Genomic DNA, 72,089 nt, shown 5'->3' with positions numbered 1-72,089 from the left:
GAAAACGCACAGTCTTAAGTCTTGGGTGAGAGCGTGGGTAGGAGAGCCCGACGTTCGAATGAAGGAGCGTGGGTGAAGGCGCCGGGCGCTGGTTGACACGAGTTCTTGGGTGGCTCGGGTGAGCGCCTGCCCGTCGTGCAAAACATAACACGGTGGAGTTTGGTGAGACCGCCATGCGTAGGAGACAAGGATGTCTTGTTGACTTGGTGGAGTCGCCCGCCCGTCGGCACAAAGTTCTATTGTGAAGTTTGGTTGGTAGATCATGTGAGGGCGCGCCTTCCCGAATTGGGCAAAGAATCTTGGTTATCACACGGAGGTGTGACAAGTTGTAGTTTCGGCTAAGTATGAAACTTGGTGTTTCCCAAGTATACTTGTAAGCTTTGTAACATTGAAAGATTGTATAATATATTATTCGGGCAGACTCATTGTTCAGGGAGTTGCCCCTCCCTTTATACTATGCAATTGTGTTTTCTTGTATAATTGTTGATGATAATGAATGTGTATGGGTGTTCATTGGTTTAAAAGAAACATAATAATTACTTGGTTGAGAAACACAAACTAAGTAGGACATATGGTTAGCCGTAGTCCATGAACATAAGTATTGGTGAAAAGAAAGTGTTCAGTAGTGCCACACCTCGCCAAGAGCGGTTGGAAGACTACCGCCGGCCCGACGCCATGACACAATTGGTTGTGCAAAACAAGTTTCTTGGAATCGACATTTAATTGAGTTGAAACTAAGTGTCTCTATACTAATTTGAACCAAACATTGCCAAAAAACTAAGTTATAAAGCATCATTACAACCAAAGTTGAAACTAAATGTCTCTCTATCAATTTGAACCAAAAGTTACCAAAAAAACTAAAGTTATAAAACTTCATTACAACCAATAAGATATAGCATTTACCAAAAAAAAACATGGCAACATTTTCACTTTCATTTCTATTTTTTTTAATGAAAATTTTAATTAGAATTATTCATACTTCAATTAGCTATATTTAAAATAAAATATTTTATTTATATTCTTTATGAAATGCTTTTCTATATTAGTACTAGTTTGGGATTTGTTAGTGCAAATAATTCTAAAGAGAAAAGTTTTATATTCATTCTAGGCAGTTTTTCTATATTAGTATTTTCTTTTTCGGTCACAATGAGATTCTTTTCTATTTTTAGACTTTGCTTTAACGTCTAGGGCATTCTAAGTGCTATCTATATGTCTCACTCACCGAACAAGGATTCGTCTTACCCACCCAAGGATTCGATGTGCGGTCTGAGATGGGGATTCAAAGTGCGATTTCCTCATCAAATGTTTTATATTTGTCATGTCGTCTGTGCCAACCAGGAGTTTCCAAGTGTGGTCTCACTCACGGATCCAGATCGCAATGGATTGGAATCGAGTTTGGATTTCTAAGTGTGTGTGAAATAAATCAAATGTTTTATATTTGTTCACGCTACATTCATATTTCCAAACCCTGTACAATAACGTGATTGATACCGATAACAGCTAACATGTAACTGCTTGTCAGCCCTACTCGTTGACCTATTCACTCAAACAAACTCAATTAAATGGTCACGCAGTCCAACATCTAGCAGATGCACCTAATCAGATGAGGTATAACCAGTGCATGGTCCGGCTATAGCTGAATTATGGTGCAGGTGTTGATAGTAAGTTGCTTTCAGTGTGATTTTTTGGAAGTTTTTTAAGTGGATTTTTTGGGTTTGAGAATTGCAGGTGTTGATAGTAAGTTGCTTTCAGTGTGATTTTTTGGAAGTTTTTTAAGTGGATTTTTTGGGTTTAATTTCTCAAAATTCAGGTGGAATTTTATTGAAATCACAAGTTTTATGGGTAACCCCTGCACAATAAAAGTGTTCTAGGTTTTTCAGCGTGCTGAATTATATATACAGTGAAAAAACTAGTTTAAATAACACGAATCAAAATTTCACCTCAAATTATTCCAGAAACTTTAAAAAACTCACACTAAAAACAACTCTTTTCTTTAATTGTGTAGCGTAAAAAATGGGTTAGGTGTTATTAATATAACGATGAAACCAAAGGAAGGTATAATGCATGTTGTGTGTCCCATCTACAGGGAGGTTGTTTTGCCACCCACAAATCGCAGTGAGTGAATACTGATGTTGCTGAACAAAGTGAAGGCATCTATTCGACCTTTATAAAAAAGAAAAGGCTCACCAAATATAGGTCTTTGAACCTGTATGCAAATATCAGATACTCAGTACACCCTCTTGGGTTTATTATGATGGTGAGAACTCTAATTAAAAGTGCAAATGAGACTACTGTGTAGTCCAATATCCCCATCCAACAATTGATTCAATCCCCTGAATTATAGGAGGTCTTTTGGAAGCCTACTCACCTTAAATTTGTCGTGTTTTTCTTTGTATCCTCGAAGGGATGGGTGTCATGAAAGGAAATGAGTCCAACCCCATTTGTAAGGTCCTTGGATATGGGTGCGTTCGGGCGTCGGGCGAAGTCACCCTGCACGGGCGCATGGGCAGGCGCGGGCGCACAGGCGGGCGCGGGCGCACAGGCGGGCGCGGGTTGCACGACAGGCGGGCGGGTCTGCATGACATGCGGGCGGGTCTGCACGACCGGCGGGTGAGCGCACACGGAGATGCGACGAAACCGTGCACGACAATGCGACGTTAACAGCAAAACTTATGAATGCGACTAAGTGTTGAGGGGATTTATATGCGACTTGGAAGGAGGCTGCGTGAGGACAAGGCCGACATAGAAGGAGCATGTTATGAGTGGTTTTGGGGGTCGGCCATGGGGTTGCACACCCCATGTAAACCCACATGTGAAAACTAGTTAAGATGCATATATATAAGAAAGCGTAAGAGCTCATTTATCACACATTCACTCCTCACATCTTCGTGGAGTTCAAAGAAGTGCGCAGAAATAGAAGAGAGATGCGCATATCTCATGCGCTCATCTCTTAAGGCGTTGCACACTTGGAAGGTGAACAGGTCGAAGGTTGGCAAGCATGTCTGGGGTGAATTCTAAGGTGCAGTTTTGTGTAGGACTTGGCTAAGGGATCTTGGGTGGCTCGGGTGAGCACCTCCCTTCGTGCAAGGGTGCACAAGATGTTGTAAAAAGGCAGGTGGCCTGTCTATTGTAAAATTTGGTTAAGTGTGAGACTTGGTTCGGCCAAGACACACTGTTGTATTGTACGCTGATATTCTTAATAAAATTGTCAGGCAGACTCACATTATCCTTTATACTTGTTGCAATTGTTGTTGTTCTTGGTATAATTGCATGATGATAATGAATGAGTATGGGCTTCATTAAGTATAAAGGATAATTGCTTTTACTTAGTTGCGAAACACAAGCTAAGTATGTTAATGTGAAAGTAGGCATAGTCCACGAATGTTAGTATTGGTGAAAAGAAAGCGTTCGGTGGTGCCGCACCTTGCTACAAGCGGTTGGAAGACGACCGCAGGTGTAGGGGCGTGACAGGTGGTATCAGAGCTCGGTTGGAGCTGGTGTTAGAGTAGGGTTGCTCGTGATGAAGTGCAAGTGTGGGTACACTTGGAAACTTGACAGTTGATGACAGTGGAAGCAGGTTTAGGTGAGGTGAAGCTTAGTGCTTGGACCAAGCTGAACGATAAGGCATGGCAAGTTTGGGAGAAGGTGGAAGGAAGCTCTTGCTTACCTTGGACAGGTTGAAAAGGTTGAAGGAAGAGAGGCCCCGAATCCAGAAGGAACTTGAAGTCTTGGAAAAGAATGTTGAAGACGAGCTTCTTCAACTTGGTTGGACAATGGAGCAAGGTGAAGTTGCGGATTGTGCTATCAAGGAAGAGGAAGTGATGATGATTGAAGATGTTGCAGACATGACCATGATGGAGGATGAACTTGAGGATGATCAAGTTGGACCAGGATCGTGCGGTTTGCAGACATGGGTGAATGAGGAAGAGCCTCATGATGATGAAGTAAGTGTTGATACTTGTGTTTCATTTGGGCATTTGGTAGGTGGACCATATGCAGTGGAAGACAAAGCCAGTTTGACGATGCTATGGAGGATCTTACCATGGATGACTATGATGGAACTTTGTATGGAGGAACAAAGATTGTCGATTGTTGCAGGACTTGTTGGGGTTGTTTGTGACCTTATGATAGAAGGTGCAAAGGCCCTTGACAAGGGTGGGACTTGATGATCATTGTGGATGATTGGGTCATGCTTTAGCCACATGGCTAAGTGACCGGCATGACTCATGGACAGATTTAAGGGCACACTCTTGGGTGGACTTCTCATGGCCGAGACCAAGAGATAGTCTTGGTGGACACTTTGGTGGAGGAGCTATGATGGAAGGGACTCGTGATGATGATATGGTTGGGTGACCGAGTTCACTAGACCGAAGATTGAAGACTTGGATGAGGATGACCGATTGTTGTGATGGGTCTACATGGTTGGACTACATGGGCAACTTAGTCATGGACATCAGATTGGAGACATGGAGCATGGCAACTCTATGCAGGGACATTGTGTGAGAGCACTTGTAGAGGTGTCATGGACATCTAATGAGGAGTGCCAAGGCAAGGATGTTGTGCAGATGGATTTGCTGATGTGACATGGAGACTTACAACTTATAAGCCTATGGAGAGGTTGTGCACTCTTGTACAACAAGACCATGGACTTGGATGGATTTGTGAGCAGATTATGGGACATTCCTACTACATGGAGATGTTGGTTGGAGATGACTTAAGGAGCTCATGATGACATGAGATTGTTGTGACTTTTAGGGACTTCATACATGGTAGACTTAGAGGATTTGATTCATTGAGGAGCTGAGGTCAGTAGACTTTGATGCAGTATGGGATGCATACTTTCAAAGTATATGTATGGGCATGGCTTGGAAGAGTGACTTGATGTAGAGGATTGATATGAGACACTTTGGAGTGATGGAGTTACAACGATGATGATGATGCTCTGACTTGGGCATTGGTTGAGCCGAGACTCAACTACTTTGACACATGGATAGATGAGACAAGTGCATACTTGTTTCTATGGATGACTTGAGGGATGGCACATTGTAGATATGATGGAGGTTGCTTCATGGACCTGGATGTGGCACATCAAGAGTCGGGTTTGAGGAGATGATCTCTTCATATGGAGGAGACACACACACACACATGATGATGTTGGGATAGATTTGGCTGAGTTCATGTAGCACATTGACACCAAACATCTTGGACAACATGTTGCAGATGAGGTGGATGGAGTTCCATGGACCTGAGCATGGATTATGGAGATGGATTCTTGATGAGTCAAGGATGTGACAGGATGTTTTGAGAAACAACTGATGGTGGCATGAGGATGTTCACTCTCATGGATTGAGCGTGGCAGTTGGACTGGCCATCCGACTAGTTCAGGCATGAGGGCTAGCAGTGGGCAGAGATGTGTTGGCATTATGTTGGAGTATCATGGCAACAGTTCACATGGGGACACATGATGAAGACAGGAGGTCAGTATTCATGGATCGAGATGACATCTGATGGAGAGCATACCTTAGTATGGTGAGCTTGGTGGCAGTTGGTCACTAAGCTGAAGCATGATGGAGATGAGTCTCTACATATGTTGCAAGGATGTTTGCGTTGCGAAGAGGAGTTCACATCACGGATGAGTGATGATCTTGGTGGATGGCTACCAGGATGGTACGTTGTCGAGGACGACAACGATTTCAGGTGGAGGAGGATGTAAGGTCCTTGGATATGGGCGCGTTCGGGCACCGAGCGAAGTCACCGTGCACGGGCGCACGAGCGAGCGCGGGCGCACGGGTGGGCGCGGGCGCACAAGCGGGCGCAGGTTGCACGACCGGCGGGTGGGTCTGCACGACAAGCGGGCGGGTCTGCACAACAGGCGGGCGGGTCTGCACAACGGGCGGGTCTGCACGACGGGCGGGTGAGCGCACACGGAGATGCGATGAAACCGTGCACGACAATGCAATGTTAACAACAAAACTTATGAATGCGACTAAGTGTTGAGGGGATTTATATGCGACTTGGAAGGAGGCTGCGTGAGGACAAGGCCGATGTACAAGGAGCATGTTATGAGTGGTTTTGGGGGTCGGCCATGCGGCTGCACACCCCATGTAAACCCACATGTGAAAGCTAGTTAAGATGCATATATATAAGAAAGCGTAAGAGCTCATTTATCACACATTCACTCCTCACATCTTCGTGGAGTTCAAAGAAGTGCACAGAAATAGAAGAGAGATGCGCATATCTCATGTGCTCATCTCTTAAGGCGTTGCACACTTGGAAGGTGAACAGGTCGAAGGTTGGCAAGCATGTCCAGGGTGAATTCTAAGGTGCAGTTTTGTGTAGGACTTGGCTAAGGGATCTTGGGTGGCTCGGGTGAGCACCTCCCTTCGTGCAAGGGTGCACAAGATGTTGTAAAAAGGCAGGTGGCATGTCTATTGTAAAATTTGGTTAAGTGTGAGACTTGGTTCGGCCAAGACACACTGTTGTATTGTAAGCTGATATTCTTAATAAAATTGTCGGGCAGACTCACATTACGGGGAGTTTCCCCTCCCCTTTATACTTGTTGCAATTGTTGTTGTTCTTGGTATAATTGCATGATGATAATGAATGAGTATGGGCTTCATTAAGTATAAAGGATAATTGCTTTTACTTAGTTGCGAAACACAAGCTAAGTATGTTAATGTGAAAGTAGGCGTAGTCCACGAATGTTAGTATTGGTGAAAAGAAAGCGTTCGGTGGTGCCGCACCTTGCTACAAGTGGTTGGAAGACTACCGCAGGTGTAGGGGCATGACACCATTGATCTCTGACTCGATATCACAAGCCTTGACAACCTCGACTTCTGCATGGTCATGTGAATATCGAACCAGTGACTGCTGTTTACACACCCACGCTGCTAAGCTGGTTGTAAATGTCCCTCATATAACGAATTTCACGACTGAGCACTATTGAAAGTATAGCCAGGAAATGAGAGGGAAGAGAAGGAATCAACCACGCTCAGTTAGCACCCGCTTCATCATGGAAAACCGATAACTGCAACTTTGCTTGAGGTTTCCATGATGAAATTGCAGATCGAGCGTGCCAGTTGCTTGTTGAGATTGTAGCACCCGACAATGTCCTAGTCTCCGGACTCCGTCGCCCGAACTTGTGCGGAGGATTTAGCGGATAGTTGTGTGGAAATTGGTTGAATTGTTCTTATTGTATATACTCGCTAACCGTCATGAGGCAATACAACATCCCATACAAACTGTTGGGAATTTTCTGGTAAATTCCAAAACAAAATCATTGAACAGATTTTTGCCACAGGATCTTTAACACATGGAAGCTTAAAAATTGTTTGTTGAGCAGACAGAGTTTCTCACACACATAAAAACTTTATATTCATTAATAAACTGCCTGATACAAACTTCATCCTCTTAACAGAGGGATTCACCAAGAACTTAAAAAAATTACTCTGTCTTTTTTAGAAATTTTACACTACGTGTGTAAAAATTTCTTTTACATTTACTGCTGTAAATAAAAAAAAATACATGGATTTACTGCTGTAAAAGAAATCTCTTACATATGCTCTACTCTGAGTTTCATTTCATATGCCCAACAACAAAAATTACAATTCATTGTTGTGCGTTACACTTCGTTTTTCAACGAACACCCAAACAAGCTTCACGCTGTTGCATATTACATTAAGAAACAATCTTCCTCAGCATACAAAATGTTAGTTTTTACTCACACGCTGTCGTGTGGTTCACTCTCATTTTTTTCGACAAAAAACAACAAACATTACATATGCACAAAAGCAAAAAAACATAACAAAATACGTGACCTATGCCCATACTTCCGTATCAATAAAAAAACATTAAAATTAAATGGTTTTTACCAATGTTTACTTGTGACCATACCTTTCTTTTAATCGTGCCATACGTACAAAATGAACTAAAAACTTTTACTTATATTTACGAACCTCAATTAATTTTACTTATTGTTTTACTGGCGGTCAACCAAAAACTTCACGCAATGTGTTTGCTACAGGCCTGTACGCAGCTTTGGATGCAATCAACGGTGGACAACTTTCCTTTCGATCAAACGACTATCGCTTGCCCAATCCAAATGAACATTACGTTCCGATAAAAAGTGGTTTGGAAAAAGTACCGTGGACACGCGTCGAAAGGTGTACAATATCGGGGGCGTTTGAGAGAATACCACTTGCTCATGAAAAGAGGTGCGATAAGCCTGGCGGTTTTCCTGAAATGGTTTTACGGTCGCCGTTTAATGGAGCTGCAGTTGAAATTATATTTCAACACTCCCCTTTAATTTCAACTGCTGGGTTATCAGCCATACCCAAACATTTCCTCAAAAACTCAAAACTTTCCTGGTCCAATGGCTTGGTCAGAATGTCTGCAACCTCCTCTTAAGTCCTGCAATGTTTTAAAACAATTTCTCCATTGCTTATCAATTCCCTGATGTAATGAAACCTTGTGTTAATGTGTTTCGTTCTCTTATGAAACACTGAATTCTTGGATAATGCAATAGCTGAGCTATTGTCACAAAAAATCATAGTGCCTTTTGTTTGCTCTTGGCATAAGCTCCTTAACATTCTTCTCATCCAAACTGCTTGACATGCTGCTGCTATAGCTGCCACATATTCTGCTTCTGCTGTAGATAATGCTACAATAGGCTGCTTTTTAGAAGCCCATGAAATGGCTCCTGAACCCATGTGAAAAACATAACCGGATGTGCTTTTCCGATCATCTACACTTCCAGCCCAATCGCTATCAGTGTATTCAATTAAATCTGAACATTCTGAGACAGTATATAAAATGCCAAACCTTTTAGTACGTTTAACATACCTCAAAATTATTTTTGCTGCCTGCCAATGTGCTTCTTTTGGCCTCTCCATGAATCTGGAAATTAAACTAACAACAAACATTATATTTGGCCTAGTTGCAGTTAAATACATGAGGCTACCAACTATGCTCCTGTACAAACTAGGATCAAAATCCTTGTTGCTGTCCTCCTTGCTGAGTTTTAATCCCATCACTGTGGGAGTGATCGCTGCCTTGCTGTCCTGCATGTTAAATCTTTCCAACACTTCATTAACATATTTCTCTTCTGAGATAAAAATTCCATTTTCATTTTGATCTACTTCTATTCCTAAGAAGTATCTCAGCAAACCCATGACAGTCACTTCAAATTCCTCTTTCATGTCTGTTTTGAAATTTTCAATGAGATGATCATCATTACCTGTGAAAATAACATCATCAACATATAACACAAAAATTAGCATTTTACTATCATTTTCTTTGATGTAGAGAGTGGGTTCTCCCTCACACTTCTCAAATCCTTTTTCTAGTAGATAGGAATCTATCCTACTGTACCATGCTCTTGGTGCTTGCTTCAGCCCATAAAGAGTTTTTTTCAATCTGCATACTTTGTGCTCTTGGCCTTTCTTTTCATAGCCTAGAGGTTGTTCAATGTAAACCTCTTCCATTAACACTCCATTTAGGAATGCTGACTTCATGTCCATTTGGTAAACTTTCCACTTGTTTTGAGCTACTATGGATAGCACTGCTCTCATAGTTTCCATTCTAGCAACCGGTGCAAAAGTTTCCTCATAGTCTCCCCCATACTGCTGCTTGTATCCTTTGACAACTAGCCTTGCTTTGTGTCTTTCTATTTTTCCTTTAGCATTACTCTTGGTCTTGTAGACCCATTTAACTCCAATGACTTCCTTTCCTTTTGGTAGTTCAACCAAATCCCATGTTTTGTTTCTTTTTATGGCATTGATCTCCTCATCCATAGTTTCTATCCATTTTTTATCCTTAATTGCCTCTTAGAAATGAATAGGGTCGTCAACATGACAATATAAAGCAAACAAAGAATTCATACCTTCATCATAAATGTCATTTAAATTTCTGAATTTCTTATCTCTTTCATTTGGTGTACAAGTGCTTGAAGATGCACTTGAATTTCCTCATTCTGGTGTGCTTGGAGAAGCACTTTCATCTCTCCTCGAGGGTGTCCCTTGCTGCCCTTGTGTTGGCGCTGTTGTTTGGGGATGTATTTCAGCCATCTCTTCATCATCTTCATCATGAGACAAACGGTTTTTAACATTCACTGTTTTCTCTATGCTTCCATCCCAAGCTTCCTCCTCAATGAATTGAACATCTCTGCTCACAAAAAACTTCTTGGTAGATGGGATATACAACCTGTAAGCTTTGGATTCCTCACTGTAACCAATGAAAATACATTTTTCCCCTTTGCTGTCCAACTTCCTCCTTAACTGATCTGGAATGTGTGCATAAGCCACACATCCAAAAACTTTCATGTGGGTGACTCCTTGCTTTCTTCCACTCCATGCTTCTTCCTGCACTCCGTTCATGACTGCTTTTGTTGGGCATCTATTTAAAATATATACTTCATAGTGTACAGCTTCAGCCCAATAATCATTTGGCAAATGCTTTGCCTTTAACATACTCCTCGCCATATCCATGATTGTCCTATTCTTTCTTTTGGCAACACCATTTTGCTGCGGAGTGTACCTAGTGGTAAACTATTTGTGAATTCCATTTTCTCTACAAAAACGTAGAAATTCCTTGGAGATATACTCACCTCCTCTATAAGTTCTTTAAACTTTGATATGCAGCCCGCTTTGGTTTTCTACAAGTGCTTTGAAATTTCGAAATTTTTCAAACACTTCACTTTTGTTCTTCAGGAAATAAACCCAAGTCTTTCTGGTGAAATCATCAATGAATGTTAGAAAATATTGGCTACCTGCTAGTGGTGGAGTTTGCATCAGTCCACATAAGTCTGAGTGGACAATCTCTAAGGGTGCTTTTGCCCTTATGCTTTTCCTTGATGGAAAACTTTCTCTGTTTTGTTTCCCCAAGATGCAACCTTCACAAAGGCTGTCTAGTTTCTCTATCAATGGAAATCCTCTTACCATTCCTTTTCTACTCAACAAGTTAAGACCTCCAAAGTTGAGATGCCCAAATCTCAAATGCCACAACCAATTTTCATCTTTTGGTACGCTTTGGAAAGCCTCTTGGGTAACTGCTGCAATTACTTCTTTGTTTTTCAAATCTGCCTTTATTCTGAGAGGGAACATCTGGTTCCTCGTCATCTTCACTTCAGCAATACATCTTTTTCTCGGTGCTCTATCCATGATGGTGCATACATCATTCTCAAAGAAAACATTGTACCCCTTTTGAACAAGTTGTCCAATACTTAAGAGGTTACACTTCATTCCAAAAACATAATAGACATCTGCTATGGTTTTCTTTTCACCTTTCTTTGTAAATATTTTTACTTCTCCTTTTCCCATAACATAAATTTTACTATCAGTCCCAAGTGTGACTTGTGACTTCACACTCTGATCTAGAGCAGAAAACAGGGCAATGTTTCCTATCATATGGTTTTTGCAACCGGAGTCTAGAAACCATATATCATCACTGTTTGTTTCAGCCATATTACAAGCTAAAAGCACATTATCTTGGCTGATATTTTCTCTAGTGATATTTGCACTTGATCTATTAGTCATATCATGCTGCTTCTTCCTACATTCATTTGCATAATGCCAATATTTTTTACAATAATAACATTAGACATTGGATTTTTCATACCTTTGTCCTTGAGCATGATGTTGTCCACTTTGTTGTTTGCTGCCTTGGCATTGGTTCTGATTTGGATTGCTACCTCTTCCTTGAGCATTTGCTGGATAGTTCCTTCCACCTCTATTTTGGCTTCTGCTTCTTCCTCTCTTGTTTCCTCTGGCTTGACCTCTTCCTCTTCCAAAGGACATCTGGGCCTTGAAGGCTTTCTCTAGAGATGAGTTTTCATTTCTACTCAACCTTTGCTCATGTGTTATCTGTGATGCATGAAGTTCATCAACTGAAAAGTTTGTGAGATCCTTTGTCTCTTCTATGGTGGTGACAATCACATCGAACTTTGAGGGTAGGACCCTCAATAGTTTCTCCACAATCCTCCTTTCTTCAAGAATTTCTCTATGAGATCTTATTTGTGTGACTAGACCAATCACATGTGTGAAGAATGAGTCAATATTGTCTGACTCCTTTATGCACAGATTCTCAAAATCTCTCCTCGACAACTGTAGTTTTGCTGTCTTCACTTTCTCCATGCCTTGATAGGCTGTCTTGAGAGTTTTCCATACTTTTTTGGATGTCTTGGTTGCTGCTATCCTTGGAAACACACTCTCATGCATTGCTTGATATAAAAATATGAGGGCTTTTGAATCCTTCTTCTTATTGCTCTTCAACAGATCTTTCTCTGCCTGAGTTAATCTATTAAACTCATCTTCATCTCCTGGTTCTTCAAACCCATATTCAACAAGTTCCCATAAATCTTGTGAGGCAAACAGGGCTCTCATGGTTATTGCCCAATAGTCATAGTTTTTCCCATTAAACTGTGGGAGCTAAGTATTAAAAATACCCATGCTAGTGCTGGTGCTGGAGCCAGCCATTTCTTGGACTCTCAGCTATGCTTCAAATATTTGACTGTGTATTAAAAAAAAACACTGACTGTCTTCAAAAGCTACACAAAAAACTTTGAGAATTACCTGGATCTTTCCTTGACTGAGTCTTCACTCTACTGGAGAAGCTGCTACAGCAAAAGAACCTTCCTTCAGCTTCTTTGACACCTTCAAAGAGCCTGGACAATCTCTGATACCACTGTTGGGAATTTTCTAGTAAATTCCAAAACAAAATCACTGAACAGAGAGTAATACTCTGTTTTTTGCCACAGGATCTTTAACACAGGGAAGCTTAAAAATTGTTTGCTGAGCAGACAGAGTTTCTCACACACATAAAAACTTTATATTCATTAATAAATTACCTGATACAAACTTCATCCTCTTAACAGAGGGATTCACCAAGAACTTAAAAAAATTACTCTATCTCTTTTAGAAATTTTACACTACTGTGTGTAAAAATTTCTTTTACATTTACTGTTGTAAATAAAAAAAAAAATTACATGGATTTACTGCTGTAAAAGAAATCCCTTACATATGCTCTGCTGCGAGTTTCATTTCATATGCCCAACAACAAAAATTACAATTCATTCGCACTGCTGTGCGTTACACTTCGTTTTTCAACGAACACCCAAACAAGCTTCACGCTGCTGCATATTACATTAAGAAACAATCTGCCTCTGCATACAAAATGTTACACTGTTGTGTAATGGTTTTTACTCACACGCTGCTGTGTGGTTCACTCTCATTTTTTTCAACAAAAAACAACAAACATTACATATGCACAAAACCAAAAAAAACATAACAAAATACGTTGACCTATGCCCATACTTCCATAACAATTAAAAAACATTAAAATTAAATGGTTTTTACCAACGTTTACTTGTGCCCATACCTTTCTTTTAATCGTGCCATACTCACGTACAAAATGAACTAAAAACTTTTACCTATATTTACGAACCTCAATTAATTTTACTTATTGTTTTACTGACGGTCAACCAAAAACTTCACACAATGTGTTTGCTGCAGGCATGTACGTAGCTTTGGATGCAATCAACGGTGGACAGCCTTCCTTTCGATCAAACGGCTATCACTTGCCCAATCCAAACGAACATTACGTCCCAATAAAAAGTGGTTTTGGAAAAAGTATTGTGGACACGTGTCGAAAGGTGTATAGTATCGGGGGCGTTTGAGAGAATACCACTTGCTCATGAAAAGCAGTGCGATAAGCCTGGCAGTTTACCTGAAATGGTTTTACGGTCTCCATTTAATGGAGCTGTAATTGAAATTATATTTCAACCAAAACACCTCCTCCACACAAATAACTCTTTGCATAAAACATCCCATATAAACAACCCGTTCACACAAATAACTCTCTGCACATGGGAATAGCTGCAATGCAAAATTAAGTAGCATGAACACGTTAAAACTCCACAATTTCTTTTTGATTTACTACATTATCTTGATTTATAGCGAACATTTTCGGATTAAAAAGAATTCCCCACTTACTCGCCCACATAACAACATAACAAACCTATACCTATAACACTAAGCAAAGCAGTAGTAGTGTCAAGCAGTGTTAGAGCAGTGACCTCTAACAATTTTCTTTTTTTGAATGAATTGTATTTACAAATACTAAAAATAAAATGCAGGCTACCAAGAGAATTATTTCCCTTCAGAGCTCTCTAAGTCAATCTAAAATTAGAAATAAGATTTTCAAGAAATTAGAAGATTAATTTGAAGAAATATGCACCATTTTCACGAAATTTTGGTTAAAATTACAAAAAAATAGTGAAATAATGCAGAGTCAACACATTTTGACTGGGAGGTGAATGTTATAGTCCCTAATGAGGTGGTGACAAATAATGGCTTGTAAATATATAAATTTATACGTAATTTAAATATGTATAGTATAAATAAAAAATTAGCACACACATAATAAAATTTAAAGATTAAAATATTTTCTTAATACACATATTCTTATATGTATTTAATTTTATATTTCATTGAAAAATTAAGCTTCTACTATTATTGAAGGTCACACTCTACTTGGGTCAAGGGTTTCTAGGGTTTTACAGACTTAGCAGAACGACGAAAACAGGAGGTGGATCCAGACATAGAGAAGACAAGGGAGGTGGATTCAGGCACAGATTTGGCTGAGGCTGAGGTGTTAGGGGTCATGGGGCCAGTCATGGTGACCAAATCATGGAGGATATGAAGCTTCTTCTTGCATAGAAGTAGACAAGGGTCAGGTAGAGGAATTGATCCAAATCATGCATTGTTGTGGTGGATGGAAATGACTACATAGGGCTTGGGGTCAAGAGCAACTATGAGGTGGCCACAACCATCCTATCCATCCTCGAGGAAATGCAGGTGGATGGTTGCATGCTCTGTAAATGGAGAAGAGGAGTATCCAAAATTGAAGCCCTAGTCGATTTTGGAGATGGTGAAAAATTATTTAATGTAAATGTCAAGGATTTATCCCCTGAGATATCCCAACATGAAATTGTAGCTTTAGATCTCTTGCACTTTCTACATGTTAATATTTGGTGAAATGCTTTGCGTTGACATGAAAGTAGCAAATCTAGTATTCACGTTTGCTTCCTAAATCCAAGAATGGACAAGAATCCTTGTCAAATTTATGTGGCTACTCCACGATAGATGAAAACTTTAGGAGGGACATTTACTTAGGGGTTATGGTGGTACTAAGGATGCTCCAATCTCTCTTATGGCTAGCTTAAATGGTGGCTCCATAAGTTGGGGAGGGGCAGAATTTTCTTCTAAGCCCATGTCCTTTAAGGATGCCCTCAAGCTAGGGTCTAGTCCTCTAACACTTAAAGAAATCTTAGGACATGCATTCATTGTGGATCAGACAAAACATATCCTAACTAATAAAATAGATCACCTTATCTCCTATTAATCTAGCATGGATTTTGGGTTGCATGTTGTTGTTTTTTGATTCAATGTGTTTTGGCCATCGACAACTGCGCTTTGGAATTGGGTACATCAGACTTGGACACCGAATGTAGATATGTTCTTTTGCTCAAAAGTTTTCTGTATGGTGAAATTTAAGAATTTATATTATCATGATATGGTTTTTAATGAAAGACTTAGTTTTTGGGTTGAGATGGGCTTTGCATGAAACCATATTTAACTATTTTTACCCTCTTTATATGACATCTTTGCCCATGCTCATTTGGGTTAGGATCCGAGATATGCCCATTGATTTACTTCGTTTATATATTTTAGCCAATGTGGGTAACTCAATGGACCACTTCATTAAGGAAAACACAAACAGGTTAGAGAAGGGCATTGTTACATTCGCTCATGTATGTGTTAAAGTAAATCTCACTAATTGGTAGATAAAATCCTTCTTCAGTGGAAGGACCTGACTTTTATGCGACCATTGGATTATGAAAATATGACTTTCCATTGTAGATTGTGTGAATAACTAGGTTATCTGTAGAATGTCTTCCCCATTTCTGAAGAGCACTACCATCCTTTGGATTATAAGAATAAACCTCGAGGATGAAATGACCCAAAATATTTGTAGGATTCTAAGAAATCTTTAGCGAACCGGTCATATAACCCTCACCACCAAAAACCTCTCTAGATAAATTGAGTCCTTTAATGTCATCTTAGCCACATACAACACCATCACATCCTTTAAAAAAAGCTAGAAGAGACATAACTATGGGTTTAGCCTCGTTAATGAGAACACACAAACGCGTCCATTAATCAAATCACTTAGATAGTGATAAGGAAGTAGCTACAAATGTCGACCCCCTAGAATTGGATTTGACTAAAGAGAACACAATTACTGTACCATATTCATTTGTTCTTGAAAACTCCTTAGGGTGGATAGATGTCCACATGAAAAGAGGAAAAAATGATCCTTGGAGAGATCCGTGATCATGAATTCAACATTTATTAGACGTTGATTCTTTTTTGAAATGTTTGGTAAGTATTATTGCAGGTGACCACATAGAAGAGAGAGTGGAAAAATAGAGAAGTATTCGACGCGTAGTAGTGAAGAATGGCATAAAAGAGAGAGGCACAGTCTAGGGAGGTACGATGTGTAGGAGGTAATAACAACTAGTAGGCAAGAAACATGCAAATAAATAAGGTAGTTATGATTTTGTAGATGACGGTGAAGGAGAGGAAGGATGTCATGGTAGGAGAATTTAGAGATATTTCCAGAAGGGAGGAAGTTGGCAGAGTGGTGACATGTTGGTGGTAGACATTTTCAACAGGTCTAACCAAAACGATTAAGTGGTGTGAGATAGCTAGAGAGAAGGTTTTAGAAAATATCCCAGACAATTAGCTAGCATGGAGGATAAATCGACGAATGGGAGCTAGCCAAAGAAGATCGAGAATATATGAGGAATTAGAGGGAGGATTCATTTGAGATGGTTCGAGGAATTTTGGTTAGGATAAGGAGGAAGAGTGACTGAGTCTGTGTTCTTTTTTGTCTACAGTAATTCTAGAAGTTATTTGTATGTGTTTGTAGTTATTGTGCAACATAGGTGACAAGGAAACAATCTATAGTGGAGTTTATTACGTCTCTATGTTGTAATGGTTAAAGTTGTGTTCCCTAAACAAATACTAAAGGTTGGTAAGCCAAGTTCTAAATGACCTCTACTATAGCGCATTGTACATTTTTGTTTTACTATGGATTAATGAAAGGAGCTATGCCTTTTCCCCTCTATATTGGTTCATAAATGTTCTATTTAGTTTCTATTATTTTCTATTCACTTATTGTATGTGTAGTGATATCATATAGAATGGAATGTCTTTTAATGTCTCAAATGGCTAATAAGATTGATAGTTATGTGTGATGAGCCTCATCATTGGGTAACTATATGCACCTTAATACACCTCCTAGCTTATTCAAATCAACTCTTCTTATAATTTCTTACATATTTTGATTATATTTTTCTTAATGAGATGAGTCAAAGTGAGATATTATGCCTAGTGGACTAATGTGCATTGATTGTAGGTTTTTGAGAGAAAATCATGGAAATTTTGGCTAATTAAGGGTTGAAACTCGAATGAGACAAGGAGGAGAGATTGTAGGAGATAGATCCTCCTCATTTACTCCTCACTCATTTGAATATTCCTCCATCAAATCACACTAGCTCGGAGTTACAAGTAGCCAAGTCATGAAGATCAAAAGGTAGTCGAGCCAGTGATAGTTAAAGAGCTAGTTCATCTTGAGTTTGGGAGCCGAGCCTCCCTAGATTTAAGGAAGTCATTCGAGACTTCAGTTGTATAAATAAGGAGGCCTAGAGCCTCATTAGGATTCAAATTTTCGATGTAAAAACACTAGGCATTTTCGAGTTCAAGACTTGTGTAAGACATTGTTGTGTAATTTTTTGATTTGATAATGAGAATAAGCATTTCCTTGGTCCAACAATGAGTTGACTCAGAGGGCTAAAGCTCTTGGGTTGGGGTCCAAACTTAGCAACAAAGGCTCCTCTTCTTGTATTTGTATGTTTATTTCATAGGTTAATGATTGAATTGTCTTTAGCATTATTTCATTGCAAGTAGTTGTGGATTTGATAAGTTTAATTCCATTTGTGCATTACTTCAGTAGTAACTTACGAAGATAAAGGAATATCAAACAATTTCCAGTAGGTGGATTTGGCCTCACTCCTCCCTTCAGGGATCATGGTTGGAGGAAAGAACTCATATGTAGCCATAAAAAGATAGAACTATGATTTCTCATGGAATTTAGGGTTTTTAGTTACATAGGTCAACATTTTACTAGTTTTCAAGAATAGAATTTAATTGTCATTTATGCTATCTTCAGTCTTACATAAGATCTCATCAAGGTTTCATATTATTCTGCAATTTTTCCCATGCATGAAGGCAGCTAGCTCATGAAATTTTGTTTTCCTTAGATAATTGAAATCCTTCTTGTTTACATGATTTATGGACAAATATCAATGATTGATGCAGTGCAGGAGTTTTAGTAGTACAGAGAAGTTTCATGATCAACAATCCCATCCTAACCTCATCCATCCATGGTTATCACTTTCTTTCACTAAATCCCTCACTAAATTCATCATTCCACAAGAGTACTTCTCCAAGCTTGTTGAGCAAATCCATCCATCTCACAACTCTGTTTTTGAGCTCTGAAGTAGTCCTAGGCACTCCCTTGCCTCATTTCATCCACCATCCACCTTCCCTAAGCCTTACATAACCTCCCAAATCCCTCCTCTTTCTCTCGATTGTATCCTATAGGAATACAATGGATCTTGTAGGAGCATTACAACATCCCGTAGGATGCATTAGCACATCTTGTAGGTTGACTTGTAGTGGCCCGTTTTGAGGCTGAATTGTGGAAAAAGCCCCTAAGAAGCTATAAAAGAACCCCTACTTTCCTCCCAAGCCATATGACCATCCACCATCATCCCTAATCCACCTGCCACATCACCAAAAGAAGTTAGCATTCACACTTTCACACAAAAAAGACAAAAAAGAAAAAAGAGTTATTTTTTTGATTTACATGCACAATAGTAGAATGTTCGATGTTTCAAATTGCATGCGTAGGATGGTAGGATTGCACATATGATAAGTTAGCAGTCTCTTGAAGCAAAGCCTCTCAACAATTATATTAGATGAATGGTGTGTTTAAGCATTTGATTTTCAGTCTTTTCCTTACTGCAGTTGACAAGATTTCTTTTAGTGTAGATTTGTCTTTTCCTCATTGGTAATCAAGCTTCTTCTAAATAAATAGAAGTCTAGTTTGAAAAACCTTAGTGGTATATTGCCAAATTAGCAGTGACAAAGAGCAGACCCATCACATTTACTTGTGTATACAACACTATCACCTCCAAGTTTGTACGAACCCCAGGTTGATAAAATAAAGTTGGTAGCTCCAGGAGTTGTAGCATTCTTGTTGCAATACTGGTGCTCATCACTTTTTGGTGCTGTTTCCGTTGGAGGTGTTTGAGTAATATGTGATTTCTACTTTCTTTCTTCCATTTCTTATCTCTGACATTCTGTTATTAGCTTCATTTCTGCAAAAGTAATTTAGTTTGCTTTCTTTTCCATTCTACATTCTTTGCTTTCTTTTCCATTCTGCAAGTGAGATTTAATTCAAGCAGTTAGTTTTCATTTAGTCAGTTAGTTTCCATTGAGTTTGTGATTTCAGTTCTGCAATTATTTTCAAAGCTTGAAAAAACAAAACAAAACAAAATCACTTCTTTCATGCCTCATAGGAATAGGGATAATTTAGGAAAATTTATACCAAATACCCCCACCGCTTCAAACAGCCAACCTTCCCTCTTCTTCGGTGACTATGAATTGGAGGACCCCTTGGGTGAAAAACTAGAGATATTTGAATAGCCTATAGGGGGAGAAGAAGAAGGAGAACCCATTCCAACTGACCTAATTGCTGAAAATAGAAATTATAGAGGAGATAGAGAAATAAATGACGGTGCCTTTCCCATAAGAGAAACTAATGGGGATACCAAGGTGAAAAACATAAGCCCCTCTGCACTTCCTCATTTCCATGGCCTGACCTCAAAAGATCTAGAAACTTTCTTTTTTGAGTTTGTTGTCATATGTAGAACTTATGATTACACCAATGATGAGCAAAAGATGAAACTATTCCCATCCACTCTTGAGGATGCAACTTTGCATTGGCTCATGGGTTTACTTGGGGTTAGCATCACAACCTGGGCTCAGATGCAGCAAGCCTTCAACAACAAGTATCGAGACTACAGTAGGTCCAAAGACACTAAAGAAGAAATTTTTAGGATGACCTTAGGGCATGATGAATCCCTAGAGGATTATGAAGAAATATTCTAGCTTAGCTACAAAAGGGCCAGGTGCACACTTGATCCTGAGTCACTAAAGCTAGTCCTGATCAAAGGGGTATGGGAAGATATTCTGGATACCCTAAACCTGCTAGCAAGAGGGGACATCTACTAGCTACCCTATGAAGTTATCAAGGCTGTATTTAGGAACCGTTCTAGTGTAGCTAGGAAAAAGGGTAGGGGTAATCAACCAATAGCCAATCCATCCTCTTCTAATACGTCCATCAAAGGTGAAATTGGAAATATGTTGGAATATTTCAAGAGTGAAATGCTACAAACCCTTGCCCTACAGAAGGACACTATACACATCAAGAGAAAGTAGGAGGAAGCAGAGAGATCCTTAGCCATTTTCTGCCCTAGATGCACAGGCAAGCACCCTAGGAATGAATGTCCATTAAATCTAATTGAAGTCTGCTTGGTTTGTGAAGAAAACCACTCCACAAACAAGTGCCCTTCTCTACCCAGACTAAAAGTTGTGTATCAGGGAACTGAAGAGGTGTCTAAACAACTCTACTACATAAATCAAAGGAGACCTCATGGGCCTCGGCCATACCAGCAGGGCATGCAAGGGTCATCCCATGCATATTACAACCTAACCAGACCACATGCATTCCCTCTTGGGGCCCCCCTACTCATACCTCCTGGTATACACCTCCTCCTTGGTATTTTTCACCTCAGCACCATTCCCAGTCGACCAACCAGTCATTTCAGCCATATGCTCTGTCACAACCTCAGTGGAATGCACCGCCATAGGGGTGGAGGCCCCCATACAACAATGATCCAACTTTATTGCCTTCATCACCTACTCAACCAAAGATTTTACACCCAGATCCACCTAAACAGCCTCACATGCTTGCCTAGCCAAATCCAAACCTGAACAACAGACAGACATAACAAGTGTATAGTGGAGAGACATCCTATCCTACTTATGTTGTGTAGATTCAGGAAATCAACTCGAGATCTTGGAGTGTACTCTTGGACAACCAACCTCCACCTCCACCTAGGGAGAGTGAGTAAGAAAGAGAGGAAAGCATGCCCAAAATAAATCCACCACCCTTTCCTAAGAGATTAACTCAACCAGTCAAGCCTACCTCGAAAGAGAATGAACTTCTAGGTGAACTAAAAAATATGTGTCAAAATTCCACTTCTCGAAGCCATAAAGGATGCACCTATTTACAACAATTTGATTAAGGAGAAGTGCTTCAAACATCCAGGGAGGAGAAAGAGAGACACCCCCACCATTAATGCCATTGGACAACTGTCCGACTTAATGATGGGCCAAGTAATTTGCCCAAAGTATTTGGACCCTGGAAGCCCTGTAGTAGATGTGCACATCAATGACACCATTGTCCCACACACTTTGATTGACCTAGGGGCTGCCATTAATGTAATGACTAAGCACACCATGCTTAAGCTCAATCTCCAGGGTTCATTGAGAAAGGCCACAACAATCTTGCTATTGGGAATAATACTGAGAGGGGGGGTGAATCAGTATTATCAAGTCACTTATTTTCTTTTTCAAACCCAGATCATATACGCTACTTTAGTTAGATAAAACCGCATATATACACAACTACAGAGAAGGAAACCTGCGTATGCAATGCAAACTTATAATTTAATTTATCTTACTGATGTTGATCATTAATATGTGTATTAGGATCAAATAAACAGTAACTAGAAACAATAAAATAGATCTGAAGACAATCACACACACAAGAACACAAGATATAAGGTGGAAACCCAATGTGGGTGAAAACCACCTGCTGCAATTCATCTCTATCTTCTTTTAATTAGAAACTTCTTTTTACAATGTATTGGTGTAGTCCTTTAGCAGTACGTAGGCTGTAACCTGCAGAGAGCTACAACCCTCTCTCATTCTCCAACTTCTCCTGGAAAGGAGCTACAACCCCCTTTGCTCTTGCACTAGCCAAGATACTAGTACATAGGTGCTGGACTACAGAAGGCTACAACCTTCTCTTTCTTCCAGGGACCACATTTCATAAATTTTCAGACTGGATCCATGAACATCAATCAATCATCAAGAATTTATGCATCAAACAATCTCCTTTTCACCAATTAGAACTGAATCAAGTAGATACTTCTCTGACAGCTGAACCTAAAACACAGTAACAGTAACCACACACCAAATTCTGAACCCAGAACACTATAGCAATAAACAGAAGCAACTAGATCACAACTCAAAAGATATACGCTACTTCAATAACCTGAAACCTGCGTGCATACGCTTCTATGTTTGGACCAACCTGCGTATACACTGTTTGTATTCACTGAGTTAGCATGTATACGCGCCTTCACTTCTCTGAACCTTCGTATAGATCTATAAAGGATAATTCACTCTTTCAAATATTTAGACAGTAATTAACCCAGATTATCAGATTTATAGATCAAGCCTACGCCACATATAACAGATCAAAATCATACAAAGATACTATCATTCAAGCCTTAAGATTATGACCCATCGATAGAACTTATCCTTCTCTTTGCGTTAAGGTTCCTCCTTCATTCAGATCTAGATCTGCGCCATAACCCCAATCACCAATATTTCAGATCTAGTACTTATTAGATATTCAATTAATTCAGATGATCCTTTGCCAAATGATCTCCTCCCTCTTTTATAGTCTTAGGCCTTTCACAATACCATGGTCCAAAACCATAATAAAACAATATCATGGACCCAATACTTGGGATCAACACTTCTGATGAGATACCATGGTCCAAAACCATAGGTTCAAATACCAAGGACTAACTACCACGGACCAAAAGTAAGTTCTCCAATATATACGCGCTTTTCCTTGCGTGAAATTGCATGTATACGCATACGCGCCTTTGTAACGTCTAACCCGCGTGTATACGCGCCTTCGTCTAGGTGAACCTACGTATATATATTTTTCGTTTATTCTAAGAGCTTGTACTGAGATCTGTCACCAAAGTGAGTTTCCATCAAGGACAACACCTGTGCCATAGCTCTAAATCAGTGCCACAATGCCAACAATCTCCCCTTTTGGACTTGATGGCAACCCCAAGATCCTCAAAGTCATTCTCCCCCTTTGTCATCAAGGGCAAAGGGTTGTGCTCCCCCTCAGTACATGCTGAAATCTTTGCCTTGTTGTGCTGACCATGCTTCCCCTGATTGTAGGCAAGATCTGAAAAAAGATGTTCTTCAAGAAGAACCATGACTTATGTATCATAAAAGACCTTCCTATCACAAAAATACTCAATACATACATCCATTACCCAACCAAGTGGGGATCATCCACCCAACCAAGTGGAGATACATCAGAAATTTACATATGACAACCAAGTACATTACATCTTCATCCCAGGCATAGTGGGGAAACCAAAATAGGCCGTTACATGACCTTAACACCATAAAAGAGATACATGACATAGAGACGAAATATCTAGAGCAAGACTTATGAAAGTCGCAAAAAACTGATATCAGTAGCATCTGTCAATCACCATTCAGATCAGTAACTAAGATTTCCTTCTGTTCTCCCTCTGCCTTTGTTCCACCTGAAACCAACAACAACAATGAACTAGAACCAAAAGCTTCTAAGATAATGCCAACAATGCATCATTAGAAGTTTATCCACTCCCCCTGAACCTATGCCAGATGGTCTCTGTCAGTCCCATATCAGACTATCTTCAACCAGAGCCTGTCCCTACTGATATCCATCAAGCCTCCATATACGCGACTGTATCTGTATAAAACAATGTATGTACGCGGATCCTCTTCAGCCAACTCGCGTACACCCATTTTTCTTTGAAATAGACAAGTTTCAACAGCAAGATGATGCATCAACTACTCCCAGCTTCTGTCTGAGGTATTCAAAAGTTTCCCTGGGCAGTGGTTTGGTGAGACTATCAGCAACTTGTTCCTTAGAGGGAACATATTCCAATTTGACCTTGTGTTCCAACACTTGTTTCGGGAGAAAATGATACTTGATCAGTATGTGCTTAGTCTTTGAATGCATAATAGGATTCTTTGAAATTCTGATTGCACTTGTATTATCACATAAGATGGAGATAGGTGGTGTACAAGTTATTTGAAAATCTTGCAAAGTCTACATCATCCAAAGGAGTTGAGTGCAACAAGATGCAACAACCACATATTCTGCTTCAGATGTAGATAAGGCAATCGAACTCTGTTTCTTGTTGAACTAGGATACTAATCTGGAACCCATAAAGAATGCACTACCACTAGTGCTTTTCCTTTCATCCACGCTTCCAGCCCAATCTGCATCTGTGTAAGCATGGAGCGTGAGATCTGTATCTCTAGGATACCATAAGCCATAGTTTTGAGTTCCTTGAAGATACTTGAAAATTCTCTTCACTGCCTGAAGATGAGTTTCCTTTGGATTTGCCTGAAATCTTCCAACTATTCCCACTGCATGCATGATGTCTGGTCGGGCACCTGTCAAATAATGTAGACTTCCAATCATGGATCTATAGGTTGGTTGATACATTGCTGCTGATTCATCATTTGCACTGAGGCTGCATCCTGTAACCATAGGGGTACATACTGGTTTTGAATCTTCCATGCCATACTTCTTCAAAATCTGCTTGAGGTACTTGGTTTAAGATAAAATTATACCGCCTTCATTTTGTTGGATTTGTAGACCAAGAAAATATGTCAGCTCTCCAAGTAATGACATTTCGAATTCTTTATGCATCACCAAGGCAAAGCTTTGACTCATATCTTCTTCATTGCTGCCAAAGATAATATCATCTACATACACAACAAGTATTAGCAATTTGTCATTTTCAATTTTTATATAAAGATTGCTATTTGCTGATCCTTTTGAGAAACCTTGTTGATGAAGATATTTGTCCAAACGGTAGTACCAGGCCCTTGGAGCCTGTTTAAGACCATAAAGAGCCTTTTTTAGTATGCATACAAGATTTGGATCATTCCCAAGAATGAAACCATCTGGTTGCTCAATGTACACTTCTTCTTCTAAGTCTCCCTTCAGAAAGGCTAATTTCATGTCGATTTGAAATACTTTGAACTTCTGAAAGCTAGAGAGAGCAAGGAACATTCTGATGGCCTCAAGTCTAGCAAGGGGAGAAAAAGTTTCTTCAAAGTCTATTCCTTCTTGTTGAGCATACCCTTTACAGACAAGTCTGGCCTTGTTTCTAATCACTTCCCCATTTTCATTCAACTTGTTTTTAAAGATCCATTTTGTCCCTATGACATTCTTATCTTTTGGTCTAGGAACCAACTCCCAAGTGTTATTCTTTTTGATCTGCTCAAGTTTTTCATCCATTTCCTTGACCCATCATTCATCTTTGCATGCCTCTTTTACATTTTGTGGTTCAGTGGAGGAGAGAAAATCCAAATAGCTTGAGGCTTCTGCAATATTTCTTCTTGTTTGTATACTTGCCTCTTTTTGCCCCAAAATTTGAGATTCTGGATGATTCTTCTGAACGTATCTGGATGGAGTCTTCTCTTCTATTCTTATCTATTCTTCTGGTGCCTCTTGAGCTTCTTCTTCATCATAGTTCTGATTTGATGTTGAAGGATAGTCCTCATCATCTTCGAGATCTTTGGAATTCACTTCCCTAGGAATGTTTCCTTCTTCATCAACCACTACATTAATGCTGTCAACAATTCTTCCAAGTATTTTGTTGTAACACTTATATGCTTTGCTGTGAAGAGAATAACCAAGGAGAATGCCTTCATCTACTCTAGGTTCAAACTTGCCTAGATTTTCATCATTATTTTTATTATAGCATTTGCTTCCAAAAATTTTGAAATATTTTACCGAAGGAGTCTCACCATACCAGAGCTCATGAGGAGTTTGAGTGCTATTCACCCGGACATTTGTCTTGTTGAGAATAACAACTGCAACAAATGCGGCTTCACGCCAGAAAGTTGCGGGAGTTCCAGACTCATCAAGCATTGCACGAGCCATTTGTTGAACCGTTCTGTTTATCCTTTCCACTACTCCATTTTGCTGAGGAGTCCTAGTTGTAGAGAATTCCCTTCTTATTCTGTGTTCTTCACAAAAATCGAAAAATTCATTCCAGGTAAATTCTCCTCCTCGATCAGACCTGAGGTATTTTATTCTGAGATCTGATTCGTTCTCCACCAAGGCTTTGAATGATTTTAATTTTTCAAAGGCTTCGTCTTTGTGCTTCATAAGTCCTATCCAACACATCCTGGAATAGTCATCAATGAATAATATAAAGTATTCTTCTCCTCGAGGTGACCTTTTCCTAGTTGGACCACATACATCTGTATGGACAAGTTCAAGCGGCCTGCTGGCTGATCCTTCCTTCTCAAGGAAGTTAGTTCTGGTTTGCTTACCAAACTGACATGATTTGCATATTGTATTGTCTGGGATTCTGATGTCTGGAAGACCACGAACTGCCTGGTATTTGCATGCTTTCCTTATCTATGAGAAACTAAGATACCCCAATCTTCTGTCCCATAGCTAGTGTTCATCATTCTTGCTCAGATAGCATTGATGCTGTCCTTCTTTGAATATGTATAAATTATTTGGAGTCCTTATGCCTTTGATCACTATTTTTCCTGTATCAAGATCACGAACACTACATCCATTTGATCGAAATATTACCTCAGTTCCTTGATCACACATCTGGCTGACACTTAATAGATTATGCTTTAAGCCATCAACATACATGACATTTCCAGCTTTGACCCTTTCTTTCAACTAAACAGAACCTTTACCTTTTATGAGCGGAGGGGTGTCATTTCCAAAAGAAACGTTCTTCTCCTTCTCTAAGGCACTATATGACTGAAGTTTTTCTTTATCACCTGTCATATGTTTCGAACATCCACTGTCGATGTACCATTGATTTTCTTGCCCTTTCGCATATAAGGCTATACCACATATTTCTGGTTGGGGTTCTTTGATTCTCCATGATTTGGCACTTGAGGCTTGCTCCTTCTGAGTTGTCTGCCGAAACCTGCTCCTGCATTCAGAATCTTCATGACCGAAATTGTTACAAATAGAACATTCTATTTCATTTTCAAGAGCAGAGAAGTTGTTGTAGGTCCTTTTCATGATCCCAGTCATATTCTTCTGTTTATGAGCTTCTCTAGTCATGATTGTCTTATAGGCAACACATTGAGCTGCTTTGTGACCAAAGTTATGACATGAAAAATATTGGCCATTGAAGAACCTCTTGTGATTATCAAATCTACCAGCCAAATGATTGTAGTTCCTATTGACATCCATTCTTGAGGCAAATTGAGAAGGTTTTACCTGTGGCTGGTTGTGGCTTCTGTTTGTCCTTAAAGTAGACTGCCCTCGATTTACCTGGTAGTCTTTGTTCATTCTTGAGGTAAATTTTCCCTGATTTACCTGGTGATTTCCATTGGGTCTTTGTTCACTTCTCCTTGCAGCGTCAAGATAACTCTTGGAGGTAGATGGTTTCTGCTCTTGAGTTGTTTCTTCATTATATCCCAGACCTGTCTTGATTAGTGGAGAGAGCTGCACTTTGATAATCTCATTTAACGTGTCAGATCCTTTAACAAATCTAAGATTAAGAGCTTTTGTTTTCTCAATCTCTTTTCTTAGTCCCACAATTTCACATTCTAACTTTTAATGATGTTTTTCCTTTTCAGCAAGTTGGAATTGTAGAGTATCTATGATCACATTCTTCTCTTCTAAACAAATTTTGAGTCTAGAAATCTCTTCATAAAGACTTTCTTCATCTATAGCATCCACGAAATCATCATCTTCAAAAGCCATTAAGAGTTTATATTTGTTACCTTGTTCATCTTCGTCACTATTTGAAAGTCCATCACTATCTTCATCAATGTAATAGCTTTTCTTATTTACATTCTGTTTCTTGTTCCATCTAACAGGTTCCTTCCCCTTGTCAATCTTATCCCTATGAGGACATTTGACAGCATAGTGACCGACTCTTCCACAAGTAAAGCATTTGAAAGGTAACTTACCTCGGAATCTTCCAGCACCCCATTGAAGGTTCTTGAAAAAATTTGATTCTTCTTCTTCTTCTGACACGTGTCCTTACTCATAGTAATCTCCTTTGCCTGAAGCCTTGAAGGCAGCTTCTCTCCTGTCTGATGGTCCTCCTTTCCTCATTTCATAAGTAGTCAGAATTCCGTGCGGCTGTGACATGGTAACGTTTCGTAGATTCTCTTTTTCTTCTATTGCAGAAACTTTAGATTCAAACCTAGGGGACAAAGATCTTAGAACCTTTTCAACCACAACAACCTCTTTTATTTCTTCACCCAAGTTTTTCATACAATTAACAATCTCATCTACACGAAGGAAATAGTTAGCGACACTTTCATCATTGTGCATTCTAAGATTTTCATACTGAATTCTGAGGGTTTGAAGTTTTGCTCGTTTTACCTGTTCATCTCCTTCATAGCTCAGAACAATCTTGTCCCATATTTCTTTTTCGGATTTATACTACATAACCTTGACGAATTCTGATTGAGATAGACATCCTAATAGAGTATTGACCGCCTTTGCATTTATTTCATATTGTTTCTTACCAGCCGGATTTGTAGGCATTGCTGAAGGAAAAGTGTACCCTGTATCTATGATATCCCAGACTTCAGTACCAAGAGATTGAAGATAGGCTCTAACTCTTACCTTCCAATAGACGAAGTTGGTCCCATCAAAAATTGGTGGCCTGATTGATGCTTCTCTCTCGTAGTTGCTCATGATGATGGATCTTCCTTCAAGCGATCAAGCTTCTTCAGAAGGACCTGCTTTGATACCAATTGTTGGGAATAATACTGAGAGGGGGGGGTGAATCAGTATTATCAAGTCACTTATTTTATTTTTCAAACCCAGATCATATACGCTACTTTAGTTAGATAAAATCGCGTATATATGCAACTACAGAGAAGGAAACCCGCGTATGCAATGTAGACTTATAATTTAATTTATCTTACTGATGTTGATCATTAATCTATGTATTAGGATCAAATAAACAGTAACTAGAAATAGTAAAACAGATCTGAAGACAATCACACACACAAGAACACAAGATATAAGGTGGAAACCCAATGTGGGTGAAAACCACCTGCTGCAATTCGTCTCTATCTTCTTTTAATTAGAAACTTCTTTTTACAATGTACTGGTGCAGTCCTTTACCAGTACACAGGCTGCAACCTGCAGAGAGCTACAACCCTCTCTCGTTCTCCAGCTTCTCCTAGAAGGGAGCTACAACCCCCTTTGCTCTTGCACTAGCCAAGATAATAGTACGTAGGTGCTGGCCTACAGAAGGCTACAACCTTCTTTTTCTTCCAGGGACCACGTTTCATAAATTTTCAGACTGGATCCATGAACATCAATCAATCATCAAGAATTTTTGCATCAAACAATCTCCTTTTCACCAATTAGAACTGAATCAAGTAGATACTTCTCTGACAGCTGAACCCAAAACACAGTAACAGTAACCACACACCAAATTCTGAACCCAAAACACTGCAGCAATAAATAGAAGTAGCTAGATCACAACTCAAAATATATACGCTACTTCAATAACCTGAAACCTGCATGCATACGCTTCTGTGTTTGGACCAACCTACGTATACGTTGTTTGTATTCACTGAGTCAGCATGTATACATGCCTTCGCTTCTCTGAAACTGCATACAGATCTATAAAGGATAATTCACTCTTTCAAATATTCAGACAGTAATTAGCCAAGATTATCAGATTTATAGATCAAGCCTGCGCCACATATAACAGATCAAAATCATACAAAGATACTATCATTCAAGCCTTAAGATTATGACCCATCAATAGAACTTATCCTTCTCTTTGCGCTAAGGTTCCTCCTTCATTCAGATCCAGATCTGCACCATAACCCCAATCACCAATATTTCAGATCTAGCACTTATTAGATATTCAATTAATTTAGATGATCCTTTGCCAAATGATCTCCTCCCTCTTTTATAGTCTTAGGCCTTTCACAATACCACGGTCCAAAACCATAATAAAACAATACTATGGACCCAATACTTGGGATCAACACTTCTGACGAGATACCATGGTCCAAAACCATAGGTTCAAATACCAAGGACTAACTACCACAAACCAAAAGTAGGTTCTCCAACATATACACGCTTTTCCTTGCGTGAAAGTGCGTGTATACGCATACGTGCCTTTGCAACGTCTAACCTGCGTGTATATGCACCTTCGTCTAGGTGAACCTGTGTATATATCTTTTTCCTTTATTCTAAGACCTTGTACTGAGATCTGTCACCAAAGTGAGTTGCCATCAAGGACAACACCTGTGCCATAGCTCCAAATCAGTGCCACAATGCCAACACTTGCAACTTGCAGACCGTTCCACAGTGACCCCTAAGGGGATTGTGGAGGATGTGATGGTCTCCATTGAGTCTTGGGAGTACCTTACAGACTTCCTAGCTCTGTAGCCTAAGGCAAAGCTTATTGGTTATCCTCTTATCCTTGGGTGGCCCTGGTTAGCCATTGTCAATGCATGCATCAGCTGCAGGGCTAGAAATATGACTATAAAAAATGGGCATATGTCCAAGCAGTTAGTCTTGTAACCTTCTTCTCAGCCATCTCTAGTGTTGGATACCTATAGTAATAGGTTTCATATTTCATGATTGGCAAGAGAAAAGCCAAATATGCTCTGCTTTGGTATCCCAAAGATCCCATATTTCCTAGAAAGCAAGAGCTGGGTAAGTGTTTCAAGCATTGAGGGCCTTATTTCAATTTTTGTGGATGATTCAACAGTTTAATCTGGATCATGCCATGTTTCAAATTTTGAGTTATAGAATAGAGAAAGAGGTCTGTCCAAACAGCTTAATCTTGGCAGACAAGTAGCTCAGGTAGAGAAGCAAAGGCTCCCAAAAGTTTAATCTGGGACCTTGGAGGACATAAGGGTAGAAGTAGATAGAGGAAAAGAGGAAAAAGCCAAAGAAAAGAAAAGGCAATTGAGGGTTGCAAGTTCAAGTGCCCCTCCAAGAAGAAACAAAAAAATGCTAGGCAAAATAGTTGGGTAGGCGGTTGTGGTTGCAGAAAGAATATGATCACCATTACACAAGTATCAATAGGTCTCTTGCCAAGGCAATTGATCTATCAGCAAACAAAGTGGTGAATTCCATGAAATTACAGCAAAGAGCATCACTAACTTCTTCCCTTTCCCTCTCTACTCCATCACTAACACTCCCTTTCTAAATCCCCCTCCTTCATTCATATTAACTCCTAATTCTACTATATAACATCCCTTATCTTACCCTTACCCCTAATAGTATTAACACTAAGGTGTATAAAACCCCAAATCTTATGTATATTCCCTCCCCTAGGCATAATAGCCGTGTATTTTTCAAAAAAGGGACCAAATGGCATCTGGCCACTTTGGTGAACCTTTTCCACCCATTTCCCTTTTGCTGCAAGACAATTTGCCTTCAAATCACCTCTGCATTGCTAAAACCCACTTTCCGAACCCATTTTGCCTATAAAACCTTTGCAAAGGTCAAATGCCCGCCTCTGGCACGTTTCCCAATCCTACCGCATTGTGGTTTAATCAAAACATTTGAAAAAACCCACATAAAACCCACAAATTTTGATTTTTCCGCCCATAATATCGAAGGCGCATGTTACCCCTCCGCCAGCCGTCGGATCAAGCCCACCAGATCCGACAGCCTACAGCAATATCGGAGCGCCTCCCGTGACCGCACGTTAACTTCCGGGGAAGTGACGTTGCGCCTTGTCACGCCTCCTCCACGCGTCGGGCGTTAAACCATCTCGGAGCCCGCTCTGACATCCTCCGCGCCGTACCTTAACCGCCCCGGGAGACTGCGACGGTTAAGGCCTTAACCGTGACCGTTGCACGTTAACCGCCACCTACCCGCCGCTAATTCACCGCCACGTCGTTGCCTGCCCGTACCCGCTTATGTTATTGGCCCACCTCACTGCTGACTGGGCTTCCACCTCGCCTCACCTTTGACCAGTCGCCCACTGCCACGTCGCCCGATGACGTCAGCTGACGTCACCTCACCATGACCCACCAATGACGTCATGCTGACGTCAGCAGAAAAAAGCGCCAAATGGTAAAATGACCCATATTTACCAAATTTTCCCGTGTTTTTACCATTTTCACTGTGTTTTTACTGAGCGCTCTGCTTCACCGTTTGAGCTCGAATTTTCGCCAACCAGTCGATTAGCCCGGGCGACCTCCTCAGAAAGCACCTGTGCACCTGTGTCTCAACCTCTGCTCGTCGAATTACAGGTATTTAGACCATTTCGCCCTCCATACGACCTTCATTAAGCTCAAAATTGCTCACAGGGATAATAGAACCATAAAGACTAGATTTACACCGTTCATTCCCCTTCATTCATCCAGCATTGTCACTGTGAGGTCCAAGAAACACTGGCAGAACCCAAAAAACCTGCAATTCCCATTAAACCTCTGTAATTCTGCGTTTTCCCGGCAGAATTGCTAATAGACATATTTCACCCTGTTAGAGAGTTCAGTCACACCACAGAGAGGTTCTATCACTAGAATCCAGTAGTATTTCAATTGCTACTGAGAGAATTCTCCTTCAAACATTCAAAACCTCAAACTGTATCCATAGAAGACTGCCTCCAGACTGTGTTTTCACCATTCCACTTGTCTATTTGCAATTTTGGTACCCTGAACAGCTATGGAGACCCCTATTGCACTAAACATTAAGCCCATCAATGCACCTCACCAAGAACTAGCATGGAAAGCCCTGGGAGACATGGACTACCAAATGCTGGATTGGTTTCCCATGGGAACCAAGTATAATGTGTTAATGCTGAATGAACTAAGAGCCCAACACCTCAGTGGAGCAGATATCTTGGGGATTTGGGAGTCAAATTTGCCCATATACAACCTTCCCCAAGTCAATCCAATGCCAGAGCTCATTTACAGCTGCCAGGAATGCTATGACCCCAGCCAAAGGGCAGTCATAAGCCCCACAGGCCTAGTCCTGCTCCAGATCACCCCAGAGAGCATAAACCAGATGCTGCACTTCAATACAGCCAAGAAATTGACCCCTCTGTCCATGCAGAATCTGATTAACACAGGGATCAAGCTGTCCAGTGACCAGATTATCAAAATCAACCAACTATTTGTCATATCAGGCTCTGAAACAGTCAGAACCCCTCCTATTGGGTACCATTGTCTGAATGAGTTGGGCAGAATGCTGGTGGACCTAATTAGCTATGTCCTAGGGTTCAGGGGGCTGGAAGATGTAGATGAAAGTATAATGGCAATGCTGTCCATGTTTGCCCCTGGTAAGCCTCCAGCTGTGCAGTATGATTATGAAACTTACATAGCAGAGAAAATCCATGATCAGTTCATGAATCTGAAGAGGGAGAGACTGTTCAGGTACTCCTCATATATCTATCATTTATTCCTTTTCTATCAGCCAGCTACCTTCTCAGTTCCTTTGAGGCCACTCAATGCCCAAGGAAGCCCAAGATCAGTTGTTTTCTGGACCTCTGTGTTTCATTTTACCTCAGTATCACCCTATACATACTGTGAGTTCATCGATTTATTTGTTTATCCGGCCCTAACAGTTCTGCAAGGTACTCCTCCTCCTAGATTAACCGATGAAATGAGGAGGATTCTACATCTGAACAAATCCTACAATATTGGCAACTGGTACTTTTACCAGAACCACACAGTCATTAGGATATATGGCTGTGAATTGAACCCATTTAGATTGCCAAGGTATGTCCCCATGAGGCTTTTTGCCCTGGAGTATTTCAGGCAGTTTGGGAACTCAGATTACCTTCACTTTCAGAGTAGAAACAAGAAGTCACAATTGAAGGTAAGAAGTCAGCTAGGTTCCTTCCTGTATAACAAGAAAGAGGAAGGATGGAAAGAGGCACACAGCATGCTGGAAGGCCTCAGATTGCAGACCAGTTTTGAGTGGATTCCTTATGACCCCAATCATAGTATTTCCCTCAGGAGAATTAGATACAGACTGGGCAACTATGCACATAAAAGACAACCGGAAATAGAAAAGTATGCCAATGCACTAGATTGGGAAGAGGGTACACTAATAGAACAACTCACTGAGGTAGAATTGCTTGAGAAAGAAGCCAGGAATGTACAAAAGGAAACTGACTTGGAAACTTGTGCACAGGTGCCCCACTCCTACAGAAAGCAAAGTGGAACAGCTGCTGGATCTTCAGCAACACAGCAGCAAACCACTGAGAAGACATCCCAGGCAGCAAGCAAAGACAAAGGTAAACAGGTGGAACAGCCACCTGTATTGACAGAGGAACAAGTGGACACCTTGCTACAGCAGCAAGAAGAAATGGAACAGCAAGAACTGGGGCAGCAACAAGAAAAGGCACAGTCCAGTGAGCAGCCCTTGCAGCAGGAAAAGGGGACAGATCAACCTGGCAATACTGAGCAGCAGCCTCAAACAAATGTGCCTCCCAGGACAGACACCAATATAGACACATCAGTCCTCCAAACACCACAAAAGGAGGATGTGACAAGGAAAAGAGAGAGAGAGACCCCCCACACCTCATCTTTCATCAGGGGTGAGAAGAGACAGAGACTGAATGACTCCCAAGAGGAGGACATAGCAGTAAGGCAAGCCATGGGCATGGGCCCACCCAGTGGAGAACTTTCGGCCAGCTCATCCCAACGAGGACATGACATGACTATGGGAGGAGAGGTCAGCTCCTCCGGTCAAACAAGAAAGGGGCAGTCAAGTATAAAACAGCAATTCATTGACATCAAGAGGAGGAGTGATCCAATAAAAGTGCAGCTGTACGATCACTTGCTGAACCTAGCTCCTAGCAACCAGCAAAGACTCATGTCTGCTTTCGATGTGAGCGAAGGCAAAATGATAATGAGCCACTTCATGCCTACAACTTTGCAGCCTCAGTCCACCTCAGACTATCTAAGAACCAACATGGAGGTTCTTGCCAAAGACATACACCCCATGGACAAGATTGAACTACATAAGCAGACTGGTGAAATGGTGTATGCCTCCCTGGCAGATGAGACATTAGAGAATTATAAATTAAAGAGCAGCCTGGACAACACAGCTTCTCAGCTGGAGTTAGAAAGAGCTTCATCACAAGCCAAGGACAATAGGATCAAGTCCTTGGAAGAGGTAATCATAGAGATAGGGCATGACCCTAAAGATGTCAAAGGCATCCAAGAGCTCCTGAAGATAAGGGATGCAGACATGGCAGCCCTAAGAAAGAAAATCAAACTCCCGGCCACCATCCACCCACAGACAGATGAAGTTGCCCAGCAAAGGCAAGAGAAAGATGCTACAGATCTGCTGGTGTCCTTATACAAAGAGCTGGTCAGGACTCAGGACCAGCTAGGACAAACTGAAGCTGCAAAGGCAGCACTACAGGAAACACTGAAGCAAAGAGAAGAGGGCCAACCCTCCCAGCCTCCTCCTGTGATAATAAATCTTGAGGAAATCCCTCCGAAGACTACTCCTCCTCCTCAGCAAACAGAAGCTACAGCACCATCCACAGCAGCAACAACTACAACATCAGAACAGGCTGCTAGCTTAGACATGCAAAAGCTGCAAGCTGAGATCCAAGCCATGGAATCTCAAATCAAAGAGCTGGATGAGCTTAAGAAAACCTTGACTAAGGTAAATGAAAGGTTTGACAAGAGCAAACAGAATGAGGCAGCCAAGGACAGAGAGGTAAAAGCTCTTAAGAGAAGAATTGCTGAACTAGAGAAGGAGCTTGCACTAGAAAAGGTGACAGCTGAAATGAAAGCAGTGCTATGGAGCAACATTGGAAGGTCCATTGCCAAACAGTGGCAATATATTGAGACCATGGATGAGCAAATGGTGCTCATCACTAAAGCAAACAAAGAAATACAGAGAGCCAGGGCGAGCCTTGGACACATGCCAGAAGCTGCTACTAGGATAATCAATACTCTGAACTATAAGACTAGCTCTCAATTAGCTGTCATGGGAATCACCAACAGGACAGAAACAATTGCTGTAGCCAAAAGAGTCATTACATTAAGGAACTTGGTTGGAACACTGGAGAGGAGGACACAGGATATGCAAACTGAAATCAACAGATTCCTGGAGAAATTCGTGGCACTACAGAACAAAGGCCTCCCCAGCATTTTAAGCAGTGTAGGAAGACTGCTCACCCTAGAGAATTACAACAAGAGAATTGATGCCCAGGCAGTAGCAGAGATTTCACAACCGCCCAGCACTTCAGCAGAACCAGGGCCAGCCACCGGGCAGAGTATGTATGACAGAGTGGAAAACCTGTTTTTCCTCATGAATGAAGTTGACCATCTGTTTGATACACCACCTAACTTCTTCAAATTCACAGAAGCAGATGAAACTCTAGGGGCAATCTTAGCACACCAACTGCCCACACAGGATGCCTGGAGAAATTTGACACAGACAGTTTTGTCAGGCCAGAATCAGTAGCGCTATTTCTACAGCTAAATAAGCACACATGCGCAGGCACAGTGTTGAGGAAAATATCTACAGGGAAGAGGCAGAAGCTGAGCCAACTCAGCAGGACCATTGACTCACCACAAGCAAGAGTCACAATCACAGGTGACAAGTCCAAGACACAGCGTACAAAGCATTGAAGACAGATTTTCCAGCATTTACTCAGAAAATCTCGACCGACTTAGCTGTCTCCAAAGGCTAAAATATCTTCTGACAGAGCATTAAAATGCCTGTACTCTGTAATCAATGCTGCATTAAATTTTGGCCATAACATCTTAAGTAGTTGGTAAGAAAGTAAAATCTGAGATAACTGAGGACTCAGATATTTTGTAAATAACCGCAAGTATATATTCACCCTTCACAGCAGTGAAAAGGGGTTGTTGTTATTTTCTTTGGAAAAGCTCTAGCTCATTGTAACATTTTCAGAGAATTAATACAAAGGAAGAATGGAATTTCCAAGGCTTGGTGTTCTTTGATGTATGGTGGTGAAAGATGAATGTTACAGGATTCCAGGGTGTTGCATAAAACAGCAAGTATTCTCAAATCTCTTTGTTATGTGTTTTTGAGTCTTTTGTTCTCTTTTGTTGTTCAAATGTTTTTACACTTGATAGCAAGGTGAAAGGATAGTCCCAGGATTTAACAATGTTTACCCTGGACTCAAACTGAGCTATTATACATGTTTTCCTCAGATACAGTGACAGAATTGTAATTCTTAATTGCTGCATTTCAAAACTGTGTCTTTTACTGTGACAGTCATTCTCAGGGATTCAATTTTGCCCCTAAGACCTCTGTTTTCTCCTCTTAAAGCTGTCTGTTGGGAACATATAGATAACAAGTGAAAATTCTTAAATGCTTTCACTGTTGTATTACCTGTTTCCAGTAATTTAATCAAAAAACCTGTTCTATTAAGCACTCAAATGGCCCTGTAAGTTCCATCTTTCATCTCAAAGTTTCAAACACATATAGCCACAGACTCCATTGCCCAATGGTACTCAACCTCTCTGAAAACTACATCAATAGAATCTAAAAGGAGTTTCATCAACCAAAACATAAACAAAAAATCAGTACATAATAGCTAGCCTAAAACCCTATAACAAACAGTTGCAAATCATAAAGAGAGAGCCCTCTCTGATCACAGTTTGGCTAGGAACAGTGATCCAAAGATTGGTTAGTGGTTACCCCGGCCGTATTCCCTTGGGAGTCATAGGGAACAACCTGGGTGTTAACATAAATGGCGACTCCACTGGGGACTTAAGATTTCTTCAATTACTATCTATTTCCAAAAGCTACCATCAAGCCTGAAACTAGCCAAGAGGCCTCAGGACTATTTCTGTAAACACAGGGACAGCTTTAGGGAAGAGCTAACTAGGGAAACTTCATCCTAGCTTTGAGATCTATATAGTCATTCCAGAATTCTTATCTAGTCCTTGTACATACAAAACCTTCTGTATAAAGTTTTAATAGAATACTTAGAAGCTGGCTCCCAAAAGAAACCCAAGGCACACTAGGGCAAACCCTGACCCTAATCAACCCATCATCGTCGATAACCCAAATATCATACCAAAGAACATAAGGAGGCAGCAAAAGCAGGAGAAGCTCGCTGATTCAGATATAAGTTTAGACCAACCTATCCTCATTCCAACTCCTTGTAAAGTCCTTTTCCGTTCCACACCTAATTCCCCTAGCTCATCATCAACACCTCACAGCCCTTCTCCCCCATCTTCACCATCTGCACACACTCCCTCAACCAGTTCCCCACTTATTACCCATCCTCTTAACCCGGTTACACCTGTAATCCCTGTTGTCCCATTTGTTCCTATTAACCCTATAAATCCCATAAACATGGCTAACAGATATGCACCGCTGCAGATACCAGCCAATGCTCCAGCTCTACCCCAAGACTACCAAACTAGACTCTCATTTTTTGACTCCCATGGCCCTTTGACAGCCATCCAGCATGCTAAAAAGATGCAAGACCACTTTGAGACCTATGAAATAGATGATGACAGTGTTAGGATGAGAATTTTTGTTCAAAGCTTAACTGGGGATGTCAGAACTTGGTTTAGATCCTTAAATGCAAATTCCATTGCAACCCCTGAAGTTCTATACCAGGAATTCACCAACAGATGGGAGAAAAAGAGAGATCCGCACCATATACTTGGTGAATATAACACTATTAAAAGAGGTCCCCAAGAAACGGTGTTGGAGTATTGTGCTAGGTTTAACAACATATACAATGCTATTCCCCAGAACTTAAGGCCCCCTCCTGATTTGGCCCTTTATAACTTCCCTGATGGTTTTGATTCTGATATGGCCTATCAGTTGAGAGAAAGAGACCCTCCAACCCTTGCAGAAGCCCAAAGAGTTGCAGTCACTGTAGAGGCCAACCTAATTGCCAAAAGAAACAGGGCAAAGCTGGAAAAGAAGGTTGGTTTCAAAGAAGAGCCCTCAGGTTTTGATCAAAAGTTGGATGCAATACTAAACAGCATGAAGAGACTAGGTGAAAGAGTGGAATCAGTTGAAAGAAAGTCATCATGGGAGGCACCACAAAACAATCCTCCTAGAAACCCAAATTTTAGGAGAACACAGAACCCCAATATAGGGAAGACAGGCGCTGACCAAGATATCAGACCCCCTTTTCAAGAAAATTATGCAGAAACTTCTTCAGCTAATCAGCTCAATGAAGATCCTGACATCAACTTAATAGGTCTGGATGGTAAAAGCCATGTTTTCTTAACACAAGAAGACCATGAGGAGGATGAAAACAAAACATTCCAAACACAATCAGGAGAGTCTTTTGACTTTAAACAAGGGTATGATACTGCTGTCTATGAAGTCCATAAACAATACAAACTAAGAAGTCGGACTGTAAATGCAAATCAGCCTGAGAAGGTAAAGGAGAAACAACAATCTAAAGAAACCTTAGTCACTGAACCTAATGACAAAACAAACTTACCTACAAAAGAAGTAGTGGTTGAGGAGGTCACTGAAATACTGTCCACACCACAACAACCCTTGGCAACCTCATCCTCCCACCCAAATCCGAACATTACCCCTCAAGACATCAACATGAGGGGCAGGTTCCAAAATCAAGATGAAATCCAACAAGAAGATTCAATGAACAGAGAAAGGACTGCTATCCGTGACTCTAAAATTCAGGTGGATAAACCCTTTGACCTAGGAACAGAAATTGGCAAGTTAAAGATAGCAATTCCCCTTTCAGAGCTAGCCAAGCATGACATATATAAGCAACAGATCAAAAAATCCCTTCAGCTCACCAACAACAAAGATGATGTAAATGTGCTAGATGACACTCCAGAATTACTGTTTGGCCCAGAGGTAGATGGAAAAACAGTAGTCACAGGAGTTTTGCCTTTTTATGTCAGCTTGCATGTTCATGATAAAATACTGCATAATGCAATGTTTGACTCAGGTGCATCTCACAACCTTATGCCAAAGGCAGTCATGGAGAGATTAAACTTGGATATAACAAGACCATACAAAGACCTGTTTTCTTTTGACTCTAGTCAAGTCAAATGCTTGGGCCTAATTAAGGATTTATGTGTGTCCCTGGTTCAATTCCCCAACAAAACCATTCTAATGGATGTTGTTGTTGCTGATATCCCACCCAAATATGGAATGCTCCTATCAAGATCATGGGGAGCCAAGCTCCAAGGCTCCCTGCAATTAGACATGTCATATGCAACCATCTCTGTCTTTGGACAACCCAAGAGACTTTATAGGGAAACACTCATGAAATATATGGTCAGCAGTGAAGAAAAGCCTCAAAATTTTCCAATATATGCTGTCCACTCGGACATAGACTCCTTCATCCTTTTCAATGACAGCACAAGTTCCTTAAGCAATGACATTAAGACCGAAACACCCATACAAGAACAAAACATCGATCAAACAAGTGGCACCTGCCAAATTTCAATCAGCCCAACAATACCCATTAACCCTCCTCTAGTTGTCAAAAATTGTCAAACAAATGATGAAATTATCCTAGGAGACAAATGGGAAAAGAAACCTCAACTCATGCTCACATGGCCATCCCATGAAAAGAATTTAAATCTCCTGACCAGCAAGATAGTCTGTGGGTCCTAGAGTTTGATGGCTCAGTTAACAAGTTAGGGGCAGGAGCTGGAGTATGGATACATAACAAAGAGAAAGCCTGTGCACAAGGCCGGGCTTATAGATTGAACTTTAAATGCACTAACAATATGGCAGAATATGAAGCTCTGCTACTAGGCCTCAAGATTGCAAAATCATTACAAGCACATAGCCTCTCAATCATGGGGGACTCTGATCTAGTAATTCAACAAGTAAAAGGGGATTTTGTCACCAATGACAAAAGATTAAGGTCCTATAGGTCTGCTGTAATTGAAATACTAGAAACTTTCTCCGAGTTTGTTCTCACAAAGATTCCAAGGGGCCACAATCTCCATGCTCACAGCTTGGCAACATTTGCCAGCACCTTCAAATTCCCACTACAACCCAACAATTGTTTCACAGCAGAGGTCAAATATAGGCCTTCTATTCCAAACAATGTCAAAGAGTGGCAAGTATTTGAGAATGATAGGCAAATAAACAACTTTTTAACCTTGCAACAAGAGTTTACAGGATTAAATATTGACCTTGAGACAGCAAGTCAATCTCAAATAGTTGATGGAGCAAGTCAATCACAATTACAGTTTCAACAGTCTGCCCACCCAATGTCACCTAGGACAGCAAAACAACTACTCAGTCCAACCATTTTCAACAAAGAAAACATTCAGCAAATTCACCAAATTGACTGTGAAGAGCTGAGCAACGCTGAAGATGAAATCATACAACTCAAAGACAATCTTCTTCCAGCAGGCCTTACCCCACTAGAGGACATTTTTGACTCAAATGATGTCCCCAGGAAACCAAAGATGCAGCCATTAGATGCAACAATTGAAGAATGTAACATTGGTACCACTGACAAGCCTAAAATAATAAAGCTATCTGCTGCTTTGCCCCCTGATCAAAAACCCAAATATGTTGATCTCTTTAAAGAGTTCCAAGATGTCTTTGCCTGGGGTTATGAAGACTTGAAGTCTTATGATACCTCTGTTATCCAGCACACCATTCCCCTCAAGCCTGATCAAAAACCATTCAAACAGAAATTGAGAAGAATCAATCCTGTGCTTCTTCCTTCCATTGAAAAGGAATTACAAAAAATGTTCAAAGCTGGGATCATAGCACCAATCAGGTTTTCTGAGTGGATTTCAAATTTGGTCCCTACAAGAAAGAAAACTGGTGAGATTAGACTTTGTGTAGACTTAAGGAATTTGAACCTAGTGTCACTCAAAGACAATTATCCCTTACCCAAAATGGACCACATCCTTCAAAGAGTAGTAGGAGCCTCAAGAATATCATTGTTGGATGGCTTCTCAGGTTTCAATCAAATCCTGGTACACCCTGATGATCAAGACAAGACTGCATTTACTACCCCATGGGGTACTTTCAAGTATGTGAAGATGCCCTTTGGATTGAAAAATGCAGGGGCAACATTTCAGAGAGCAATGGACATTGCTTTTGCAAAGGAAATTCATGATTTCTTGGTCATTTACTTAGATGATCTTACACCCTTTTCAAAATCTGACCAAGAACACTTGAAACATCTGAGACAAATCTTCATAACATGCAGGAAATATGGTATTTCCTTAAACCCCAAGAAGTCTTTATTTGGCTTAGAAGAAGGGAAACTTCTAGGACACATCATTTCGAAAGATGGCATAAGAATTGATCCAGATAGGATACAAGCTATCCTACAAATGCCTCACCCAAGGAATGTCAAAGAGCTGCAAGGATTCTTGGGAAAAATCAACTTTTTGAGAAGGTTTATCCCAAATTTAGCAGAGTTAATCAGATTATTAAACAATATGCTAAAGAAAGATTCAAAGGTCAAATGGACTGTTGAAGCAAAACAAGCTTTTGAAAGTATAAAATTGGCCTTGACTCAAACCCCAGTGTTAACTAACCCTCAGTTTGACAGAGACTTCATCATTTTCTCCTTTGCCTCCCAACACACTATTGCTGCTGTTTTATTACAGAAAGATGACCAAGGGAATGAAAAGCCCATTGCTTTTTTCAGCAGAGCTCTTAGAGATGCCCCCCTAAAGTACCAAATAATGGAGAAACAAGCCTATGCCTTGATCAAAGCCATCAAAGACTTTAGGATTTACATCCTTTACTCCCATGTTGTAGCTTATGTACCAAGTCCTATTGTCAAAGACATTCTCACACAAGAAAACTTAGAGGGAAGGAGAGGAAAATGGATTGCAAACATACTTGAATTTGACATTGAAATAAAGCCTACAAAGCTGATAAAAGGGCAAGGTTTGGCCAAGTTAATGACAGAAGCAAATTTCCAAGCTTTAGATATCAACCAAATGGACAGTGAAACAGAGCTGGCGACTCCAAAGATCAATGTAGCCTTTGAACAATCTCCCTGGTACTCTGATATCTGTTATGTGTTACAAAACCTGTGTGCTCCCCCAGGACTGTCCAGAACTAAGTCTAGGTTCCTAAAAATGAAAACATCTAAATTTTGTGTGATAGATGAGAATCTACTCTGGAAAAACCATGAAGGTATTTTGCTGCACTGTCTTCTTGAGAGTGAAACTGACAATATTATGCAAGAATTCCATGCTGGAGACTGTGGTGGACATTTGTACTGGAAGTCCACTGTGGACAAGATATTAAGGGCTGGTTATTACTGGCCCACTATGTTCTCAGATATGAAGAAATTCACAACATCATGCCACAAGTGCCAACTGTTTGAAGGCAAAAGACAATTGCTGCCACTCCCTTTGAGGCCCATTGCAACAGAGAGACCTTTTCAACAATGGGGCTTGGATTTCATTGGAGAAATTCACCCCTCATCTTCAGGACAACACAGATGGATTCTAACAGCAACAGACTACTTCACCAAGTGGATTGAAGCTGCCCCATGCAGACAAGCAAATGATTCAGTAATCATTCAATTTTTGGAGAACAATATACTGGCTAGATTTGGCTGCCCAGACAAGATAATAACAGACAATGCTGCTGCCTTCAGATCCAAGAAGATGGTAAACTTTTGCCATAAATTTCACATTACTTTGGGCCATTCTACAGCTTACTATCCTCAAGGAAATGGTCTCGCTGAATCATCAAACAAAAGCCTGATAAACATCATAAAGAAAGTGCTGGAAGAGAACAAAAAGAACTGGCATAAGAAACTAGTAAATGCTTTATGGGCAGACAGATTAACCACCAAAAGATCAATTGGGACCAGCCCATATGAGTTAGTCTATGGATTAGAGGCCAGATTTCCTTCATCACTAGGAGTGCCAGTTATGAAACTTCTACAAGAAAGCCAAGCAGAGCCAAATGACATGCAAAGAAGGATTAACCAGATAATTTGTCTACAGCAGACCAGAGAACAAGTTTTCAGCAGAGTGCAGATACTACAAGAGAAACTGAAAAAGGCCTTTGACAGAAGAACTAAAGCTGAAGATTTCAATGTGGGGGACAAAGTTTTAAAGTGGGATGCAAGAAGAGAAGAGAAAGGAAAACATGGGAAGTTTGATTCTTTATGGAAAGGACCATTTGCTGTCCAAGCAGTACAAGGTAATAACACCTACTTCCTAAAAAGCTTGACTATAACTGAGCTGGATGAAGGTCCTGTCAATGGCAGGATGCTGAAGCACTATTTTGACTGTTCACTATGATAGAAATTCAGAGGTTCATTGTATATATGCAATTGTACATATTCTCTTGTGATTTAAATTGTATAAAGAGGTTTTCCCAAATGCTGCACCTAGCAGCAACAGGCAGATAGAATCAGAGGTTCTCCAAGAAAGAAGCACACTATTTTGACAGATTATATGCAGCAGATTTTAAAGACAAAGATGGGCAGTCATGCAACAAGGCAATCTGACCTGCTGTTCTTGGTCTTTCAAAAGAAAAACCATCCCCATGTGGAGCCACTGTTGGATACCTATAGTAATAGGTTTCATATTTCATGATTGGCAAGAGAAAAGCCAAATATGCTCTGCTTTGGTATCCCAAAGATCCCATATTTCCTAGAAAGCAAGAGCTGGGTAAGTGTTTCAAGTATTGAGGACCTTATTTCAATTTTTGTGGATGATTCAACAGTTTAATCTGGATCATGCCATGTTTCAATTTTGAGTTGTAGAATAGAGAAAGAGGTCTGTCCAAACAGCTTAATCTTGGCAGACAAGTAGCTCAGGTAGAGAAGCAAAGGTTCCCAAAAGTTTAATCTGGGACCTTGGAGGACATAAGGGTAGAAGTAGATAGAGAAAAAGAGGAAAAAGCCAAAGAAAAGAAAAGGCAATTGAGGGTTGCAAGTTCAAGTGCCCCTCCAAGAAGAAACAAAAAATGCTAGGCAAAATAGTTGGGTAGGCAGTTGTGGTTGCAGAAAGAATATGATCACCATTACACAAGTATCAATAGGTCTCTTGCCAAGGCAATTGATCTATCAGCAAACAAAGTGGTGAATTCCATGAAATTACAGCAAAGAGCATCACTAACTTCTTCTCTTTCCCTCTCTACTCCATCACTAACACTCCCTTTCTAAATCCCCCTCCTTCATTCATATTAACTCCTAATTCTACTATATAACATCCCTTATCTTACCCCTACCCCTAATAGTATTAACACTAAGGTGTATAAAACCCCAAATCTTATGTATATTCCCTCCCCTAGGCATAATAGCCGTGTATTTTTCAAAAAAGGGACCAAATGGCATCTGGCCACTTTGGTGAACCTATTCCACCCATTTCCCTTTTGCTGCAAGACAATTTGCCTTCAAATCACCTCTGCATTGCTAAAACCCACTTTCCGAACCCATTTTGCCTATAAAACCTTTGCAAAGGTCAAATGCCCGCCTCTGGCACGTTTCCCAATCCTACCGCATTGTGGTTTAATCAAAACATTTGAAAAAACCCACATAAAACCCACAAATTTTGATTTTTCCGCCCATAATATCAAAGGCGCATGTTACCCCTCCGCCAGCCGTCGGATCAAGCCCACCAGATCCGACGGCCTACAGCAATATCGGAGCGCCTCCCGTGACCGCACGTTAACTTCCGGGGAAGTGACGTTGCGCCTTGTCACGCCTCCTCCACGCGTCGGGCGTTAAACCATCTCGGAGCCCGCTCTGACATCCTCCGCGCCGTACCTTAACCGCCCCGGGAGACTGCGACGGTTAAGGCCTTAACCGTGACCGTTGCACGTTAACCGCCACCTACCCGCCGCTAATTCACCGCCACGTCGTTGCCTGCCCGTACCCGCTTATGTTATTGGCCCACCTCACTGCTGACTGGGCTTCCACCTCGCCTCACCTTTGACCAGTCGCCCACTGCCACGTCGCCCGATGACGTCAGCTGACGTCACCTCACCATGACCCACCAATGACGTCATGCTGACGTCAGCAGAAAAAAGCGCCAAATGGTAAAATGACCCATATTTACCAAATTTTCCCGTGTTTTTACCATTTTCACTGTGTTTTTACTGAGCGCTCTGCTTGACCGTTTGAGCTCGAATTTTCGCCAACCAGTCGATTAGCCCGGGCGACCTCCTCAGAAAGCACCTGTGCACCTGTGTCTCAACCTCTGCTCGTCGAATTACAGGTATTTAGACCATTTCGCCCTCCATACGACCTTCATTAAGCTCAAAATTGCTCACAGGGATAATAGAACCATAAAGACTAGATTTACACCGTTCATTCCCCTTCATTCATCCAGCATTGTCACTGTGAGGGCCAAGAAACACTGGCAGAGCCCTAAAAACCTGCAATTCCCATTAAACCTCTGTAATTCTGCGTTTTCCCGGCAGAATTGCTAATAGACATATTTCACCCTGTTAGAGAGTTCAGTCACACCACAGAGAGGTTCTATCACTAGAATCCAGTAGTATTTCAATTGCTACTGAGAGAATTCCCCTTCAACATTCAAAACCTCAACTGTTTCCACAGAAGACTGCCTCCAGACTGTGTTTTCACCATTCCACCTGTCTATTTGCAATTCTGGTAACTTGAACAGCTATGGAGACCCCTATTGCACTGAACATTAAGCCCATCAATGCACCTCACCAAGAACTAGCATGGAAAGCCCTGGGAGACATGGACTACCAAATGCTGGATTGGTTTCCCATGGGAACCAAGTATAATGTGTTAATGCTGAATGAACTAAGAGCCCAGCACCTCAGTGGAGCAGATATCTTGGGGATTTGGGAGTCAAATTTGCCCATATACAACCTTCCCCAAGTCAATCCAATGCCAGAGCTCATTTACAGCTGCCAGGAATGCTATGACCCCAGCCAAAGGGCAGTCATAAGCCCCACAGGCCTAGTCCTGTTCCAGATCACCCCAGAGAGCATAAACCAGATGCTGCACTTCAATACAGCCAAGAAATTGACCCCTCTGTCCATGCAGAATCTGATTAACACAGGGATCAAGCTGTCCAGTGACCAGATTATCAAAATCAACCAACTGTTTGTCATATCAGGCTCTGAAACAGTCAGAACCCCTCCTATTGGGTACCATTGTCTGAATGAGTTGGGCAGAATGCTGGTGGACCTAATTAGCTATGTCCTAGGGTTCAGGGGGCTGGAAGATGTAGATGAAAGTATAATGGCAATGCTGTCCATGTTTGCCCCTGGTAAGCCTCCAGCTGTGCAGTATGATTATGCAACTTACATAGCAGAGAAAATCCATGATCAGTTCATGAATTTGAAAAGGGAGAGACTGTTCAGGTACTCCTCATATATCTATCATTTATTCCTTTTCTATCAGCCAGCTACCTTCTCAGTTCCTTTGAGGCCACTCAATGCCCAAGGAAGCCCAAGATCAGTTGTTTTCTGGACCTCTGTGTTTCATTTTACCTCAGTATCACCCTATACATACTGTGAGTTCATTGATTTATTTGTTCATCCGGCCCTAACAGTTCTGCAAGGTACTCCTCCTCCTAGATTAACCGATGAAATGAGGAGGATTCTACATCTGAACAAATCCTACAATATTGGCAACTGGTACTTCTACCAGAACCACACAGTCATTAGGATATATGGCTGTGAATTGAACCCATTTAGATTGCCAAGGTATGTCCCCATGAGGCTTTTTGCCCTGGAGTATTTCAGGCAGTTTGGGAACTCAGATTACCTTCACTTTCAGAGTAGAAACAAGAAGTCACAATTGAAGGTAAGAAGTCAGCTAGGTTCCTTCCTGTATAACAAGAAAGAGGAAGGATGGAAAGAGGCACACAGCATGCTGGAAGGCCTCAGATTGCAGACCAGTTTTGAGTGGATTCCTTATGACCCCAATCATAGTATTTCCCTCAGGAGAATTAGATACAGACTGGGCAACTATGCACATAAAAGACAACCGGAAATAGAAAAGTATGCCAATGCACTAGATTGGGAAGAGGGTACACTAATAGAACAACTCACTGAGGTAGAATTGCTTGAGAAAGAAGCCAGGAATGTACAAAAGGAAACTGACTTGGAAACTTGTGCACAGGTGCCCCACTCCTACAGAAAGCAAAGTGGAACAGCTGCTGGATCTTCAGCAGCACAGCAGCAAACCACTGAGAAGACATCCCAGGCAGCAAGCAAAGACAAAGGTAAACAGGTGGAACAGCCACCTGTATTGACAGAGGAACAAGTGGACACCTTGCTACAGCAGCAAGAAGAAATGGAACAGCAAGAACTGGGGCAGCAACAAGAAAAGGCACAGTCCAGTGAACAGCCCTTGCAGCAGGAAAAGGGGACAGATCAACCTGGCAATACTGAGCAGCAGCCTCAAACAAATGTGCCTCCCAGGACAGACACCAATATAGACACATCAGTCCTCCAAACACCACAAAAGGAGGATGTGACAAGGAAAAGAGAGAGAGAGACCCCCCACACCTCATCTTTCATCAGGGGTGAGAAGAGACAGAGACTGAATGACTCCCAAGAGGAGGACATAGCAGTAAGGCAAGCCATGGGCATGGGCCCACCCAGTGGAGAACTTTCGGCCAGCTCATCCCAACGAGGACATGACATGACTATGGGAGGAGAGGTCAGCTCCTCCGGTCAAACAAGAAAGGGGCAGTCAAGTATAAAACAGCAATTCATTGACATAAAAAGGAGGAGTGATCCAATAAAAGTGCAGCTGTACGATCACTTGTTGAACCTAGCTCCTAGCAACCAGCAGAGACTCATGTCTGCTTTCGATGTGAGCGAAGGCAAAATGATAATGAGCCACTTCATGCCTACAACTTTGCAGCCTCAGTCCACCTCAGACTATCTAAGAACCAACATGGAGGTTCTTGCCAAAGACATACACCCCATGGACAAGATTGAACTACATAAGCAGACTGGTGAAATGGTGTATGCCTCCCTGGCAGATGAGACATTGGAGAATTATAAATTAAAGAGCAGCCTGGACAACACAGCTTCTCAGCTGGAGTTAGAAAGAGCTTCATCACAAGCCAAGGACAATAGGATCAAGTCCTTGGAAGAGGTAATCATAGAGATAGGGCATGACCCTAAAGATGTCAAAGGCATCCAAGAGCTCCTGAAGATAAGGGATGCAGACATGGCAGCCCTAAGAAAGAAAATCAAACTCCCGGCCACCATCCACCCACAGACAGATGAAGTTGCCCAGCAAAGGCAAGAGAAAGATGCTACAGATCTGCTGGTGTCCTTATACAAAGAGCTGGTCAGGACTCAGGACCAGCTAGGACAAACTGAAGCTGCAAAGGCAGCACTACAGGAAACACTGAAGCAAAGAGAAGAGGGCCAACCCTCCCAGCCTCCTCCTGTCATAATAAATCTTGAGGAAATCCCTCCAAAGACTACTCCTCCTCCTCAGCAAACAGAAGCTACAGCACCATCCACAGCAGCAACAACTACAACATCAGAACAGGCTGCTAGCTTAGACATGCAAAAGCTGCAAGCTGAGATCCAAGCCATGGAATCTCAAATCAAAGAGCTGGATGAGCTTAAGAAAACCTTGACTAAGGTAAATGAAAGGTTTGACAAGAGCAAACAGAATGAGGCAGCCAAGGACAGAGAGGTAAAAGCTCTTAAGAGAAGAATTGCTGAACTAGAGAAGGAGCTTGCACTAGAAAAGGTGACAGCTGAAATGAAAGCAGTGCTATGGAGCAACATTGGAAGGTCCATTGCCAAACAGTGGCAATATATTGAGACCATGGATGAGCAAATGGTGCTCATCACTAAAGCAAACAAAGAAATACAGAGAGCCAGGGCGAGCCTTGGACACATGCCAGAAGCTGCTACAAGGATAATCAACACTCTGAACTATAAGACTAGCTCTCAATTAGCTGTCATGGGAATCACTAACAGGACAGAAACAATTGCTGTAGCAAAAGAGTCATTACATTGAGGAACTTGGTTGGAACACTGGAGAGGAGGACACAGGATATGCAAACTGAAATCAACAGATTCCTGGAGAAATTCGTGGCACTACAGAACAGAGGCCTCCCCAGCATTTTAAGCAGTGTAGGAAGACTGCTCACCCTAGAGAATTACAACAAGAGAATTGATGCCCAGGCAGTAGCAGAGATTGCACAACCGCCCAGCACTTCAGCAGAACCAGGGCCAGCCACCGGGCAGAGTATGTATGACAGAGTGGAAAACCTGTTTTTCCTCATGAATGAAGTTGACCATCTGTTTGATACACCACCTAACTTCTTCAAATTTACAGAAGCAGATGAAACTCTAGGGCAATCTTAGCACACCAACTGCCCACACAGGATGCCTGGAGAAATTTGACACAAACAGTTTTGTCAGGCCAGAATCAGTAGCGCTATTTCTACAGGCAAATAAGCATACATGCGCAGGCACAGTTTTGAGGAAAATATCTACAGGGAAGAGGCAGAGGCTGAGCCAACTCAGCAGGACCATTGACTCACCACAGGCAACAGTCACAATCACAGGTGACAAGTCCAAGACACAGCGTACAAAGCATTAAAGACAGATTTTCCAGCATTTACTCAGAAAATCTCGACCGACTTAGCTGTCTCCAAAGGCTAAAATATCTTCTGACAGAGCATTAAAATGCCTGTACTCTGTAATCAATGCTGCATTAAATTTTGGCCATAATATCTTAAGTAGTTGGTAAGAAAGTAAAATCTGAGATAACTCAGGACTCAGATATTTTGTAAATGACCGCAAGTATATATTCACCCTTCACAGCAGTGAAAAGGGGTTGTTGTTATTTTCTTTGGAAAAGCTCTAGCTCATTGTAATATTTTCAGAGAATTAATACAAAGGAAGAATGGAATTTCCAAGGCTTGGTGTTCTTTGATGTATGGTGGTGAAAGATGAATGTTACAGGATTCCAGGGTGTTGCATAAAACAGCAAGTATTCTCAAATCTCTTTGTTATGTGTTTTTGAGTCTTTTGTTCTCTTTTGTTGTTCAAATGTTTTTACACTTGATAGCAAGGTGAAAGGATAGTCCCAGGATTTAACAATGTTTACCCTGGACTCAAACTGAGCTATTATACATGTTTTCCTCAGATACAGTGACAGAATTGTAATTCTTAATTGCTGCATTTCAAAACTGTGTCTTTTACTGTGACAGTCATTCTCAGGGATTCAATTTTGCCCCTAAGACCTCTGTTTTCTCCTCTTAAAGCTGTCTGTTGGGAACATATAGATAACAAGTGAAAATTCTTAAATGCTTTCACTGTTGTATTACCTGTTTCCAGTAATTTAATCAAAAAACCTGTTCTATTAAGCACTCAAATGGCCCTGTAAGTTCCATCTTTCATCTCAAAGTTTCAAACACATATAGCCACAGACTCCATTGCCCAATGGTACTCAACCTCTCTGAAAACTACATCAATAGAATCTAAAAGGAGTTTCATCAACCAAAACATAAACAAAAAATCAGTACATAATAGCTAGCCTAAAACCCTATAACAAACAGTTGCAAATCATAAAGAGAGAGCCCTCTCTGATCACAGTTTGGCTAGGAACAGTGATCCAAAGATTGGTTAGTGGTTACCCCGGCCGTATTCCCTTGGGAGTCATAGGGAACAACCTGGGTGTTAACATAAATGGCGACTCCACTGGGGACTTAAGATTTCTTCAATTACTATCTATTTCCAAAAGCTACCATCAAGCCTGAAACTAGCCAAGAGGCCTCAGGACTGTTTCTGTAAACACAGGGACAGCTTTAGGGAAGAGCTAACTAGGGAAACTTCATCCTAGCTTTGAGAAATATATAGTCATTCCAGAATTCTTACCTAGTCCTTGTACATACAAAACTTTCTGTATAAAGTTCTAAAGAATACTTAGAAGCTGGCTCCCAAAAGAAACCCAAGGCACACTAGGGCAAACCCTGACCCTAATCAACCCATCATCGTCGATAACCCAAATATCATACCAAAGAACATAAGGAGACAGCAAAAGCAGGAGAAGCTTGCTGATTCAGATATAAGTTTAGACCAACCTATCCTCATTCCAACTCCTTGTAAAGTCCTTTTCCGTTCCACACCTAATTCCCCTAGCTCATCATCAACACCTCACAGCCCTTCTCTCCCATCTTCACCATCTGCACACACTCCCTCAACCAGTTCCCCACTTATTACCCATCCTCTTAACCCGGTTACACCTGTAATCCCTGTTGTCCCATTTGTTCCTATTAACCCTATAAATCCCATAAACATGGCTAACAGATATGCACCGCTGCAGATACCAGCCAATGCTCCAGCTCTACCCCAAGACTACCAAACTAGACTCTCATTTTTTGACTCCCATGGCCCTTTGACAGCCATCCAGCATGCTAAAAAGATGCAAGACCACTTTGAGACCTATGAAATAGATGATGACAGTGTTAGGATGAGAATTTTTGTTCAAAGCTTAACTGGGGATGTCAGAACTTGGTTTAGATCCTTAAATGCAAATTCCATTGCAACCCCTGAAGTTCTATACCAGGAATTCACCAACAGATGGGAGAAAAAGAGAGATCCGCACCATATACTTGGTGAATATAACACTATTAAAAGAGGTCCCCAAGAAACGGTGTTGGAGTATTGTGCTAGGTTTAACAACATATACAATGCTATTCCCCAGAACTTAAGGCCCCCTCCTGATTTGGCCCTTTATAACTTCCCTGATGGTTTTGATTCTGATATGGCCTATCAGTTGAGAGAAAGAGACCCTCCAACCCTTGCAGAAGCCCAAAGAGTTGCAGTCACTGTAGAGGCCAACCTAATTGCCAAAAGAAACAGGGCAAAGCTGGAAAAGAAGGTTGGTTTCAAAGAAGAGCCCTCAGGTTTTGATCAAAAGTTGGATGCAATACTAAACAGCATGAAAAGACTAGGTGAAAGAGTGGAATCAGTTGAAAGAAAGTCATCATGGGAGGCACCACAAAACAATCCTCCTAGAAACCCAAATTTTAGGAGAACACAGAACCCCAATATAGGGAAGACAGGTGCTGACCAAGATATCAGACCCCCTTTTCAAGAAAATTATGCAGAAACTTCCTCAGCTAATCAGCTCAATGAAGATCCTGACATCAACTTAATAGGTCTGGATGGTAAAAGCCATGTTTTCTTAACACAAGAAGACCATGAGGAGGATGAAAACAAAACATTCCAAACACAATCAGGAGAGTCTTTTGACTTTAAACAAGGGTATGATACTGCTGTCTATGAAGTCCATAAACAATACAAACTAAGAAGTCGGACTGTAAATGCAAATCAGCCTGAGAAGGTAAAGGAGAAACAGCAATCTAAAGAAACCTTAGTCACTGAACCTAATGACAAAACAAACTTACCTACAAAAGAAGTAGTGGTTGAGGAGGTCACTGAAATACTGTCCACACCACAACAACCCTTGGCAACCTCATCCTCCCACCCAAATCCGAACATTACCCCTCAAGACATCAACATGAGGGGCAGGTTCCAAAATCAAGATGAAATCCAACAAGAAGATTCAATGAACAGAGAAAGGACTGCTATCCGTGACTCTAAAATTCAGGTGGATAAACCCTTTGACCTAGGAACAGAAATTGGCAAGTTAAAGATAGCAATTCCCCTTTCAGAGCTAGCCAAGCATGACATATATAAGCAACAGATCAAAAAATCCCTTCAGCTCACCAACAACAAAGATGATGTAAATGTGCTAGATGACACTCCAGAATTACTGTTTGGCCCAGAGGTAGATGGAAAAACAGTAGTCACAGGAGTTTTGCCTTTTTATGTCAGCTTGCATGTTCATGATAAAATACTGCATAATGCAATGTTTGACTCAGGTGCATCTCACAACCTTATGCCAAAAGCAGTCATGGAAAGATTAAACTTGGATATAACAAGACCATACAAAGACCTGTTTTCTTTTGATTCTAGTCAAGTCAAATGCTTGGGCCTAATTAAGGATTTATGTGTGTCCCTGGTTCAATTCCCCAACAAAACCATTCTAATGGATGTTGTTGTTGCTGATATCCCACCCAAATATGGAATGCTCCTATCAAGATCATGGGGAGCCAAGCTCCAAGGCTCCCTGCAATTAGACATGTCATATGCAACCATCTCTGTCTTTGGACAACCCAAGAGACTTTATAGGGAAACACTCATGAAATATATGGTCAGCAGTGAAGAAAAGCCTCAAAATTTTCCAATATATGCTGTCCACTCGGACATAGACTCCTTCATCCTTTTCAATGACAGCACAAGTTCCTTAAGCAATGACATTAAGACCGAAACACCCATACAAGAACAAAACATCGATCAAACAAGTGGCACCTGCCAAATTTCAATCAGCCCAACACTACCCATTAACCCTCCTTTAGTTGTCAAAAATTGTCAAACAAATGATGAAATTATCCTAGGAGACAAATGGGAAAAGAAACCTCAACTCATGCTCACATGGCCATCCCATGAAAAGAATTTAAATCTCCTGACCAGCAAGATAGTCTATGGGTCCTAGAGTTTGATGGCTCAGTTAACAAGTTAGGGGCAGGAGCTGGAGTATGGATACATAACAAAGAGAAAGCCTGTGCACAAGGCCGGGCTTATAGATTGAACTTTAAATGCACTAACAATATGGCAGAATATGAAGCTCTGCTACTAGGCCTCAAGATTGCAAAATCATTACAAGCACATAGCCTCTCAATCATGGGGGACTCTGATCTAGTAATTCAACAAGTAAAAGGGGATTTTGTCACCAATGACAAAAGATTAAGGTCCTATAGGTCTGCTGTAATTGAAATACTAGAAACTTTCTCCGAGTTTGTTCTCACAAAGATTCCAAGGGGCCACAATCTCCATGCTCACAGCTTGGCAACATTTGCCAGCACCTTCAAATTCCCACTACAACCCAACAATTGTTTCACAGCAGAGGTCAAATATAGGCCTTCTATTCCAAACAATGTCAAAGAGTGGCAAGTATTTGAGAATGATAGGCAAATAAACAACTTTTTAACCTTGCAACAAGAGTTTACAGGATTAAATATTGACCTTGAGACAGCAAGTCAATCTCAAATAGTTGATGGAGCAAGTCAATCACAATTACAGTTTCAACAGTCTGCCCACCCAATGTCACCTAGGACAGCAAAACAACTACTCAGTCCAACCATTTTCAACAAAGAAAACATTCAGCAAATTCACCAAATTGACTGTGAAGAGCTGAGCAACGCTGAAGATGAAATCATACAACTCAAAGACAATCTTCTTCCAGCAGGCCTTACCCCACTAGAGGACATTTTTGACTCAAATGATGTCCCCAGGAAACCAAAGATGCAGCCATTAGATGCAACAATTGAAGAATGTAACATTGGTACCACTGACAAGCCTAAAATAATAAAGCTATCTGCTGCTTTGCCCCCTGATCAAAAACCCAAATATGTTGATCTCTTTAAAGAGTTCCAAGATGTCTTTGCCTGGGGTTATGAAGACTTGAAGTCTTATGATACCTCTGTTATCCAGCACACCATTCCCCTCAAGCCTGATCAAAAACCATTCAAACAGAAATTGAGAAGAATCAATCCTGTGCTTCTTCCTTCCATTGAAAAGGAATTACAAAAAATGTTCAAAGCTGGGATCATAGCACCAATCAGGTTTTCTGAGTGGATTTCAAATTTGGTCCCTACAAGAAAGAAAACTGGTGAGATTAGACTTTGTGTAGACTTAAGGAATTTGAACCTAGTGTCACTCAAAGACAATTATCCCTTACCCAAAATGGACCACATCCTTCAAAGAGTAGTAGGAGCCTCAAGAATATCATTGTTGGATGGCTTCTCAGGTTTCAATCAAATCCTGGTACACCCTGATGATCAAGACAAGACTGCATTTACTACCCCATGGGGTACTTTCAAGTATGTGAAGATGCCCTTTGGATTGAAAAATGCAGGGGCAACATTTCAGAGAGCAATGGACATTGCTTTTGCAAAGGAAATTCATGATTTCTTGGTCATTTACTTAGATGATCTTACACCCTTTTCAAAATCTGACCAAGAACACTTGAAACATCTGAGACAAATCTTCATAACATGCAGGAAATATGGTATTTCCTTAAACCCCAAGAAGTCTTTATTTGGCTTAGAAGAAGGGAAACTTCTAGGACACATCATTTCGAAAGATGGCATAAGAATTGATCCAGATAGGATACAAGCTATCCTACAAATGCCTCACCCAAGGAATGTCAAAGAGCTGCAAGGATTCTTGGGAAAAATCAACTTTTTGAGAAGGTTTATCCCAAATTTAGCAGAGTTAATCAGATTATTAAACAATATGCTAAAGAAAGATTCAAAGGTCAAATGGACTGTTGAAGCAAAACAAGCTTTTGAAAGTATAAAATTGGCCTTGACTCAAACCCCAGTGTTAACTAACCCTCAGTTTGACAGAGACTTCATCATTTTCTCCTTTGCCTCCCAACACACTATTGCTGCTGTTTTATTACAGAAAGATGACCAAGGGAATGAAAAGCCCATTGCTTTTTTCAGCAGAGCTCTTAGAGATGCCCCCCTAAAGTACCAAATAATGGAGAAGCAAGCCTATGCCTTGATCAAAGCCATCAAAGACTTTAGGATTTACATCCTTTACTCCCATGTTGTAGCTTATGTACCAAGTCCTATTGTCAAAAACATTCTCACACAAGAAAACTTAGAGGGAAGGAGAGGAAAATGGATTGCAAACATACTTGAATTTGACATTGAAATAAAGCCTACAAAGCTGATAAAAGGGCAAGGTTTGGCCAAGTTAATGACAGAAGCAAATTTCCAAGCTTTAGATATCAACCAAATGGACAGTGAAACAGAGCTGGCGACTCCAAAGATCAATGTAGCCTTTGAACAATCTCCCTGGTACTCTGATATCTGTTATGTGTTACAAAACCTGTGTGCTCCCCCAGGACTGTCCAGAACTAAGTCTAGGTTCCTAAAAATGAAAACATCTAAATTTTGTGTGATAGATGAGAATCTACTCTGGAAAAACCATGAAGGTATTTTGCTGCACTGTCTTCTTGAGAGTGAAACTGACAATATTATGCAAGAATTCCATGCTGGAGACTGTGGTGGACATTTGTACTGGAAGTCCACTGTGGACAAGATATTAAGGGCTGGTTATTACTGGCCCACTATGTTCTCAGATATGAAGAAATTCACAACATCATGCCACAAGTGCCAACTGTTTGAAGGCAAAAGACAATTGCTGCCACTCCCTTTGAGGCCCATTGCAACAGAGAGACCTTTTCAACAATGGGGCTTGGATTTCATTGGAGAAATTCACCCCTCATCTTCAGGACAACACAGATGGATTCTAACAGCAACAGACTACTTCACCAAGTGGATTGAAGCTGCCCCATGCAGACAAGCAAATGATTCAGTAATCATTCAATTTTTGGAGAACAATATACTGGCTAGATTTGGCTGCCCAGACAAGATAATAACAGACAATGCTGCTGCCTTCAGATCTAAGAAGATGGTAAACTTTTGCCATAAATTTCACATTACTTTGGGCCATTCTACAGCTTACTATCCTCAAGGAAATGGTCTCGCTGAATCATCAAACAAAAGCCTGATAAACATCATAAAGAAAGTGCTGGAAGAGAACAAAAAGAACTGGCATAAGAAACTAGTAAATGCTTTATGGGCAGACAGATTAACCACCAAAAGATCAATTGGGACCAGCCCATATGAGTTAGTCTATGGATTAGAGGCCAGATTCCCTTCATCACTAGGAGTGCCAGTTATGAAACTTCTACAAGAAAGCCAAGCAGAGCCAAATGACATGCAAAGAAGGATTAACCAGATAATTTGTCTACAGCAGACCAGAGAACAAGTTTTCAGCAGAGTGCAGATACTACAAGAGAAACTGAAAAAGGCCTTTGACAGAAGAACTAAAGCTGAAGATTTCAATGTGGGGGACAAAGTTTTAAAGTGGGATGCAAGAAGAGAAGAGAAAGGAAAACATGGGAAGTTTGATTCTTTATGGAAAGGACCATTTGCTGTCCAAGCAGTACAAGGTAATAACACCTACTTCCTAAAAAGCTTGACTATAACTGAGCTGGATGAAGGTCCTGTCAATGGCAGGATGCTCAAGCACTATTTTGACTGTTCACTATGATAGAAATTCAGAGGTTCATTGTATATATGCAATTGTACATATTCTCTTGTGATTTAAATTGTATAAAGAGGTTTTCCCAAATGCTGCACCTAGCAGCAACAGGCAGATAGAATCAGAGGTTCTCCAAGAAAGAAGCACACTATTTTGACAGATTATATGCAGCAGATTTTAAAGACAAAGATGGGCAGTCATGCAACAAGGCAATCTGACCTGCTGTTCTTGGTCTTTCAAAAGAAAAACCATCCCCATGTGGAGCCACTGTTGGATACCTATAGTAATAGGTTTCATATTTCATGATTGGCAAGAGAAAAGCCAAATATGCTCTGCTTTGGTATCCCAAAGATCCCATATTTCCTAGAAAGCAAGAGCTGGGTAAGTGTTTCAAGCATTGAGGGCCTTATTTCAATTTTTGTGGATGATTCAACAGTTTAATCTGGATCATGCCATGTTTCAAATTTTGAGTTATAGAATAGAGAAAGAGGTCTGTCCAAACAGCTTAATCTTGGCAGACAAGTAGCTCAGGTAGAGAAGCAAAGGCTCCCAAAAGTTTAATCTGGGACCTTGGAGGACATAAGGGTAGAAGTAGATAGAGGAAAAGAGGAAAAAGCCAAAGAAAAGAAAAGGCAATTGAGGGTTGCAAGTTCAAGTGCCCCTCCAAGAAGAAACAAAAAAATGCTAGGCAAAATAGTTGGGTAGGCAGTTGTGGTTGCAGAAAGAATATGATCACCATTACACAAGTATCAATAGGTCTCTTGCCAAGGCAATTGATCTATCAGCAAACAAAGTGGTGAATTCCATGAAATTACAGCAAAGAGCATCACTAACTTCTTCCCTTTCCCTCTCTACTCCATCACTAACACTCCCTTTCTAAATCCCCCTCCTTCATTCATATTAACTCCTAATTCTACTATATAACATCCCTTATCTTACCCTTACCCCTAATAGTATTAACACTAAGGTGTATAAAACCCCAAATCTTATGTATATTCCCTCCCCTAGGCATAATAGCCGTGTATTTTTCAAAAAAGGGACCAAATGGCATCTGGCCACTTTGGTGAACCTTTTCCACCCATTTCCCTTTTGCTGCAAGACAATTTTCCTTCAAATCACCTCTGCATTGCTAAAACCCACTTTCCGAACCCATTTTGCCTATAAAACCTTTGCAAAGGTCAAATGCCCGCCTCTGGCATGTTTCCCAATCCTACCGCATTGTGGTTTAATCAAAACATTTGAAAAAACCCACATAAAACCCACAAATTTTGATTTTTCCGCCCATAATATCGAAGGCGTATGTTACCCCTCCGCCAGCCGTCGGATCAAGCCCACCAGATCCGACGGCCTACAGCAATATCGGAGCGCCTCCCGTGACCGCACGTTAACTTCCGGGGAAGTGACGTTGCGCCTTGTCACGCCTCCTCCACGCGTCGGGCGTTAAACCATCTCGGAGCCCGCTCTGACATCCTCCGCGCCGTACCTTAACCGCCCCGGGAGACTGCGACGGTTAAGGCCTTAACCGTGACCGTTGCACGTTAACCGCCACCTACCCGCCGCTAATTCACCGCCACGTCGTTGCCTGCCCGTACCCGCTTATGTTATTGGCCCACCTCACTGCTGACTGGGCTTCCACCTCGCCTCACCTTTGACCAGTCGCCCACTGCCACGTCGCCCGATGACGTCAGCTGACGTCACCTCACCATGACCCACCAATGACGTCATGCTGACGTCAGCAGAAAAAAGCGCCAAATGGTAAAATGACCCATATTTACCAAATTTTCCCGTGTTTTTACTATTTTCACTGTGTTTTTACTGGGCGCTCTGCTTGACCGTTTGAGCTCGAATTTTCGCCAACCAGTCGATTAGCCCGGGCGACCTCCTCAGAAAGCACCTGTGCACCTGTGTCTCAACCTCTGCTCGTCAAATTACAGGTATTTAGACCATTTCGCCCTCCATACGACCTTCATTAAGCTCAAAATTGCTCACAGGGATAATAGAACCATAAAGACTAGATTTACACCGTTCATTCCCCTTCATTCATCCAACATTGTCACTGTGAGGTCCAAGAAACACTGGCAGAACCCAAAAAACCTGCAATTCCCATTAAACCTCTGTAATTCTGCGTTTTCCCGGCAGAATTGCTAATAGACATATTTCACCCTGTTAGAGAGTTCAGTCACACCACAGAGAGGTTCTATCACTAGAATCCAGTAGTATTTCAATTGCTACTGAGAGAATTCTCCTTCAAACATTCAAAACCTCAAACTGTATCCATAGAAGACTGCCTCCAGACTGTGTTTTCACCATTCCACTTGTCTATTTGCAATTTTGGTACCCTGAACAGCTATGGAGACCCCTATTGCACTAAACATTAAGCCCATCAATGCACCTCACCAAGAACTAGCATGGAAAGCCCTGGGAGACATGGACTACCAAATGCTGGATTGGTTTCCCATGGGAACCAAGTATAATGTGTTAATGCTGAATGAACTAAGAGCCCAGCACCTCAGTGGAGCAGATATCTTGGGGATTTGGGAGTCAAATTTGCCCATATACAACCTTCCCCAAGTCAATCCAATGCCAGAGCTCATTTACAGCTGCCAGGAATGCTATGACCCCAGCCAAAGGGCAGTCATAAGCCCCACAGGCCTAGTCCTGTTCCAGATCACCCCAGAGAGCATAAACCAGATGCTGCACTTCAATACAGCCAAGAAATTGACCCCTCTGTCCATGCAGAATCTGATTAACACAGGGATCAAGCTGTCCAGTGACCAGATTATCAAAATCAACCAACTATTTGTCATATCAGGCTCTGAAACAGTCAGAACCCCTCCTATTGGGTACCATTGTCTGAATGAGTTGGGCAGAATGCTGGTGGACCTAATTAGCTATGTCCTAGGGTTCAGGGGGCTGGAAGATGTAGATGAAAGTATAATGGCAATGCTGTCCATGTTTGCCCCTGGTAAGCCTCCAGCTGTGCAGTATGATTATGCAACTTACATAGCAGAGAAAATCCATGATCAGTTCATGAATCTGAAGAGGGAGAGACTGTTCAGGTACTCCTCATATATCTATCATTTATTCCTTTTCTATCAGCCAGCTACCTTCTCAGTTCCTTTGAGGCCACTCAATGCCCAAGGAAGCCCAAGATCAGTTGTTTTCTGGACCTCTGTGTTTCATTTTACCTCAGTATCACCCTATACATACTGTGAGTTCATCGATTTATTTGTTTATCCGGCCCTAACAGTTCTGCAAGGTACTCCTCCTCCTAGATTAACCGATGAAATGAGGAGGATTCTACATCTGAACAAATCCTACAATATTGGCAACTGGTACTTTTACCAGAACCACACAGTCATTAGGATATATGGCTGTGAATTGAACCCATTTAGATTGCCAAGGTATGTCCCCATGAGGCTTTTTGCCCTGGAGTATTTCAGGCAGTTTGGGAACTCAGATTACCTTCACTTTCAGAGTAGAAACAAGAAGTCACAATTGAAGGTAAGAAGTCAGCTAGGTTCCTTCCTGTATAACAAGAAAGAGGAAGGATGGAAAGAGGCACACAGCATGCTGGAAGGCCTCAGATTGCAGACCAGTTTTGAGTGGATTCCTTATGACCCCAATCATAGTATTTCCCTCAGGAGAATTAGATACAGACTGGGCAACTATGCACATAAAAGACAACCGGAAATAGAAAAGTATGCCAATGCACTAGATTGGGAAGAGGGTACACTAATAGAACAACTCACTGAGGTAGAATTGCTTGAGAAAGAAGCCAGGAATGTACAAAAGGAAACTGACTTGGAAACTTGTTCACAGGTGCCCCACTCCTACAGAAAGCAAAGTGGAACAGCTGCTGGATCTTCAGCAGCACAGCAGCAAACCACTGAGAAGACATCCCAGGCAGCAAGCAAAGACAAAGGTAAACAGGTGGAACAGCCACCTGTATTGACAGAGGAACAAGTGGACACCTTGCTACAGCAGCAAGAAGAAATGGAACAGCAAGAACTGGGGCAGCAACAAGAAAAGGCACAGTCCAGTGAGCAGCCCTTGCAGCAGGAAAAGGGGACAGATCAACCTGGCAATACTGAGCAGCAGCCTCAAACAAATGTGCCTCCCAGGACAGACACCAATATAGACACATCAGTCCTCCAAACACCACAAAAGGAGGATGTGACAAGGAAAAGAGAGAGAGAGACCCCCCACACCTCATCTTTCATCAGGGGTGAGAAGAGACAGAGACTGAATGACTCCCAAGAGGAGGACATAGCAGTAAGGCAAGCCATGGGCATGGGCCCACCCAGTGGAGAACTTTCGGCCAGCTCATCCCAACGAGGACATGACATGACTATGGGAGGAGAGGTCAGCTCCTCCGGTCAAACAAGAAAGGGGCAGTCAAGTATAAAACAGCAATTCATTGACATCAAGAGGAGGAGTGATCCAATAAAAGTGCAGCTGTACGATCACTTGCTGAACCTAGCTCCTAGCAACCAGCAAAGACTCATGTCTGCTTTCGATGTGAGCGAAGGCAAAATGATAATGAGCCACTTCATGCCTACAACTTTGCAGCCTCAGTCCACCTCAGACTATCTAAGAACCAACATGGAGGTTCTTGCCAAAGACATACACCCCATGGACAAGATTGAACTACATAAGCAGACTGGTGAAATGGTGTATGCCTCCCTGGCAGATGAGACATTAGAGAATTATAAATTAAAGAGCAGCCTGGACAACACAGCTTCTCAGCTGGAGTTAGAAAGAGCTTCATCACAAGCCAAGGACAATAGGATCAAGTCCTTGGAAGAGGTAATCATAGAGATAGGGCATGACCCTAAAGATGTCAAAGGCATCCAAGAGCTCCTGAAGATAAGGGATGCAGACATGGCAGCCCTAAGAAAGAAAATCAAACTCCCGGCCACCATCCACCCACAGACAGATGAAGTTGCCCAGCAAAGGCAAGAGAAAGATGCTACAGATCTGCTGGTGTCCTTATACAAAGAGCTGGTCAGGACTCAGGACCAGCTAGGACAAACTGAAGCTGCAAAGGCAGCACTACAGGAAACACTGAAGCAAAGAGAAGAGGGCCAACCCTCCCAGCCTCCTCCTGTGATAATAAATCTTGAGGAAATCCCTCCGAAGACTACTCCTCCTCCTCAGCAAACAGAAGCTACAGCACCATCCACAGCAGCAACAACTACAACATCAGAACAGGCTGCTAGCTTAGACATGCAGAAGCTGCAAGCTGAGATCCAAGCCATGGAATCTCAAATCAAAGAGCTGGATGAGCTTAAGAAAACCTTGACTAAGGTAAATGAAAGGTTTGACAAGAGCAAACAGAATGAGGCAGCCAAGGACAGAGAGGTAAAAGCTCTTAAGAGAAGAATTGCTGAACTAGAGAAGGAGCTTGCACTAGAAAAGGTGACAGCTGAAATGAAAGCAGTGCTATGGAGCAACATTGGAAGGTCCATTGCCAAACAGTGGCAATATATTGAGACCATGGATGAGCAAATGGTGCTCATCACTAAAGCAAACAAAGAAATACAGAGAGCCAGGGCGAGCCTTGGACACATGCCAGAAGCTGCTACTAGGATAATCAATACTCTGAACTATAAGACTAGCTCTCAATTAGCTGTCATGGGAATCACCAACAGGACAGAAACAATTGCTGTAGCCAAAAGAGTCATTACATTAAGGAACTTGGTTGGAACACTGGAGAGGAGGACACAAGATATGCAAACTGAAATCAACAGATTCCTGGAGAAATTCGTGGCACTACAGAACAAAGGCCTCCCCAGCATTTTAAGCAGTGTAGGAAGACTGCTCACCCTAGAGAATTACAACAAGAGAATTGATGCCCAGGCAGTAGCAGAGATTTCACAACCGCCCAGCACTTCAGCAGAACCAGGGCCAGCCACCGGGCAGAGTATGTATGACAGAGTGGAAAACCTGTTTTTCCTCATGAATGAAGTTGACCATCTGTTTGATACACCACCTAACTTCTTCAAATTCACAGAAGCAGATGAAACTCTAGGGGCAATCTTAGCACACCAACTGCCCACACAGGATGCCTGGAGAAATTTGACACAGACAGTTTTGTCAGGCCAGAATCAGTAGCGCTATTTCTACAGCTAAATAAGCACACATGCGCAGGCACAGTGTTGAGGAAAATATCTACAGGGAAGAGGCAGAAGCTGAGCCAACTCAGCAGGACCATTGACTCACCACAAGCAAGAGTCACAATCACGGGTGACAAGTCCAAGACACAGCGTACAAAGCATTGAAGACAGATTTTCCAGCATTTACTCAGAAAATCTCGACCGACTTAGCTGTCTCCAAAGGCTAAAATATCTTCTGACAGAGCATTAAAATGCCTGTACTCTGTAATCAATGCTGCATTAAATTTTGGCCATAACATCTTAAGTAGTTGGTAAGAAAGTAAAATCTGAGATAACTGAGGACTCAGATATTTTGTAAATAACCGCAAGTATATATTCACCCTTCACAGCAGTGAAAAGGGGTTGTTGTTATTTTCTTTGGAAAAGCTCTAGCTCATTGTAACATTTTCAGAGAATTAATACAAAGGAAGAATGGAATTTCCAAGGCTTGGTGTTCTTTGATGTATGGTGGTGAAAGATGAATGTTACAGGATTCCAGGGTGTTGCATAAAACAGCAAGTATTCTCAAATCTCTTTGTTATGTGTTTTTGAGTCTTTTGTTCTCTTTTGTAGTTCAAATGTTTTTACACTTGATAGCAAGGTGAAAGGATAGTCCCAGGATTTAACAATGTTTACCCTGGACTCAAACTGAGCTATTATACATGTTTTCCTCAGATACAGTGACAGAATTGTAATCCTCAATTGCTGCATTTCAAAACTGTGTCTTTTACTGTGACAGTCATTCTCAGGGATTCAATTTTGCCCCTAAGACCTCTGTTTTCTCCTCTTAAAGCTGTCTGTTGGGAACATATAGATAACAAGTGAAAATTCTTAAATGCTTTCACTGTTGTATTACCTGTTTCCAGTAATTTAATCAAAAAACCTGTTCTATTAAGCACTCAAATGGCCCTGTAAGTTCCATCTTTCATCTCAAAGTTTCAAACACATATAGCCACAGACTCCATTGCCCAATGGTACTCAACCTCTCTGAAAACTACATCAATAGAATCTAAAAGGAGTTTCATCAACCAAAACATAAACAAAAAATCAGTACATAATAGCTAGCCTAAAACCCTATAACAAACAGTTGCAAATCATAAAGAGAGAGCCCTCTCTGATCACAGTTTGGCTAGGAACAGTGATCCAAAGATTGGTTAGTGGTTACCCCGGCCGTATTCCCTTGGGAGTCATAGGGAACAACCTGGGTGTTAACATCTAGAACATGACTTACCTTTATGGCTGGAAGAGGAGGAAGAAGATGAATTCTACTCAGGCCAACTCTATACCTTAGAAACATCCATGGGAGGAGGACAACCAAATGAAGATGATTTGATTGAACACATACTCCAAATTCCAACTCCCAACACCTTGTCCTTAGAGGAAGTAGTAAATGAAACCCAGAATAGCCATCAAATTGATCTATGCTTAGCTAATTCAAACCCTACCCATGTCAAAACCATAGAATTTGTCCATGAGAGAACTTTGAAAATCAACCATCTCTTTCTGTACACCAAGAAGAAAAGTTGTGCAACATGCTAAAGGAACATCTAGATGCCTTTGCTTGGAGTTACAAGGAAATGAAGGGAGTGCACCCCTCAATGTGTACTCACCACATTTATATGAAAGAAGGTTTCAAACCAGTCTAACAACCCCAAAGGAGAATGAATCTAGTTCTCAAGGATATACTCAAAGAAGATCTGCAAAAGCTGCCACATGCAGGATTCATTTACCCTATTTCTGATAGTGAGTGGGTCTCTCCTTTGGTGTTGGTTCTAAATAAAAATGGGAAGTGGAGGATTTGTGTAGATTATAGAGACTTAAACAAGGCAAAAAGAAGGACCATTTCCCTCTACCTTTCATTGACCAAGTGTTAGATGGCCTGGCAAGGAAATTTGTTTTCTCTTTCCTAGATGGGTTCAACGAGTACAATCAAATCTAGGCCAGCCCAGAAGACCAAGATAAAACTACCTTCACTTTTCCTTGGGGTACTTTCGCCTATAGGGTCCTTCCTTTTGGCCTATGCAATGCCCTTGCCACTTTCTAGAGAGCAGTCTTGAGTATCTTTGCCGAGCTAGTCCATGATGCAGTAGAAATTTATATGGATGATTTTACACCCTATGGGTGTGATTTCCAGGAGGCTCTGTCGAACTTAGGTAAGGTGCTGAACAAATGCATTGAAATAAACCTGTTCCTTAGTCTTGAAAAATGTGAGTTCTTGATGACTACAGGGACTGTTCTAGGTCATTCAATATCCCAAAGAGAATTGCAAGTGGGCCCAAATAAAATAACCTTCATCAAAAGGGTCCCACCTCCACAAAAGCAGAGATTTGTCAAAAGTTTTCTAGGTTTAGCTGGATACTATCGAAGGTTTATAAAAGACTTTAGCAAGTTAGCTTCTCCTTTATTTGTGTTATTAGCCAAAGACTCTAAATTTTTATGGTCAAAAAGCTGTCAAGAGGCCCTGGACACCCTGAAGGACAAGTTGACCACTACACCTATTCTCTGAGGCCCAAATTGGGCCCTTCCTTTCCATATACATGCTGATGCCACTCACAATGCCATAGGAGCAGCTCTAAGATAGATAGATGAAAAGTTACCTTATGCCATTTACTCCATCAGTGAGAATCTGTCAAAGGCCGAACTGAACTATACAGTGACTGAGAAGGAGCTTCTAGTTGTTGTGCATTCATTGAACAAATTTAGGCATTACATTATAGGTTACCAAACATTCGTACATACTGACCATGCTGAAATTAAATAATTCATGAATAAAACTGATGTGAATGCCTGGATTATTAGATGGTTACTTTTATTACAACAATTTGATCTAACTATTACTGATAAGCATGGCAAAGAGAATATTGTTGCGGATTTTTTATCCAGCTTAACTTTTCCTATAGGGGAGGAAGAAATGGTTGATGATCAATTATTGGATGAACACTTATTCATCATTTCAATTCTCTCTCCATGGTTTGCTGACATAGCAAACTACTTGGTATCTTCACATTCCCCACCAAATTTGTCCTCTAAAGAGAAAAGCAAGATTGTGAGGAAGAGTGCCCCATTCACTTGGATTTGGGGCATCCTCTTCAAACTAGGCCTGAATCAAATTTTGAGAAGATGTGTCAGGGAGGAGGAAACCTTTGACGTCCTTTTGACCTGTCATGATGGGCCTTGTTGAGGTCAATTTGTAGCCAAGAGGACAACATTCAAGGTGCTACAAGCTGGGTATTATTGGCCCACTCTTCATTAAGATGTGAGAAGGTATACTAGTCAGTGTGATCGGTGCCAAAGAATGGGAAAACCTACTCCAAGGGATGAAATTCCGCTGCAACTTGCAGTGACTTTCGATCATTTGTCAAGTGGGGCATAGATTTCATTGGACCTATTGACCCTCCATCCAGGAAAAAGCAGTACATCATTGTGTGTACTGACTATTTGACCAAGTGGGTTGAAACCAAGGCAATCAAGGCAACAACAGAGGAGAAAGTGGTTGAGTTCTTAAGAGAAAATGTATTTTATAAGTTTGGGTACCCTATAGAACTGGTCATTGACATTAGGGGAATTTTGAGGTCTAAAATGGGCCTCCTAAGAAAAATGTACAAAAAAAATAAAATTTATAAGAACCAGTAGGATTTAAGATGATGATGTCAACCATGGGGCATGATTCACCATTTTTGGAGTAAAAAGGTAAAAATATTAAAAATTAATAAAATAATAAAACTACTTTTTCAACTGGTATTTTTAACTTATCTCCCTAAGGTTTTACTCAAATTTTGAGAGGGAGAACTCATTGGATGAAAAATTTGATTCCTCGTCCAAGGAGTACCTATGTTGCATAGTTTTGATGGACCCTTCTACATGAAAAATGAGAAATACATGAAAACACGTGATTGCAATCATTTTTTCATGTATTTCTCATTTTTCATGTACTAGGGTCCATTGAAAGTATGCAACAGATGAGGAATCAAATTTGGCATCCAACAAGTGTTTCTGCTCGAAATTTGAGTAAACCCTTAGGGAGATAATTTGAAAATACGAGCTAAAAAAATAGTTTTTTCTTTTGTCCCTCTAAAATTTGACGATGTAATCTAATATTATTTTATTACTTCCACTATTATTTTATAATTTCCTTAGGAGGCCTATTTTAGGCCTCAAAAATCCCCTAATGTCAAGGCATCCAGTTTACATCGCACATGATTGAAAATTTGTTAAGCCAACGCAAGATCAAGCATAAAACATCCACTCCTTAGCACCCACAAGCTAACGGGCAAGTGGAGGTGACCAACAGAGCGCTGGAGGGAATTATGACCAAAGTGATTAGCAACAGTAGAAAATGTTGGGAAGATAGATTAGTTGAGGCCACTTGGGCCTAGAATACCACCTGGAAGACCACCACTGTGTTGGAAATAATACTGAGAAGAGGGGGTGAATCAATATTATCAAATCAATAAAACTTTTTCATTTCCATACTTAGATACATATATGCTACTTCAGTTAATGGAACCCGCGTGCATACGCAATTGTGTCTAATGCAACTAGCGTATATCCAGAATACTTATGATTCAGTTAATCCATTAAATGTTGACCTTTAGTTAGTGCATCAGAACTTCATTAACCATATGAACAGTAAGCAGGTGTAGTAAAACAGAACAGATCATCACACACAAGAAGCACACATGAACACCATGATATAAGGTGGAAACCCAATGTGGGTGAAAACCACCTGCTACAAGTCATCTCTATCTTCCTTTAATAAGAAACTTCATTTTACAATATTTCTGTACTGGTGCAGTCTTATACCAGTACACAGGCTTCTACCTGCAGAAGGCTACAACCTTCTCTCGTTCTCCAGACTCTCCTGGATGGGAGCTACAACCCCCTTAGCTCTTGTACTAGCTGATCCATTTACTAGTACGTAGGTGCCTGCCTACTGAATGCTCCAATCTTCACTTGTTCTCTAGCTGCTACTGGAAGGGAGCTACTACCCCCTTTGCTCTTGTACTAGCTAATGTACTAGTACGTAGGCACCGGCCTACAATCTCCTTTCATCCTCCAGGGACCACATTTCATACATTTTCAAACTGGATACTCCTGAAGCACAACACTATAATCTGAAGGCCACGTTTCATCAAATTTTCATACTGGACCCATAAATATCACTGAAGCACAAAACAATCAATACTAGCATCATCAATTTCTGAATAACTGAAACACTGAAACCCTGTCAACAACACAGTCACCAGAACACAGAGCAAAACACTGAACTCTGCAACAATACTCAGAACCAACTGTATCATCAAAATCATGCATCAGAGTGCATACGCTATTTGGAAGTGATGAACCGACGTGTATACGCAACTTCACCAAGGTGAACCAGTGTATATGTCATCAATTGCTTACTTATACTTGATGCACTTCCTGTCTTCAGACATGTCCAGATTATTACATATACAAGAATAATATGTGTGTTAGCACCCAGATCTATTTCATCAGATCACATAAATATGAGTCATTATGATCCTGATCCAATATTAGTTCTCATCCATTAATACTAAAGCTAAACACAATCAACCAAACAGGATATGCAGAATACTGACACCTTTAACCTGTCATCAAAACTCATCAACAACCAGAACCACCTGTAACTTCAAACATCATAGCTCAAATGGTATACGCTACTACAATGAACCAAACCCGCGTACATATGCGCTTACACCAAAGCCAACCCGCATACAAATCTATAAATATTCAATCATGACTTGCAGCGATTTCAAACTTAAGTTATACCCAGTTCTGATCATTACGTGCGTCAGTATACAGATCTAGAATAAACATAATCAATCATATAGAGATAGTTCATTTCAAACCATTTGATCCTGGTCTATCCTTAGATCTTGTTCTCCATCAACCGATGAGATCCCTCCTTAGCTCAGATCAAGCAATGCATCATCAACCCATAACCTGCATACTGGATCTCATGCTTCATCAGATATTCAAGACTTTTTCGATTGCCTTGCCTAATGATCTTCTTCTCCTTTTATAGTCTTAGGCCTTGCTCAATACCATGGTCCAAAACCATAACAAACCAATACCATGGACCCAATACTTGGGATCAACACATCTGACGAGATGCTATGGTCCAAAACCATAGGTTCAAATACCAAGGAATAACTACCACGGACCAAATGTAAGTTCTCCAACATATACGCACTTTTCCTTGCATGAAAGTGTGTGTATATGGATATGCATCTTTGTAACGTCTATCCCGCGTGTATACGTAGCTCGGTCACAATGAACCTGCGTATATATATTTTCTCTTCATTCTTGTAGTCTGATCATCAAATCCTTGCTGCTGACCTGTTGTACTATGATCTATCATCTGTGTGATTTTCCATCAAGGACAACACTTGTCTCATAATGCCAACACACTGGATTCACTCCCTATGAGTTGGTATATGGGAAGAAGGCCTTGTTGTCCATTGAATTTGAGTACAACACATTAAGAATGGCAGCAAAACTAGATCTAGATCTCACCAGTGCACAACAAGAGAGATTTCTCCAGCTGAATGGGTTAGATGAGTTTAGAATGTAGGCCCTCCTGCACACAGAGGTGACTCAAGTTCAAAGGAAGATCTGGCATGACAAGAACATAAAGGAAAAACAATTTCAAGAAGGGGATTGGGATTTGTTGTATGATTCCAGATACAAATATTTTAAAGGAAAGTTAAGGACTAGATGGTTAGGGCCTTTTGTCATAGAGAAATTTCATGATAATGGTTCAGTGCAAATAAGAATTATTGATGCAGAGGTTATTCCTTTACTTCTCAATGGGCACAGATTGAAGGTTTACAAGAACCCCTTGTCAAAGCAAGAATTCATTGATGGCATCAGTAGGATAGTGATGAAGGTAGAGAAATTCTTAGCTTCTACCTCATCAAGTCACTGCAAAAAGAAAGAAGAAGAAGAAGAAGAAGAAGGTGAAAACCTCCATGAGGCACGTGAGTCCCACTGTTGGGTTGGAAATATCTTGAGGTGGCCCAATGGTGTAAAAAGAAAAGTAAATAAAAAGATCTCTGGGTGAAAACCTCTTTTGAGACACCCAGGTTAAGTAGCTAGGATGAAAACCTCTTGGAGGCAGACTAGTTGTTTTCAAAAAAAGAAAGAAAAAAAACAAAAAAGAGATAAAAAAGAGAGAGAAAATAAAACTTTCAAAATGTTGTTTGTAGGTAAGAAGGAGGAGGATCAGAGCAATAAGAAAGGATCAAAAGGACCTATACAGTTCATGTTTTCATTCCTTCATTCCATATCCTTCACCATTCCATCATTCCCTCCATTTTTGAACTCATCTAGCTCAGTTTACAAGGGTTCTGTGTTTTCTACAGGATTCCCTATAAACGTACAAGGTTCCTTGAAAACCTATAGGATGATACTTTAGGAATTACAGTGGCTTGGGAATCCCAAGGAAAGTAACCCTTGAGCAAGGGGATGCCTTGCTTATGTCAAAAAAATAAGTGTCTACTTCAACATATCATCACCATGTCTCTCTCCACCATGATCACCCCTGCATCCATCCAATAA

This window comes from Pinus tabuliformis, chromosome 9 (genome assembly GCF_031772625.1).
Source record: "Pinus tabuliformis cultivar Carrire ecotype Pingquan chromosome 9, CPIR1, whole genome shotgun sequence".
In the NCBI taxonomy this organism is placed as follows: Eukaryota; Viridiplantae; Streptophyta; class Pinopsida; order Pinales; family Pinaceae; genus Pinus; species Pinus tabuliformis.
The sequence above is the reverse complement of the archived record's forward strand: the minus strand, read 5'-3'. Positions refer to the sequence as shown.